The following is a 72,089-nucleotide window of genomic DNA, read 5'->3' as shown; positions in this document are numbered from 1 at the left end:
CAAGACCTGAAATGATACTTTGTGTCTCTTTGTTTATTACCTGTCTCCATTTGTATAACTTCTGTGAAAGCTGGAGGCTCCTTTGTCATATTTATGGCTTTACCTACATCACCTGAAACCAGGTAAAAGCTCCATGAATGTTCACTGGAAAAATGAAGTAATACATTTTTCACCCTGAAGGCCAAGGCATTCTGGAACAATGTGTTTCCTTGTGTAAATATATTCTTGAATTTGAACAGCTCTTACAGACTTGAGGATCTTCTTACCTTTATGGAAACACCATATCCTAAGTGACACGTTTAATCACTGGTGACCTCAGAACAGAGTCTAGCAAACTTGTACAACCAACTCTGAGGTACAAAGTGAAAAAGTGTAAGTCATCAGCCCAAACTTGAAGCACCAATTTCAAAATTTTCTATGATGATAAATCCAATTACACCCAAAACTATACTCTCAAAAGGCAATAGCAATCTAGAGTCATAAGAAAACTGAGAATTTATTTCAACAGCTAAGACCCGTGTATTTCTTCGGATCCTTTACATGCTGAATGTTGACGATGTGGGCGCATTGAGATTCCTCTGTGTCCAGCACAAAGACATTGGTCAGAACCAAGTCCCAGCAGCTCAGGAATGCAAGATTAGCCCCAAGAGAGTTGAAACGCTAGAGTAATGGCCATTGGTGAACCAGACTTGAAGATCCAGATATTTTAAAAATAATTAAATATCAAAGGAACTTTGCCAGTCCTAAAATTATTTAATGTAGGACAAAGGTTGACAACAGAAAATGTGAAACTTCGGAACTTTAAAAATTAAACTAATAAACAAATGAATTTAAAAATTAAACAAATTCCAGGAATTGTTTTATGGATGGGTGATCAGCTGGATACTGTTGAAGAGGGACTCCCAGCTCACAAATCATAAGGGAGTCCATGATTCCCGGGGCCACTGACTGCAGAGCCTCTGCAGGGACCAGAGAGTTTGCTGGGTCCCACTCTTCCCTGTCTTTCTGGTCTGGGGTGAATGTTCTGTAATTTGCAAAATAAATAGCACAACCTTTCTGAGCACTAAGCTCTGTGCTGACAAATATACAAACATGGAGAGCATTAGGGAGGCCTCCAGCATTTCAATAATGTGTGCGCCCCAACACTTAATTATTTTGAAAACATCTGTTGAAGAAAAAGATGCTCTCGAGGGAAATTAGGAGTCCAAGGATCAGTGGCTGTGTGGCCACATTTCTGTCTCAAATGGGGGGCAGGAACCTGAGAGGTACAGAGCCCAGGCACTCAGGAAGTGAGGACGGGACTGTCTCCATGCGGCAGAGGAGAAACTGGCCCTGGCACTGACCATTGCCTGCACAACTGTTGGACCCTCGTTGGAAAGTACACATGTTCACGCCCGTGGCTGCCTTTCCTGGCAGTGCACACTCTCTCACAAGAGAAGGACACCTCCTAGAAGGTCAGGCACTTCCCGTGATGCTGCACAGGACATGTGGGTGTAGGTGACCATTCCAGGAAACCTGCAGTTGTGAGAGGGAGAGGGTTTAGGGAAGAGTCCCCACTGTCCAGCCGGTGTTCATGACCAGCAGCTAACCACCCCAGAATGAGGGTGTGGGGCTAATTTTCCCAGGGAACAATCAAGACCAAGGTAAACTGCACCAAAAGCCTGCCTGTGCCAAAGTTTATGGTTCAGTGATTAAGCCCCAAAGCCAGGCATCCTCAGAAAATCTCCATAAATGTGGAGAGGCGGCCTAGACACAAATACATATTGTTCCCGTTCATAACCTATTCATCAGTTACCCAGAGAGTTGTCCTAATTTCCCCTGTGTTCAATTTTTAAATTCATCCTTAGGCATAGGAGCAAAAAAAAAAACCTTCAGCTCACGCCTATCCGAGGCCCCGCTAGTGGCTAGAACGGGCTCAGAGTCAGGGTGGGTGGGGTGACCTGCAGGCCGGAGGGCTGAGTGGGGGCCCACTCCTGAGGGTCTGGCTCCGGCTCCCGTGGGGCCCCTGCCTGGTGAGCTGACAGCCCTGCCCGTCCACCCTCCCTGCTCCGAGTCCCAGTGAGAGGGTTCTTTGCAGGTCCATTTCAGCGTAACCTTTCAGGAGTGATAAATACACAAACAAACAAGGGAGAAAGAGACGAGGGAGGGAGAGAAAGAACAAATCAAATTCCAAGTTGTGCAGAAAGAACCGTGAGGAATATGGATAATTTCATCCTGACAGTTGCACACTTAAAGCGCAGGATTTATTCTTTGCCATTTCACCTGTGGTGAATAGCACTGCATCCCTTCCACACCCACCTGCTCCCACACACAGTAGGGCTGCAGCAGGTCATTCTCCCCATGGAATTTATACCTAAGTGATACCAAGCAAAATTGGTGTCATTTATTTTTCCTTAAACCTTCAGGAATGTCACACCTTCCCTTGGTAACTTATTCAAACATGAAATATCTCCTGGTACTGGTAACTTTTTTTATATTTAATTTAAATCTTATGCTTTGGCTTGTTTTTGTTTTATTAAGATTCAGTGAAATTTAAAAGGCCCGTAATTACATGTACTAGCCCCCTATTTTGAAAACTACTATTTAATTTTGACCTTCATAGTATTTGCTACAATAACCAATTTAACCACATTAGATAATTAGTGTCCCAGAAAATATTCCTTGCTACAGTACAGACCTCATTCACATCAATGAGTACTTAAAAATTGGGCCAATAAATAGGCCACAATTAAATAAAAAATAAAACAATAAAAATAGTTGAAAAGCAGTTTTACAAAGAACATATTGATAGTTTTCTGTTTTCTGTGTCTCTAAAATTTCAGGCTGGGAAAAAATAACTGGCAAAGGTCTCAGCTGCACTTTAGCACATTCACTACACTGAGTCTTAAACTGGATCCTGGGGTGAAAAGTCAAGTGCCTGGTGGTTCTCTGGTCATTCACCAGCTGCCCCCAACCTTCCAGGCTCACAAAGTGGACGGGTCCCAGGAAAGACTGAACTGCTCCCTGGACAGCTCCCAATGCCCTCACTTCCATCAGCAAAACTGATGAAACATTTGGGGAAAAAAAGAGTGAGGAAGACATCACTTAAGGTCATTTGAAATTAACTAGAAATTTGAAAATTAGATTGGGAGTTTGGGATTGACATATACACATTACTATATTTAAAGTACATAACCAACAAGGACCTACTGTATAGCAAAAATAAATAAATGAATAAAAATAAAGTCTTAAAGTCTTAAAAAAATGTTTACAGAAGTCTCAAACATCAGCATTGATTTCCTCACATTTTATTCAAAATTGAGAAAGATGTGTGTGTGTGTGTGTGTGTGTGTCACATTTATATGTAAATAAACAGAAGGAAATTAAAATGCTTATAAAGTGCATTGGGATACCACAGACACCACATACCACTAATGAATTAATATTTAATATGATCAACATGATATTAGACATATGTATACAAATGTCCATTAAACATACATGTAAGGATTCGGGGATTTTTCATAGATTTGAAAATTAACTTGCTACTTTAATAAATTAAATCCAGTAAGAATTTCAAATATCTTTCTAGTCTTAATAACATCAAAGGAAGAACATATGGTTCATTTAAAAATCCACATATGAATTGTCGGGGGTGGGACTGAGTCCTGTGAAGCACGGAATGAGGGACTAAGTGCCATGGAGTCACCTGGTGTGGCTGCTTCTCGGAGGTCCTGCTGGGGACCTGCAACTCCTCAGAGCCACTGCTCGGAGCAGGACTGTCTACTGGGGGAGCCAGAGACTACGGAAGGAATCATGCAAAACCCCACGATTGCAGTCTCCAGGCTTCAGGGACGGGGAGAGCAGGGTGCTGTGAACCAGCTGCGTGCACACAAGGGACCCTGGGATGGAGACCCCAGCAGGACCTGGGTGAGCAAATGTGGAGAAAAGAAGAGTGAAAGGGACAAGGACAAGAGAAAAATCAGAGAAAGAAAGTGAAAAGCTTCAGGTGAGAAATTAAGATACAAAGACCTTCACTGAAGTGACTGAAAGACAGACCAACACGTGGTGAACATTAGGAGGAAGTTAGTGCCCTCGGGCTCGCCCCTTGGACATTTCCAAGGCCAGGGCTGGGTCAGAGGCTCCATCAGGGATGTGGGTACATGCGTGTGTGCATGGGTGTGTGCATGGGTGTGGTTGCTGACAGCTCCACATGGAATTGGGGAGGGAGGTGGAGGAGGAGACGATGCACCCATGGGGGACAGGACTGCTTCCTACCTCTGCCTGGACTCTCTCTGCTGACACATAAGTTATCTTGTCAGAACATGGTGGAAGAGTGACACGGTGTATTTTAAGCACACATTTCTTTGTTTCCTAATATAAATCAGTGCATCGGATTTCTTTGAATAGACCCACTCTGTGGCTTCTTTCTGCAGCTCTCATCAAATTGAAGAATAAAATAGACATTAACGTCTGAGACAGAGGAAACCAAAAGGAGGACAAAGCTCACTGGGTGGGTCAAGATGACTTTGGAAGTTGGAGAAAGATGGACAAGTGGGCTGCCGGAGCGGAAGGAGAGAGGGCAGGACGCTGGGACCTGCGGAAGGGGTAACCGACTGGCACTGGACCCCAGCAGAACTCGGAGCCCCCAGGAAGATCTGGATCTGGGGACGGTGGGTCAGGGTGGAGAGTGGGAGAAGCCTCTGCACCTTATACAGAGCAGAGGATGCCCAGACCCCCTCCCTGCCCCCAACTCACAAGCCCACAGGAGTGGGAGGCCCAGCAGTGGGAGGGGTCGCAGAGAGGAGTGGTGTCCCTGGGGCACCTGCACAGCTGGGAATGTGGCGATGTCTTTCCAAACATGTGAGCCACGTGGGACGTTCCAGCTTTATCCCCTCCAGGTTCTTTCTGAGCCTGCTGATAAAAGGTGGGGCATTCTTCTCTGGGGAAGACCAGCCCAAGCCAGGAATCCTGGTTTTCAGACTGGAAAAGTAACTTACACACACTGGAACAGTAACTTACACAAGTACATTAATTCACTTATTTCAATGTACTCCCCAAGTTTCAAATGTGAAAATTAACTTCAAAATTGTTTTCAAACATTCAGAGTCTCGATAGAAGATCTCTTATGCAGTCTTTACCCCCAAAAGCTTTCCAGAGGTTGAGACGGGGACCGAGACCACAGCATCCAACACGGAGACAGCAGGCAGGTGCCCAGCACTGCAGGTGATGGGTATGGGCTCCTCCAGGAGGGCTGAGGAGCTGGCCTGGGGGACAACTCCTCCAGACGGGGCTCTGGGACAGAGGTCCCTCTTTATTAACAGGACTGTCCACAGCATGATGTGCCTAGAGGAATTTTCTAGCTCCGACAGAAACTCTGCGTGCAGATAGGTGACAGGGAAAAGAAAATACAAAAGCCAGGAAAATCAAAACAGAAAACAAAGTCTGTACAAGAAAGGAAACCTCACTCCACATTGTGTGGTGTTGTGAACATGTGTGATGTGACGGGTTGGACGTTAGGACACGGTCCTCACTTTCTGTAGTAGAAAGTCAATGCACATTTTCTAAACCTAGAGAATTAGAAAGCAGCTGTATAACTGTGTTTTTTTTGGAAAAGTGAAGTTTAATGCTAGCAGAAATATCTAAAAGAATCAAGGGTTGATTCTTTTACCCAGTGGGGCAGGAGCTGGGGGTCAGTGGAGGTGGATTGGTCAGGGGATGTTGTAAATTTCACCTTGCAGCATGATCTGACATTAGAAGTTGTGCTCAGCCATGAATCTGACTTCACGTCGGCAGCAGATGGGCCCTGGTGGGGTGGCTGGTGGCCGGGTGCTGGCCCTCCAGGTTTCCTCTCCCACCCACACGCCCGGCAGCAGCCTGGTCCTCAGCATGGCAGGCAGCCTGGCATAGTCTTTCTAATTGTATTGCCGTAGCAGCTACCAGGGTGAATTAATGACTGATGTCTTCAACCGTCCAGACTCCTGGGCGGATGGGAAGCATTGTCCATCATTTATCCAGCGATCCCCTGGTGCTTTGTCAGGGAGATACAGCAGAGGAATAAATTACATCTGTTGCCAATAGGATCAGAGAGAGGGAAAGAACTCGATGGATGGAGTCAAGGGCTTTGGATGAATGTGAAGACGAGCTGTCTCTGTCACCACCGTGTCCCAAGACATCTGCCGAGATGTCCAGTGCCCTCCACTGGCTCTGTGAGATGAACAGCTGGAGCTGTTCGTGCTCGGCTTCCCACACACTTCTGCTCCTGTGGGCTGGGCTGTAGGTTTACCCAGAGTCATAGTTGATGATACTTGAGTGTGTTTTCATAATCATCTCACTTACCAAATGTGACTTAAAAGATAAAACATGAATTTGAATTAAAAGTCAGTTGTTTCTATGAAGCCCAAGTTCAATGCAATTCATAAAAGAAATCATTTTAAAGTTCTTGTTTGTCTTTAAAGAAAGCAAAACAGGAGACCATGGGTGAATGTGGGTCTGGTATGCGGGAAAAATGTGAGGAATTGCAGTTGGTAACCATGGAGTAGCCTCCACAGGCCTATTGCTGAAAAATTGCCTTGATGACGCAGCTTGAAGCATGGCAGGTGAACCAGAGGACGGATGTGCCATGTGGGCAACGAGGTTCTGGAGGCTTTCTCTGCTCCTCTTGGGAGAGAAGCGATTGAATCGCTCGCCCTTGCTTTCTTTGTCCATTGATGCATTGATGAGACACTCATTTTCACAAAAACTCTTCCTGAAAGAAAACTACTTTGTTGTGGTGAAAATAATAAGTGTTCCTAAGCTGAAAAATCTTCTCAGTGAGCTATACACTGTTTAAAAAGTGGAGCACCACCAAAAATGCATGTGTCTTCCCAAGAAAAGGTCCTTATCTACTTCTAAAGAGCCATTCCCAAGTCATTGTTTGAAATACAAGAGTGGGAAAGTAAGAATAAAAACGACTGCATAGTCAGAGGTGTGAAACCCAGTATAATGGAGTCAATGTAAAGGCTTGAGTCCTTATTTGATAATTTAACCAAAATCAATCAATATGAATTTTAATTGAGTTAAGACTCAGGTCTATAAAGAATAATCTGAAAGGGATAGTCCAAAGATCCTCCTCTGCAAAATATTCTTATCTGGATGGTAATTCTGAACCATTACATACTGTCCAGTTAACACTGATGTTTTAAATTGTTCATTTTACTACATGCTGGGCAGTGCTTTTAATGGTTTTCATTAATCTTGCTGAATAAGATTAGTACCCGATGTCACAGATGAGAACCTGGGCATGGATTGCTTGGGTAACAAGATCAGATGGCGAGCATTGCAGTGGTGGAGTTAGGAGTCAAGTGTGAGAACCATCCTTCTCCCTGCACAGTTTGACTTTATTTGGGAATGTGAGGTACGTTTCAAATGTCTAGTCAAGATCCCTTCTTAAGAAACCTTAAGAAAAAAAAGCTACGGATTTTAAATACACAATGCTTTCCTGAAGCTTACTTATTCTCCTTCTCCCTAGAGATGTTCCCCATAAGCTGGGGAGGTGGGTTCACTCTATGAAATCTGTATGCAGGGGAAATATAGAAATATGTTTTTGTCATATATTCATTTATTTTCTTTATATCTATCAATTTGTCTGATTCATCTATCTATCTTCACCATCATCATCCTCTGTATCTATCTCTCTATCCACCTATCTCTTCCTTTCTCTACCTTATATCTACTACCTATCTATATATCTACTATCTATCTCTATTTGGGTTGGCCTCAATGTTGGAGATTGAGTGATGGACAAAAGGAACATGTCTTTACCCTCAGGGATCTTCAATTTTAATAGAAAACAAAGATATTAAACACAATTGTACAAAAAAAATTCTGTGTATAGTTGCAACTCATGGTAATATCCACTAGAAAAGATTGCAGGCTCCTATGTAAGGGAGAGTGTAGCAAGTAGATACAATTCTGTTTGGGAGGAGAGTTTGTCAGAAAAAGGCTTTCTGTTCTGCATCTATTATGATTTACTAATTATGTCAGCCCATCTTTCCATCTGTGAGTAACTAGAAAAGCAGAATAAAAATACAAACAACAACAACAAAATTGATGACAGGTTTGGGTAGCTGCTAAGGCAGCTAGGTCTAGAGGGGCAGAGATCCTTGGCAAAAGGAGCACAGAATGAAGTGAGCCTGGCATTCAGCACCACTTTCCCCTCAAGATGTTTGCAGACTCCAGCATGGTGCGGGGCTCAGAACCAGGAAGGATGGGTAGAACCTGCAACAGTCTCCTTGGCTGGAGACAAACTGAAGTTCAGGGTCGGAATGTGCTTCATGCATTGCTCCTCCCTACATCTGTTATCAGGCGCATATGTATTTATAACAGTTAAGTACTCCTGGTGCAATGATCCTTGTATCATGCGAGAGTGAGCCCCTGTTTCTCTAGTCATGCTCTGGACACAAGTCCCTTTTGTCTGATATTATCAGAGCCAGTATGGCCCTTTTTTATGCATGAAGTTAGCCTGGAATTTCTTCTAATCTTTTGCTTTCAGTCACTTTATGTTTAAGTGGTTAAAGTTCATCTCTGATAGAGAGAATATAGTTGGTTCCTGCTTTATTGTTCAGTCTGACAATCTGTCTTCATTGATGTAATGATCAATATGGTGGCATTTAGGTCTGCTATTTTGCTAATTGTGGTTTATTTGTCTCATCTGTTTTTGTCCCTGTCCCTCTTTTCCAATCTTCTTTAGTGTTAATCAAATACTTTTTAGTCTTGGTAGTGGCCATGAAAATATACCTTTTAGGTCTTTAAGTGCAGACAGTCACGTGACTGACAGCTCCAGATGCTGCAATATGAATCCGTCATTATGTTTGCACGAGGGTCACACTCCCCACAGCCAGTTCCAAATCAAAGAGTGTGGCAGTCCCTTCCTGTGAGACATGGGACTTCCCTGGGGGGTGACTTTTGCTTGAGGATCCCATCAGCCTTGTCAAACTGTATTAGACCCACATCACAGTCTAAGACTTCTACACAACCTTTCTTCCTTCCCTCACTTCCGTGGGAGGGAGTCTGCATCATGATTGGATAACACTCCCAGGCCCGTATTCCCTTATGGGCATTTTCTCCGAGAAATCGCTTAGATATATAATCCCATCTTGGTGTTCGCTTCTTGGAGAACTCACACTAATGTGACATTTTATTTTGTTTTATTTTTTATAAATTTATTTATTTTATTTTATTTATTTTTGGCTGCGTTGGGTCTTCATTGTTGCATGTGGGCTTTCTCTAGTTGCTGTGAATGGGGGCTACTCTTCATTGCAATGTACGGGCTTCTCATTGCGGTGGCTTCTCTTGTTGCAGAGTATGGGCTCTAGGCACATGGGCTTCAGTAGTTGTGGCATGCGGGCTCAGTAGTTGTGGCTTGCGGGTTCTAGAGCACAGGTTCAGTAGTTGTGGCACAAGGGCTTAGTTGCTCAGCGGCATGTGGGATCTTCCCAGACCAGGGATCGAACCTGTGTCCCCTGCATTGGCAGGTGGATTCTTAACCCCTGCACTACCAGGGAAGTCTCGACATTTTATTTTAATGCCTTTATTGACTTCCTAGCTCATTTTCTTTGCGTTAGTGCTTAGTCATCGCTTTAGAGATTACAATGTGCATCTTAAACTTAATCCAATCTGCTTAGAGTTAATATTCAATTACGTCAGGTAAAGTGTGGAACACATAATAAAATGAGGAAATGAAGCTCAAGGTGATACATGAAGGATGGATAAAATTTAGCAAATAGACAGGAGGGGTAGGAAGACCTTTCCAGGAAAACATTATACTGTGGAGTTGCCTGAGATGCAGAAGCACTTGGAACAGGGTGGATGAGAAGAAGGGTGGCCTCAGAGGGGGTTGGAGACGAAGCAACATAACACAACCAGCTGGTGGGGAACCCTGAAAATGTGCCCCAAGCCATGCATTATTCCACTGAATCTCCACAGGAACTGTAAGAGGAAGAGGTTTCTACTGCTTCCATCTTACAGATAAACAAATAGAGGATTGCCCACATTCTCAAGGTCACACGGGGAGGGTGACAGCTGGGGTTGTGCAGCCAGGTCCAGCTTAGCCATCAGGGGGCTGCTGACCGTGGCTTTGGCCTCTAGGAGGCAGCGGCCAGACCAGGAGCAATGAAGTAGGATATGGTGTTAAGGCCATTTTACTTTACCACAACTGTCACTGAACAGCTTCCCTAGTCTCGGCTCGGCCTCGTGTACGACGGACCTCTGGCTCCTGCTTCCTGCTGTGTCGCCTCCACGGCCAGGCTCCGTAATCAATCGAATGCCCTCTGTGCTCGCCCCGACTCTGCCCCTCCACCCCCAGCCCTGATTTCCTTCCTGGGCCTCTGCCCTACACTCGGATCAGTTCATTCACTCTGTGGCCCAAGCCCGTATCTGGGTTTGGTCCAAAGGCAGTGAGGACACTGAGCACTTGCTCTTGTCTTCGTCAGGAAAGGAGAAGCCTCAGTCCTGAGACATGTGGTTCCAGGGACAGGAAGCTGAGAGGTCCGACAGGGGCCAGAGGCAGCCCAGGGACTGTCGACTGGATCAGGCTGTCACCACTCCAGGGCTGGAGAGAAGCGGGGGGCACGGTGTCAGGGCCTGGGGTCAGGGGTCAGCCTAGGGAAGCGGGTCAGACTGTCTAACAGGAATCAGGGGCCAGGAGGAGGTGCTTCCCTGGAGTTGCAGAGGAGACCTGGCTGCTGCCCCAGAGGCTGCCCAAGTGCCCTCCCTTCTCCTTTCTCCCCTCTCACATCTTCTGCCGTGGGCTCCATTGGCTGAAGCTGCCGGGGGCTGGGGAGGGAGGGTCTGGAAATGCAATTTCCTGCAATTCCCAGCAGGGCAGAGAGGGGGCAGGCAAGTGGCATGCTCTTCTCTCAGTCCATCTCCTTGACCTTAGCCTGGAGCAGGCAGATGAGAGATGGATTCTTATCCCTCTCCTCCAATGTTCTTGGGCAGAACATCTACATGCCCGGGCCCTACTGCCATCACATCAGCTGTTTATCCCTCTCTTTCTACATCCCATGCAGGCAGTTGTGACTTGGATTGTGACTGTGCTTTTCCATCTGCGTTTGAAGTCCTGCAACTTATCATAATACCTGGTGTTTCTACTGCCCTGTGATTAGTTTCCATTCCTGAATGAAAGACTTCCTCTGGTTAAGCTCTCCACCAGCGGTCACCTGGGCACTTTCCATGTTGTATGTACAATTCCACATGTTGCATCCATAGAACCTGGGCTCCAGCATCTTCAGATCTTGACCCCAGATCGTGACTTTGAATAGGCTACTCAGGACACATAGAAACATAGAAGCACTGCTTTAATTTAATGTTTGTGGTTGTCAAAAAGAATCACAGAAACAGTGGAAATGTGCGGAACCATCCCCAGCAATCATCCTCTCTGTTTTGTCTGCCCTGAGAAACCTTCGAGGGTGTACCTTCAAGAGGCACAGAACCCTCTGAGCGGGTGGTAAGGCCTGGGGCGAAGGAGCCGGATGTGACCCTGAGGTTCCAATGAGCAGCTTCCATGAGCAGCACACACGCCTGTTTTGTTTTAAGTCAGTAATTTGAATGTTCTGTTCAAAGTCACGACCTAGGAGTGGAACCTAAAGACGTTCAGACACAGTAGGGTCACATGGCTGCAGTGGCACAGGGGCGTTTCCCATCCTCCCCTCGAGGGCTCCCCACTGGCACCCTGTCACGTTGGCTGCCGGGAGCTCTTCCCCGTAGGCCGCCCCTAGCCTGGTGTGGGTCTAGAGCTGGCCTCACGTGGGATTGTGGTGAGATTTGCAGGGTGGAAGGGAAGCAGTGCTGGATGTAAGGACAGAGGAGTGCAGAGGTGTCAGGGGCCATCATCCAGCCCTTCTCACCACTTCTGCCTGACAACCAACAGAGACCAGGGCCACCAATGGTGCCTGGAGAGGACCCACAGAGCAGAATTTCCCTGGGCCCCTTCCTGAGCTTCCCTCCAAGGCCCCGTCTCAGCGGCTGGACAGGCCTGGCTTCTCGGGTGGACCGATTGGTCCCTGCTCTGACTTCTGGCTTCCCTCCGCCAGCTCGTTCCACACCTGGTGAGTCCAATTCCTCCAGTAAACACCTTCCTGTAAACCATCATGGCTCCTCCAAGTGAGAAAAAGGTTTGCCTCGAGTCCAGGGTCTCTTTGACTCGAGGGGGGTCCCAGGACACGAGTAACCAGAGTGCGGTCTGCGGCCTGGCTTGAGCTTTGAGCCAGGGGGTCAGCTGTCACCTCAGTGTCCTCACTCAGCAGTGACACTGTCCTAAGCTCTCCCTGATCCCTGGCATTAAGGAACACGGGGTCTGCTACCTGCTGACACCCCAGGTGCAGAGACACCACAGCGATGGCAGAGATGGTCCCTCCATCCTTATCCTCCCACACATCTGCGGGAGGTGTCATCCAACCTGCCCGTAATGTCCTCGACAGTGGCCGGGACATGTCCTCCTCCCCAGGCCGACTCCTCTCACTCCCTGTCTGCCTGATGAGTGTTCTTTCTCCCTGGTCCATTCTTGTTCCACAGGTCAGTCCCCAAGCCTCACAGGTGAGTGTAGGTGTGCGTATCTGCTAACGTCCACAGGCCCAGATTCATGGAGAGCAGGGCTGGCTGACCTTCCCTGCAAACGGCCAGACTCTCGGGTCATGTCGTCTCTGTGGCAGCTAATCAACGTTGCCCTTGTCCTGCAAAAACAGCCACGGAGATAAACAACAGACGTACAGAAATGGCATGGTCATGTCTCAAGAAGCTTCACTTACAAAATCAGGTGGCTGCTCTGCAGCTGTGGTCGCAGACCTGCTTCAGAATGAGGGCGGAGGGGAGGCCAGTACGCAGAAGATTCTGGTCCCCAGACCCGCCTGGGCCATTCTCGTCTCCACGTGGACAACCTCAGTCAAGCACCACATGCCATGTTGTGACGTCTAAGCCCAAATTTCTCATACAGCTCTGGAAATAAAACATTAGCTATTTAATCAAGGGGGGATATCTGTCAAAGATATTTAACAGATTTTACCAAAAAAATGTACAAACATTATTTTTATATAGAAGGCTAAAATTGATTCCCTCATATATCCTATGATCTACTAGCTTTAAACCTGGGCAGACAGGTCTTTGTGGGAGGGGCAGCAGCCCACTCTGGTCCTTGTCCCCTTTGTGGGTGTGTCTCTGATACGAGAGTCTCACTGGGTGATGCAGGTCTGGGGCTTCGGGAAAGAGACTGGTTTGTTCGTCTGATTGAAAAGCATTATATGATGGAGGAGAATTTGTGTGATGGATTGGAGTCTTCCCACCTGGTGCTTTACTTCCCAAGCCTCCTTGATTGGAAGGGACCACGAACACCTGGGAAAAGTCTGCGCTCACCGCGTCAGGTACGTCTGCTTTGCTGCACGTGGGAACAGACACACCTGCCCTCACTTGGGTTGCAGGGGCCAAGTCCTCGGTGCACAGCAAGGTGGGGGGCGGGGTCTTCTTGCCAGCATCACTCCACTGTGTCTTCTGTCGGCTGTGGTCGCCACCTCCCTCTCTTCACTAAAAAAAACAATTATATGTGACTTGGCTAAAATCCAAGAGGGCTGTCCAGAGACGGTGCTTCTATTAGAACCTGATCTCTCATTCCTGAGATGTGATCACCTGGAATCATGGAAAAAAGAAACGCCTGAGATGTTGCCTTATTTCAAAATTCAGGAAGATTGTAATCCCAACTTTCTGCAGAAATAAAACCGTATCTTAACTTATTCACGAGTTCAGCAAGGCTCAACTCTGGGCTTTAAGGAAGTGAACTGTTTGGTCCGCATTCAGTTCCCCAAGTCACCGTCTGCTAGCTGTGTCCCCTGTGATCCTTTAGCTGGCGTCCAGCACAGTCACACTCATTAGAGCAGGGGCACACGCTTTTGTACACACACACACACACACACTCCCGTGCACACACCTGCACCTGTTTCTCTAATGTGCCCATTGTGCCTCCCCTCATGGTATTTCTAAGGAGAACTTGCCCCCTTCCCCATCTGCAGGGGCCTGTGGTGTCCATGGAAGTGTCCTGAGTCTGGCCCTCCCCGCCACATGCAAGCCCCACCCCTCTGCCCTGTGTCTCCCCGCCAGAAGGTGTTACTTCATCCCCAGAAGCTGCTCAGAACAAGTTGAATGAACGACGGTGCTTCAGCCTGCCTCAGGCAGACCCTCGTCCTTGGCCTGATGGGAGGTGCGCAGCCTCTGCCCTCCCCGGGATGGTCTGGGCAGACGACAGCAAGCAGTCACATCTCTCGTCCCACTCGAGGACGTTGGAACATTTTGCAGTTTCAGAACCGACTGGGAGTTCACGAGGGCATGTGAAGACTTACATCCTCCATTTCTTAATGTTCTAGTTTCTGCCTCTGAAAGGAAGCACAGCAAACAGAACCTCCGGCAGAGCAGCGCCACTTTGGCAAACACTGCCCACACCCGTCTTGCTCTCTCTGGTGCGGCCGTCTTATTTCTGGAAGCCTTGCTCTTCAGTAATTCAGGAGGAGAAAGAATCAGCATATTTGATGCGCCAACAAACAGACTGCAGACCGTTTCACTTCAACGGGCCTCTCTGTTGCCAACAAAAGCCAGACAAACACCTGAGGGAGGCCAGGCCGCAGCGCCGCTGGTGGGGCTTCTCTCTCTCCAGCTCCTCGGGGCTCCGCCCTGACCCTCGCCTCCTCCACAGTGATCTCTGGATGCTCCGGCTCCCACTGTATCACCTTACCTGGGATCACGTGGCTTTGACAGCCCGCAAGTTGCGCTGCCTCCCTCTCCAGGCTCTCTGATCTCCGGGCTAATTGGCTCAGGTGTAAAGCAAGCCAGCAGGGCTGTGGCTTTGAAGTGGTGGCGCCGTGCCAGACAGGACCGTACCCGCCTGCGCGTCAAATGCCCGCCAGCCGGGCATGCCGCTAAGAAAACCGGGAGTCGTCCTGTTGTATTGCGAGGCTCAGGGCCACTCTGGTACCTGATTGCAAGCTCATCATTAATTGTGCAGTCTGGGCCTGGATGCGGTCGGACCCGGGTTTCATGAGGGAGGCTGACACCAGTGCGCGTGAAGGGAGTGGGAGATGCCCGCTGTTCCTGTGCACACGAAGCCACCCCATGCTTTGATCAATAATGCTGTTCCGCTTTAAAACGGGCTTTCTTGTCTGGGTGCAGGGCTGGACCCCCACCCTGCGCTGCGGTCTGCTCAGCCGCCGCACACAATTAAGGAAAGGTCAGCCCGCGACACAGAGGCCACTGGCCGCCTGGCTTGACATCACTTCTCCCTGGCCTCTTCAAAGGGCTTGTCCACCTCTGGGACGCAGGGCCTGAGCCCCGGCTGCCTCCTGGTGACCAGCAATTGCTTTAAAAAAGGAGCAAAAGCCAACACAGTTGACTCTGATTTTGCCCAGATTCTCATTCTTAACACCCAAACCTAAGTCATGGGCACAGCACAGAGAACAACCTCCTTTCCAAGGTGTCTGGCCAGCGGACACTCCCCAGAATTTCTCTCGCCTCCTAGAATTGTGTGGTGACTGGTCCCCTCGGCCGCCCTCTCAGGCTCTGCTCTCAGGCTCCATGCGGGGCGCGCAGAGCTCACTGCGCTCAGCTCGGGGCTAAACGTGCATCTCCTTCCAAACCTCTTCCTGATCGAATATTTTGAGAAACTAAACACACATTAACATAACCGAGCCATACCTGAGCGAGCGGGCTGCACACTTCAGTGTGGCTTGAAGGATAAAACACGGGACTTCTGTGAGCTTCTGAGCAGGAGGCTGCACACGGCCAGGCCCTGGACCGTGCGTGTGCGTGGGCCCTCCGGGGGTGGCGTTAGGCTGCTCAGGGACCACAGTGAAGCAGCTGAAACAAGAGAGCCATGTATCCCTCACATCCTGGAGGCGGGAATCTGAGATCCAGGTGTCGCAGGCCTGGCTCCTCCTGAGGCCTCTCTCCTGGGCGTGTAGAGGGCAGTCTTCCCCGTGTCCTCATGTGGTCGTCCCCCGGGCACGTCTGTGTCCTAATTTCTCGTAAGGACACCAGTCCTATCGGACCAGGGCCCACCCTCAGGGCAGCGTTCTACCCTAATCGCCTCTTTAAATGTCATATCTCTGAACACAGTCACATTCTGAGGTGCTGGAGGTCAGGGCTTCAACGTGAATTTGGGGAGCACCATTCAGCCCAGGACAGTGGGAAAGTGTGAGAAGACCTGCCCTGGATATAAAACACTCAGCTCTGATGTAGCCGGTGGCCTCGGCCCCTGTGGGGCAAGACTCACCCAAGGAGCAGGATCCGAGGCCTGGGGGCTGCACACCTGCCCAGACAGGCTCACTGTGCCTCGGGACCCCTGGGCAGTGGGAGTGAAGCTGTGCTCAGCGAGGAAAGGGGTGAATCTGAGTCCTGGGCCGTCTCCTCCTCCTGTCCATGGCTGCGGACTCCTGCTGGAAAGACTATGCACAATAAGAGGTAATGTTTTCCCTGCAGTCTGTGCCCCATCAACTGCTGTGAGGCCAGAAGATCCCCTGCAGTGGGGGCCCTTCTCTGCCAGGACCACAGCATCCTCGGCCCGAGGCTCCCAGCATCGTGGACGTCAGCACTTCTGCACGGCGCCTATGTGTGAGCTGCCCATTTGGGCACCAGCAGAAGTGGATCCCCAGGGGGTAGAGAGAAAACCAGGCACGTTAGCATTAGTCCCCAGACTTGCTCTGGGGTACACCTGCGAGAATGGCCTCAGGACCCTCAGAGGCAGTCAGAAGGCGTTTTCAGGTGGCAGGACCACAGCACTCGTTGGTCACCATGGGCTTGTCTGTCCCCCAGTTCTGGCAGGAAGTAGGATGTGGGGTTACAAATCCTTCACCTGTTATTCATGGCAGGTCTAGAACTTATTTAATCTTCTGTCACGTTGTGGAAGGGGGAATCCCTGATTCTTAGCCCGTTTTTCCTTTGCAACCCTGTTCCCAGGAAGAAGCCGGCCCCTGTGCACTTTCAAGAAGGCACACACACCACCTTGCGTGTCTGCCTCCAAACTTCCCCTCCTGATGGAGCTCGACAGGCGGGGAGCTGGGCAGACAGAAGGGAGGTGGCAGCAAGCAATTACCAAGCAGAAATTAGCAGCTGCCTCTGGGGACAGAGGCACAATGACACAAAGCAAGGGGCCCAGGGGAGGGGCTCTGCAGCCAAGGAAGGGAGGCCTTCGCTGAGAATCTCACTATTACCGGGAATAAAGGCTCACAGAGGAGAAAATGGAAACTGGTGGAAACTGGAACTGCTGTTTCACTTCTGTATTAGAAATAACATGCATCACAGTCACTGTGGGAAATACCCACATTCAGAAATCAGCGGAGCCTGATGGAAAGATAGGTTCAGGGGTGGCTGTGGGGAGAATAAAACACACACATGCACTTCATGGACAGCTGAGATTCCAGCGTGACGCTGGTAGACGTTTTCATTTCCATAAATGCGTTAGGCAAAGTGAAACCAGCAGACACAGGTTGGAACCTCACTCCACCGTCAATGCAATGACGAGAGTGACTTTGCTGAATTTGGTGATAGTTTTGGAATCAGGGCAAAACGTCTCCTTAGTTTTTCATGCCGTTCAGGATGCAGTGGTCACGGAAACACCACATTTAAGTTTGACGTACATCATTAGCAATTATCCATCACTTTAAGTCTAGATGATCAACGGAACAATACATCCAGGCCTGATTTGCAGCATTTGACGATTTTGATGGTGTCAGTACTCCCATCACGCGGATTTCCAGCTATCATGTGACATCTCTGAGGGCAGAATTAGATGCCCAGTAGATGCCATTGTACAGTATTTCTACATACAGGCAAGAGACACACAGATAACCTCAGAGGAATAGATAGTAGTAAAATGTGACACAATAATTAGAAACGGTGAGTTTTGAGTGTTTATTATCAATATCTAGAATATAATTTACTTAGCCGCACATTGAAATCATTGAATCATTCATAATGGCACTTTGAACAACCACTTTACCGAATTTCTGAAAATCTGACCTTGGTTCCTGTTAGTTAGTGTGTGTCAGCTGAACAGTTTACATGCCCGGACTCAGTCCCTGCTTCCCCCGTGCCCGGTAGCACCTGGCCTTCCCTTCTGGGCACTTAGCCCACTGTATCTTCTGATGCTTTGCTCTGTGACAGCAAGCCCAGGACTTCGGTTCCCAGTCATAAGCACTTAGCAAGGGTCTGGCGCAAGTCAGTCTACAGAGTGAGTAGATGGACATTCGCCCAGGGTTACACCTGTCTTAGTCTGGGGGAAGAGCTGGTCAGTTTGCAGGTAGAGACGTCACCCAAGAGAAGACAAGTGCCCAGGGGAGCCTGGGGGCAGGAGAAGGGGTCAGTGTTCTCTGGGGCAGTGACCCCGGGCTAGGGATGGGGAGGCCACCTGGCCACGCCGCCCTGGGGTCCTCACTGGAAACTGCTGCTTGTTGCTTGTTTCCAGAAGACAAGCATTTCCTAGAATTTGATACAAGTTAAAAAGTTATTGCATCTACAAGCATGGGATATTTGCGAGTTCCAGGAATTTACCTATATTACAAGATAAATAATAATAATAAAATAACAATAATATAAAAATGTTTGCTTAGGATAAGATGAATAAAGATAAAATGGGGGTCTTTATATTCCTAGTAGGGGATCAATTCATTTTTGACTTGATTGTTTTTTTAATTTTTATTTTATATTGGAGTATAGTTGATTAACAATGTTGTGTTAGTTTCAGGTGTACAGCAAAGTGAATCAGTTACACATATACATGTACCTATTCTTTTTCAAATTCTTTTCCCATTTAGGTTGTTTGTTACAGAATATTGAGCAGAGTCCTTGTGCTATAGAGTAGGCCCCTGTCAGTTATCTATTTTAAATATAGTAGTGTGTATTTGCGATTGACGTATACACATTTTTAACTTTAAAATGACTGCTTCTTAATTCTGCAAAGATGGAACAAGTGATGCAATTATGTAATGGAAAACTCTAGAAAAATATATTCCAGCAAAATATCTCACCCTGTTCATGGCCAGAGGATAAGATCTGATTTTCAGGGTCTGTCGATATCCTTGATCATCAGTTTCTTGTTAATCAGGAGAACATGGCAGTGGGCATGGCTCCTGTTTGCTACAAGGAAGGGTCCCAGGCTTCCGCTGTATCAGCACTGCCCGCGAGCTTGTTAAACCCAGAGTGCTGGGCAGCAGCCTCTGTCTACAGAGTCTAAAAGCCTCAGGTGTGGCTGAGGATTTGCATCTCCCCCAAGTTCACCATGAGTCTGATGCTGCCAGTGCAGGGACCCCTCTTAGAGAGGCTTCTGTAGTGGAAGCACGATGCTGCTTGACTTCGAGGCACATTTTAAATGTTTCAACACCTGTTCCTTTGCTATTGACTTCCACATACAAAGTCAAGATATTTACCAGGCAACTATACATGGGATATTATATATTCTTCACACTTAGAGCCAAATATTATAGTTTAGTTTTCAAACTTTATAGACACCTCTGACAAGTGTCCGTTTTGAGAACCACAAGCAAGATACAATTTATTCTGCAGAAAGTGTACTTCCTGCTTGATTATTTCCGAGAGCGAAATGTTAAGATTTGTTCTGGGAAAACATTCTAAAAATCCACACCACAGGATAAAACGGCCGAGGTGGTCATAGATCCAGCTTAATTTTCCAATTTTCATCTGTAGCACCTTATTAAAAGTTATACAGGTTGTGATCTAGAAAAATCAAATGATTAGCCACTTGAATATTAAGAAAAATAGTTTTTTGTCCTTCCTTAAGTGACACATGTGAAGCATAGTTAAGGTTTTTATGACAACTGTGACCGCTGCGTTTTCCCCCGACTTACATAAATTCCTCTTACTTGGTCATTTGAATATAGAACTCATTTAAATTCTCCAAGCCACATCCTGAGCTTGCAAACTTTCCAGAGGTGCTTTGAAGAATCACACCTTATGCACTCTTGACCTTTCCAGGGAAACTATGGACCATGGTCTCTGCAAAATGATTTAACTCTCTGGCCCTTGGTTTTTAATTATTACGAGGGGAGGAGGCCTGGGGAGGGAAGAACTCCTGTAACGTCCAACCTTCCCCCGAAGCGCGGCTAATTAGTGAGCAGTAGCTAAATGACTGCCTTGCATAGTGAGGAAAGGTTTGGAGGATGCTTGCAGGCAAAAAAAAAAAAAAAAAAGCAGCACTCAAGTTCATTATCACCCTGCCTGGATCTATCAGGTGGTACAGGATTTAAACAAAGATGTGGGTTTACACAGGCTTATTTAAATTAAAGACAATGTGTTTCACATTGAAGATAACATCTAGAAGGGTTAAGGCACCTACAAGGTTTTCAGGTAACTGCTGAAGTTTGGCAGCAGTGAGCTATTCTGGGCTTCCTGCATATTTTATGGCCATCATTTCCGGAGACCTGAGCCGGGTGTCAGCAGCCCTGGGAAATGGCAGTAAAGTCCCAGGGAGCGACCCGCCGACCTTGTCATGATTTGCATGCTTGCTCCGCAAATCCATCCGAATGGGTGTGAAGTGTGGGTCCGTCTGAGTTCAGTGAAGTTTGAAAGAAAGATGTTGAGCGTGTCACCGAATGGCAGTGGTCCTCAGCTTCGTGGATGGAGGGGCGTCTGAGTCGGGTCAGCCGGGAGGTGGTCCAGCTTCCCTTGCCTATCCTCCCACCCGCCATCCATGAGAGAAACGGACAGGGGTACGAGCACACACCAGGGCCGGTCCGCTTCACAGATGGCGAAACTGAGGCAGGGTTCACAGCCAGGTAGTTGAATCACATGTTTATTGCAAAGCCTTCAGTCACCTTCCTGCCTCACAGTGAAAACCTTTTGAGGACATGGCTCTCAGGAAACACCCACTCCTGGGAACTGTGCATCTCATTTCCCCGGGACAAACAACAGAAGTCATAGAGCTTGCAGGAGTCTCTTTTTGTCATTGGCTTATTTGTGTGTTTGTGTTTAAATAGGAGCATTACCTTCAGATGCTATAAATGAACTGAAGGCAAGGGCAATTTTATTCATCACCTTCCACAAAGAGGAGGCCACCAAGAATTTGTTAAGCACACAAAGGAAGGAAGCTTTAGAGACACCTGCACACAAAGCCCACGACACAGGTGCTGGAAGGAAAAGAGCATGGCACTCACTCAGGTGCCAAGTGACCTTCCTGGGCTTCTGTGAGGCAGACAGGATGCTTGTGCTGTGTCCATGGGGGTCTGTCTCTCCACAGACCACCAGGATGTCATTATCACACCACACACCACTCACCTGGCCTGGCTGCTCCTGAGGACACTGTTATAATGGGCCCCCCTGTGTGATTTTGCAAAGATTATTTTTTGAGAAGCTTAGAGTTCATTACAGACATTATCCTGCAAATTCTCCAGCCACCCAAAGAAGTGCTTAATATATTTATTCCTTTTTTTCCAAGTCCCAGCCCCAGAGAAGAACTTTGCAGAAGAGAGGTCATCTTTGCAGACTGGTGGATGATTCTATTCCCAGTTAATTTAATCCAAATGACCAACATGGGTGATCTATGCCTGAAATGTGATTTTTCTAGGTATCATTTTTTGGTCTGAATTTTCTATCTTTTATCAATCAGTCAATTAATCAATCCATCTATCCATCCTATTGGTCTGTTCCTCTGGAGAACTCTGACTAATAAACTCTGAGCAAACATTCAGGAAAAGGATTAGAACGTGGACCTTGAATATAGATTCAAACTCCATCAGTGGGCTGGACAACCCTGGGACAAATGACTCATTCCTTCTGGGGTCCATGTAAAGTAAACACACACGTGAGCGTGCACACACACACACACACACTCCCCTGTCTGTCTACACCCTGTATCATTGGAAATACAGTAATTGGTATTTAGTTTATCAATCCATTTATAGATTTTGCATCATCTTTCCAGCTCTGAAGTTTGCCATAATCAGAAGACAACAAGGGCACCAGACCTGAGCCCCTGTGGTGTGAGCGGCTTTCCTGCGAGCTGCCTCTGTAACCCACCCACACAAGTGACACATGGAGCATTCGTGCAAATTCCTCAAATCTCAGCCTGAAGACTTCCATACACAAGGCTAGATGTTAGGCAAGGGCAGGAACGCCACCTCTAACACAGGGTTGCAGCAACAACTTTGAGAAGCTAAAACTATTTATTTAGATGCTCAAAATAACTTTGGAGTTAATTTTCGCTTTTAAGACCACCAGGCAGAAATCGCCACCAGGAGCACAGCTCTGCGTGGTTTGTTCCCCACTGCTAAGACAGCTGCTGATTATTTTCTTTCCATTATTTTGAGACAGCAGGGCAGTTTGGGGATTGAAATCTGCGCACGCTCGTAAAGCGAAGTGGGGAGAGGAGGGAAGCAGAGCTTTGCTCTCAAGTTCAAGGCCCAACAGTCGTCTTGTCTTTGCCATTGATCTGTTGGGTGCCCATGACCCTCAGACAGTACATGTTCCTGTTCCTCCAGCACCTTGGTTCTTAAAATAAACAAAACTCTAAAATAAACATATAGAGAGGCAAAGACCTACCCTCCTGGTGCTGGCAGGCCTGTGGCCACCACATACTTTGGGGGGCCCTGCAAGGCGGCCAAGGTTGAGCTGAGACTCCTTGCGGCCTAAGGTAATGCATCAGAGGCTGACTCGACAGCCTCTTCGTCCACGGGGCTTAGCATAGCCGTGACCCGGCTCCCCGCCTTCCTGTGGCCATGGTGTCCCCGGGTTAACTGTGTGCCCTAGTGTGAGTCAGCTGGCCTTCCGCTCCGACCCATGTGAACCCATGGCGTCCTCCCCAGGTCCTCCCCTCTGGACTCTCTGTGGCAGGGCAGGACTCCCACAAACTTGGCAAAACCTACCCATGCCCCCAGCCCCTCTCATGTGGCCCTCCCCATCCATCTTCCTCCAGCTTCACCATCTGACCAGCTGCTGCGCTGGGGGAGAGGCACAGCTTTTCCTTCTGCTGCAGGTCCCCAGACCCTGCACCCGGGAGGCTCAGGGGCCTCACATTGCCCTTGGCCTCTGCGACATCTCCATCCCTGGACCCCCACTAGGCTGTGCTATGTCAGTTCAAACTCCCCCTTATACTTACAGTTTCATCTGGGCTGATGACATTTTACCCTCTGCACTCAGCGCTCTTATTGGCAGGAAGGAGGAGAAAAATCCCAAATTCAAAGTCAGTGTGAGAACAGATGCGGTTACACGAGAGACGCTCAATGACTTTGCTCTCCCCACCCCCGTCTGGACTCTTCCAGGGTCTCAATCCAACTGGCTTCTGCTACTGCCTCTGACGCATTTCCCAAGAGTGGCATAGGGGTCCCCCTAAAGCGACGCTCTGAGCATGGAGTTTTCCTCCTGTGCGCACTGTGCCTGGCCCCCTTACCCCGGAGGTGGGGGGAGTGGACCCCTGCCCCTTGGGAGGCCTCCGTGGAGCAGCCCCTGGACGCCTCTTCCCCCCACCCACCCACCCCCAGCCTCCAGCAACGCTGACTCCTTGGAGCTGCCTGGCCCCTGCCCGGGTATGTGTCTCTCGTGCAAATTTCTCGAATCTGGGTCATACCGGGGCTTCCTCCCCACTGATGTGCCAACACGAGGCCTGTCCTTCAAGCCTGGGCTCCGCGGTCTCTGTGGGGAGAGGTTGCCAAGCTGGGGATCGCACTGGCTGCAGCTTTCCACCTTACGATGTTCTTAGGACGCTTTATCCTTCCACCCAGATGAGATCATAAATACTCAAGGCTCAAGTCCCCAGTTTATTCATCTTTATAATCCCGTGGTGTCGGGCCACAAAGAGACTCTCAATAAATATCTAATATGTGAGACTCAAAGTGGCTGCTCGACAAAGGCCAACATCTTTCTTCTGTGGCCACGGCAACTCAGTGATCATCCAGCCCAATTTATTAGTCACTGATGCAGGTCACTGGCTCATCAAGAGGATGGCAGTTGTATGAGACAAGAGAAGTGACCGGAGTTCACAATTTCCCGGCCCTGTTCAGGTACAGACACAGTCTTATTTGAGATGAGGACTAAGAAAATGGATCTATAATTTCCAGAGCTCTTTGGAAGGAGAATATATTGAAGAAACTCAGTAAAAAGCCTAACCCTCTTGCTGAAGATCTGGGCTGAATTATATTCCACACATGATTCTCCATCCACACTCCATAATTGTATATTCAAAGCAAATGCATTATTTAAACAATATTATACTCTCTATTTGTTCCTGGCCTGGGTTAATGGTTGGCTAAAACAATTATAGGGCCCCGGGGATGGACTTGCAGGAGAGGCACCAAGACACACAGCCAGCAATACGTGCGTTTTCTTTATTGCGGTAATTAAGATTTTTATACAGTGTACTAAGGGACTGTCAGTGGGATGAGGAATGTATAATGACCAACAATCTCCTCTTCTGCTAATGCAGGAAAGAGAACAAGAGGGGACGTTGAACCCCACAGGACACCTAAGGCAGCTTGCCTTTTTCTTTCACATTCCTTAGAGGTTCTAGCAGACAGGGCTGTGATCAATCAAAAGCCATGATATTAAAACACACAGGAATTAGCTTCCAGGTAGGAATGCAGTCTTAGAAATATTTGAGTGGCATGGAATTCACTCCTGTACTATGTGGGAGATTATGGCAGAATATGCTTGGGAAGTTTTCTGAAAAGTCACCAGTATATACTGTTAGAGCAAGATTTCATGAAGGTGATATGGGCTGGTTTTTCATAAGAAAAGGGCTTCACTTAGACTATGAAAGCGGCAGTAGTGGCCATGTTGCTGGTGAGGGCCTGGCAGAGCCCCTGTCCCGGTCCTTCTGCATCTCGACCCGTGGGACCCCCTCCTCAGCTCTGCTGCGTGTTCTCCTCTCCCCGTCCACCCTCCCAGGAGATCCCTTTGTAAACACACACGTGTGACTCATTCTGCTCCTTTTTTGTATCCGTCAGTGGCCTTTCACCACTCACCCAGGCCACCTCACGTCCTGGAATTTTATCCAAGGGCTTCACAGCCTGACCTTGACCCAGTCAACCCAACACTCACCCAAGATTACACATTATGCATTAACTGTGGCCTGGACCCATGGTTTGAGCACAGAGGCCAGAATGTCTATTGGAAATCTGACTGGGAACAAATCAGAAAGTTTAGAGATGCCACATCCACATATTCATATGTATCTTTTCTTTCTGATTGTCTGCTTGTGGTCCATTTCACGTGATTCTACACTGTCCTCTTTTTGAGGCACCACGTAAAATTTGTGTCCAGCTTTCTCTGCAGATCCATTTCCATCTTCACAGACATATTTTTACCTCCAGCTGAGGTGGTTGGCTTCACATTTGTGCCCTGTTTTCACAGTCTCCACAATATGTAATACACAAATCACATCTCATTGTTTCATGTCCATTAACAATGCTTACAATTCATTAGTGCCTTCTACAGTCTAATTAATTATTTGCTAAGAATTTTACATCTATTATTTCAGTTCATCTCATCAAAAATTTAATAAAGAAGTTCAATTATTCTCGTTTACACTTAGGAGACTACTATTTATTATTATTATTATTATTATTATTATTATTATTATTATTATTATTTTTGCGGTACGCGGGCCTCTCACTGTTGTGGCCTCACCCGTTGTGGAGCACAGGCTCCAGACGTGCAGGCTCAGTGGCCATGGCTCACGGGCCCAGTCGCTCCGCGGCATGTGGGATCTTCCAGGACTGGGGCACGAACCCGTGTCCCCTGCATCGGCAGGTGGACTCTCAATCACTGCACCACCAGGGAAGCCCAGGAGACTATTATTTATTCAAGGTTGTGAGAAAGTAAGAACTGGCCCCAGACTTGAACCTGAGTCCGATTGTCTGGGATGTGCTAGACCACGGAGCTACCTCATCAGTCTTCCGGAAGCTTCTAGACCTTCAGGAGCTGCACCAATGGGTGGATGTCACCAGGGCTGGCATTCGTCCTCATCTGATCAGGAGAGCTCTGGTTTGTACTTGTTGTCCTGGAATTATTGTTAAGCCTGTTCTGTCTTACTCTCAAAAGTATCTGTTTTTATGATAAATTATAAGGTCACAGGAGGCATTGTCAGTGTGCCTGAGCCCAACTTTCCCCACCTCACCTTGGTCTCTGTGCTCACTGCTGTGTCAAGGCAGAGCCAGGGAGAAGCCCAGGTCTCCCGCCAGACAACAACCCTTCCACTGACACCTCCTTGAGTCTCAAACAGAGAAGCTGACATGAGATGGAGCTGAAATCCACCCTAGTGCCCTGAGGTCTGTGATATTCTAGCCTTGACAATGCTTCCCTAATAACACTGTGGCAGACACACTCTCGGGTGACCCCCAATGGGTCCTACCCTTGTGTGGTCCCCGCCCTTGAGTGTGGGTGCAAACCTCGATTGCTTCTGGCCAATTGAGTGTGACAAGGATGGCAGGTGTCACTCCTGTGATTAGGTCACATTACATAAGGCTCCCTCTTAGCACACTGAGGTGAGAGGGGCTCCCTGTGGCTGTGAGAGTGCCACAGGGCAGAGACACCGTGTCCCCTGGAGCTGAGAGTTGTTCCCAGATAAGAGCTAGCACAGAAACTTCAGGGTTATGAGTGCAGCGAGCTGAGTCTGCAGACAACTCAACTGAGCTTGGGAGCACTTCCTTCACCAGTTGAGAGTCTGATGACCCTGCACCCCTGTCAACACCTGGATGGCAGCCTAGTGGTCCTGAATTAGAGAATTAGGCTTAACCAAGCTTGTACGTATGACCTACAGAAATGATGAGATGATAAGTGGGTGTTGTTTTAAGCCACTGTCACCTAGGACAGAGCCTGTTATGCTCATCTCAGTGCCACCCCGATCCCTTATAACCCCACTCCTCCAGCATCGGCCTCTTCTCTCTGAGGCCTCCAGCTGCAGGACGCAACCCAGCCTCCCACCCGGGCTGCCATGAGGACTTTCTCCTCGCCGTGGTTAGAGCAGCTGCTTTAAATGGCACATCTGATCAGACCCTTCCCGTATCAAGGCTACCTTCGTCCTCAGGGTCAAATTTAAATGCTGTGACGTGGCTTAGGAGCCAGTGCACCACTGGGCTAATAGCCTCCACCCCCTTCAAGCCGCCCTGATGACTTCAGTCAACCTGGCTTTGTCTGGTTGACCCTCACTAACGCCGCCCACCTGACATCCATCTGGCTACTTCCTGATTCTTCTGGTCTCACCTGAGACACCACTTCTCCCAGGAGCTTAGCCTTCTCTAAACTCTCCTCCTGACCTGTGGCCCCCCTGGCCCGAGTTCCCTGCCTCTCCAGTCCTTCTCTATCTGAGCAGTCATTTCACTTCACTGTCATTTCCTGTCTCCTGCCAACCCTGAATTAGCCAGGGTTCACCAGAGGAACAGAACCCATAGGATATTATGTCAGGGAACTACCATCAGATCCACTGCCTGCACTCTTCCTGGAACAATCGTAACAGCCCGGGTGCACTGGAGTCAGCAGATTGACAATCAGTCACACTTGATTCTCAAATTCTGTAGATGCAGAGTGTTCATCAAATGGGTCTACTCTCCATAGCCATTTGGTTTAATTAACAAAATGCCAGAATATTGTATTTTTATCTTTAAAGGGCTTAGAGAATAAGGAGGTAAATTCTATCAGCAGTAAAGATTCTTCCCCCTCAGGGACTTGTTCTATTGCAAGTGTCTACGAAGGTTGGGAACTTTATTGGGCCCAGTATTTGAGCCCTGGAGTGAGAGTTTGGTTAGAGATGAAATGTGCAGAGACCCTTGGTTTGCAGGACACCCTGGCCAGGGCAGCTCACTCTCCCCAAGAACATGAGCCGGATGTGAGGACCACAGGCGAGCAAGTGACGTATAAAACCTTAACAGATAAAAATGCATTCCATCCGGAGCAACAGATTAAGGATGTAGCATATTAAACAACATCATCAACAACAAGAACAACAATAAATGGACCCAAAAGAGTAAAAGGACACATGACTCTTCCCACTGAGCTCATCTCTCTGCTCTACATTCAGGGGATGCAGAGCTGGGTATAAAAGTCCAGACACCTGATTTCTTTGCTTTGGGGGCTACAGTGATCAGGGAAGTGGTGTTTGATGTCTGGCCCATCAATTTGGCCATTGATCATATACTGCTTTGTGAGAGCTCTTGACATTTTTGCATAGTTAGTCTTATTTAAATATTTTCTCATTTCTTTAAAACAATTTTTTTAACTTTAAAAAATTTATTGAAATATAGTTGGTTTATAATGTTGTGTTAATTTCTTCTGTATAACAAAGTGACTCAGTTAAACATATATATACATATATCTATCTATCTATCTATCTATCTATATATATATATATATATACATATTCTTTTTCATATCCTTTTCCATTATGTTTTGTCACAGGATATTGACTATATGAATGGCTCCCTGTGCTATGCAATAGAACCTTGTTGTTAATATTTATATTGTCTGATTGAACTTCCTTTGTGTTTACGTTTGTTTTCCCACAACCTTGTATACATTAGGTTGCCGAGTGCCAATATTATATTCATTTTTATCTTTCTCTAGTAACCACCATAATAATTTGCTTAAAGGGAGTATTTAGCAGAATTGCTTTTATTAATACACATTTCAAGATATGGAGAAGCAATTACAAACCATCTATAAATTTTAAAGTAAAAGGTAAAATGTCCAACCTTTGAAATTAGCCAAAACTTGTTGAAAATATTTATTCATTCAATTAATATTTGTACCAGCCATGTGCATGTCATATAAATATATATATTGTGTATATATATGTATATATGTATGTATGTGTATATATATTCAGCCCACTGTGATCGTAGGTTCCACATCCTTGAATTCAACCAACTGTGGATCAAATATATTTTTAAAAAAATCCAGAAAATGATAAAAGGTGAAACTTGAATTTGTTTCACACCAGCAACAATCTACATAGCATTTACATTGTATTAGGTATTATTAGTAATCCAGAGCTGATTTACAGTATACAGGAAGATGTGCATATTTTTATTTTTAATTTTTTTAAATTTTATTAAAGTATAGTAGATTTATAATGTTGTGTTAATTTCTGCTGTACAGCAAAGTGACTCAGTTATACATACATATATGTGTATATATATACTTTTCCATATTCTTTTCCATTTTGGTTTATCCCAGGTCATTGAATACAGTTCCCTATGCTATACAGTAGGACCTGGTTGTCAATCCATTCTATATGTAATAGTTTGCTTCTACTAACCCCAAACTCCCAATCCAACCCTCCCCCAACCCCCTCCCTCTTGGCAACCACAAGTCTGTTCTCTATGTCTGTGAGTCTGTTTCTGTTTTGTGGATAAGTTAATCTGTGCCATATTTTAGATTCCACATATAAGTGATATCATATGGTATTTGTCTTTCTCTGTCTGAATTACTTCACTTAGTATGATAATCTCTAGGTCCACCCATGTTGCTGCAGGGCTGTGTGTATTTTATGTGCAAGTCTGATGTCATTGTATATAGGAGACATGAGCATCCATGGATTTTGTTATCTGGAGGGGGTGTCCTGGAACCATTCCCCCATGGATGACAATGGGCAACTGCGCTGACTTGCCTTGGGCACTTGTGACAGAACAGATCCCTGAGGGGAAGAATCCTTACTGCTGATAGAATGTTTCTCCTTATTCTCTAAGCCCTTTAAAGATAGCAACACAATATACTGGCTTTTTAAAAAGTATTAAACCAAATGCCTACAGAGAGTAGACAAATTTTTTTTAATTTTTTTTAATGAATTTATTTATTTTTGGCTGTGTTGGGTCTTTGTTGCTGCATGCAGGCTTTCTCTAGTTGTGGCGAATGGGGGCTACTCCTGTTGTGGTGCATGGGTTTCTCATTGCGGTGGCTTCTCTTGTTGCAGATCACGGGCTCTAAGCATAAAGGCTTCAGTAGTTGTGGCTCACAGGCTCTAGAGTGCAGGTTCAGTAGTTGCAGCCACAGGCTTAGTTGCAGCACAGGGACTTAGTTGCTCCACGGCATGTGGGATCTTCCCTGACCAGGGATCGAACCCGTGTCCCCTGCAACGGCAGGCAGATTCTTAACCACTGTGCCACCAGGGAAGTCCCAAGTAGACAGATTTAATGCACATGCTGCATCTATAGAATCTGAGAATGGAATGTGGCTCCAGTGCACCTGGACCCTTATGATTGTCCCAGGAAGAGTCAGAGAAGTGGATTCATGGGTAGTTCTCTGACATCCATGATACATACATACATACATCACACAGAAGTGGAGGAAAACATAAGAGCACAATAGAGAATTCTGCTGTAGCCATGGGTCTAAACTCTGGATCCCATTAGGAATTGCAAGAAATACCATTGTGGGACCTCACTCCAGGCTAATTCAGTCAGTCTTTGTGTGAGACAAGGTATTGGTAGTTTTGGAAGTTTCCCGAGTATTCTATCTATGCAGCGAGGGTTGAGAACCAGTGTTTAATATTAATATAAAAGGATCAGGACTTCCCTGGTGGCACAGTGGTTAAGAATCCACCTGTCAGTGCAGGGGACACGGGTTTGAGCTCTGGTCTGGGAGCATCCCACATGCCACGGAGCAACTAAGCCTGTGCACCACAACTACTGAGCCTGAACTCTAGAGCCCACGAGCCACAAATACGGAAGCTTGCACACCTAGAGCCTGTGCTCCACAGCAGGAGAGGACACCTCAATGAGAAGCCCATGCACCGCAACGAAGAGTGACCCCCACTCACTGCAACTGGAGAAAGTCTGCATGCAGCAACGAAGACCCAACACAGTCAAAAACAAATAAGTAAAAGGATCTCAGTCAAACTCATACATCCCTGCCCTTAAATCTCCAACTTTTGTCTGTAAAGTATGTATAACTGTAAAACATATATAGAAGATAGCTTAAAAAAGGGAAATGACTTCAAGTTGAAACTGTCATTTTAAAAGAGAAGAACAATCACATCTAGAGAAATCGTAAATCTGATACAGGGATATTTAATAGTCTTCTATATATTTGTGAATAGAGAAACCAAATAACATATAGTGATGGCTTATTTTAGGTTGTGATTAAGTGATGTATTTTACATGTGAAGTCGTTATACATACAGCTTTTGGAAAATTAATTAAGTATAAAGAATGTTTTGAAAACAGTGTGAATAAAATACAACAGTTTATTTCTCTAAAATTTTAATGTCAAATAATAGGTTTCAGGTCATTGGAAATTAAGTCTTAATTTACATATACTATTCAAAGCAAAATAGTTATTTAGGTTTATGAAATAAGCAATATTTTTGCCAAGATCAAGATGTTAATGTCTATCCAGCACCACCCAGTGACTGAGTAAAGGAAACCCAGTTTCCCCACCACAGCTGCTATTTGTCGGGTGTGGCACCAGCTGTGCTGAATGGTTTAACCAGTGAAGCCCTCCTGGAAAGCCCAGGTTCTGCAGCCCCACCACAGGAGGCTGGAGGAACTGGTGGCGGGCTTCCAGGCTGGCTCTCCAAACCTTTGCAGCTCAAAATGTGGTCCAGGACCACCAACACCAGGTTCTCCTGGGAGCTTGTTTGAGCTGCCTAACCACAGGCTGCACCCCGCCCGCACCCACTGAATCAGAATCCACATTTCAACAAGCCCCCAGGGATCTGTCTACACATCAATGCCTCTGGGTACCTATTTGCTCTAAGTCACTTCAGCGCTTATTTTCAACTTCATAGTAAAAATGTGTAATAAATAATCAAAATCCGTGTATAACAAAAACATGTCCTTGAATTTATTTAGTGCTTTTGAGTTTAAGGAATGCTTTCAGGTGTAGCATCTGCTTTATTGTCATGTATTTCAGAGACATTTCAGGAAACTTAGACTGATTCTTGTGCCAGAGTAAGTGGTCCACTTAGAGCTCTGACAGGAATCTCTGAATGTGGTGCAGGATTCATCCACAACAGCAGATCTGATTTGTGAAATAGCTTTGTTCCCCAAATGTGCACAGATAGAAGTGCCCAAGATAAGCCCACTGGACCACAAGTCTTGTGACTTGGTCTGGGTCATCAGTCACCTTGCTGATGTCCTCATGAATTTGCCTTCAAAACACACACATTGTCAGTGAAGCTGTTGCATATGCCAGCATTGAGGAGGGCAGCTTCTTTCCAAATGGCTGATTGTTCAGGAACATTCCATAATCTCACATCTCTTACCTAGTGAAATCCTTCATGTTTGCACATTTGCCCCATGAACCTCAAATGCCAGGTTATCCTCAAGCCAGACGGTTCTAGATGAGCCCTCTGTTTCTGATTGTCTCCTGCATCCTAATTCATCTAGGTTGTGCCCAACTGATTCCCCTGGGTTAGCCATTACCTGCGGACTGGGTGCCAGAAATTTCTGTGCAGTTTGCTGACCCACACAACTTCATCATTGTTCTCAGTTACTTTTGTTGCTTGAACCAGATTACTTGGCATTTAGAGGTTATTTTTTCCCCATTTCTACGTCCCTCTATCCAGGCCTCAGGTCATTCTTGATCGTGTTCTCACAATGTCCTAAGGACTCCTGTTCAGCACGATGGTCTCTAAGCAGTACTTACAGCTGCCCACTGGATCCATCCCATCCTGCGCACCTCCCTCTATCCCTCCTGGGGGAAACTGACCACGTCTCCACAGGAAACATGTGAGGGCACCTCGTTCCCAGCACGATGCAAAGGGGCAGAGACAGGGTGGAAAATGACAGGATAAGGAGTGTCAAGCATGGCTCCCAGGTCAGCTCTGAGCACTTGCTCCCAAGAGAAAGAAGAGACAGGTTTACAGTGGTTGCCCTCATCTGTCCTCCTGGCGTCCCTGCCGGTGACCATGGTCCACCCCGTGTGGGTTACAGAGCATGAGGGGCTCATCAGAACCATGTGGCTGACTGTTATGAGGCAGGTGCACACACACATGTGCACACACACATGTGCACACACTCACATGCACACACATGTGCACAAGTGCACACGGACAATTCCTCCCCGCCAGGCCCTCTGACCAAGCTTGGTAGCCTGGGTAACAGACCATCTAAATTCCCTGCAACACTGCACACTTTTACAACCTTCCAGTTTAACTTTCAGTTTCTTCCCTGCCAAGCGGGGCTGCCAGACGCCGGGGTTGGTAATGAGCTGGCAGCTCGGAATGTCATTACGGCCCTGAGGACGGCAGCTTGGGTGGCGCAGGTGCTCGGAATGGATCGTCCCCCTGTGCTGAGCGAGGGCTGGGCAGGGCAGCTCCTCTTTCACTGATTTTCCCCAAAAGTGGTATTAAAAGTCGGCGCTTAATGATAATGAATTGAATTGTTCCTCTCCAAAGTGGATGGGCTGGCAGAATTCTGGAAACCAAGAGATCCCCGATGCTGGCTAAAAAAACAAAGGTAATTGGATTACACAAGGAAAATAAGATAAACATTCATTAAAATTACAGTAACAGGCGTGATGAACGAGCTGGCAGAGGAGGTCGGCCTGGCTGCTGGGATGGGACCCCGGGTGTTCTTCCCCCCAGAGGAATCTCCACGGCTGCTCAGGGCAGGGGAAAGGCATTCAGTTTTCCTCAAGGTTCTTTTTTTTTTTTTTAGCTTTTGAAAAATGTTTTAATGGATTTGAGACCTTCCAGATGGAAAACACTTTTTATCATTATCATTGGGATCTGTAATTCTGGACGTTTTGAGGGAGGCTGATGCTTCTCCAGGCAAAGGCTGGTCCCCTCACCATCCTCTCTTCACCCAGTGTTGTCCAGTGTGTTCTCAGGAGGGAAGTGACCTTTATGACAATGTCCACAAGCCAGGGGTATCTGGCCCTCATTACGGTGACACACAGAAAAGTCCTAGAACAAGAGAGAGACCCTGTGGGCCCCGAATGTCCCCGGCTTTGTGACGAGCAGCCTGCCATTCTTCAACTTCACTGAAACAAGCAGACAGGTTGTTAAGTTAAACAGCATGGGGCATCAGGTGAAGTGGTACCCGGCTTGGCCGGCACTGGGCACCATTAGATAAAACCCAGGTGTGTCCATCACTTTTGCTCAGCTCTGGACAGAGACCGTGACCACTAAAGCCAGCCGTCCTGGGGGGTCAGCAGCCAGGTCCTCTCAGAACTGGCAAAGACAATGTCCATGGCTCAAGGCAGTCAGGGTGAGGGTCCTCCCCACAGGGCTCGGCTTGCAGACCACTCCGTGGGGGTCAGAGAAGCAAGTATCAGACATGCCCCATCCTCCCTCATCCAGCCAAGGTCAGGCCCTGGGCAGGGGGGTAGGATGCCACCTTGGAGGAGGCCATGCAGGGCCACTGAGGGACAGATGGGCTCTGCCTACTTTCCCTGGTGCTGTCCGGTGGCCAGTGCTGAGCCCCTCCTGGAACCCCTGTTAGGTGGTTCACACAGAACAGATGGAACAGGGACCTCTAGAGAAGGAAACTGGCAAGGGGCTGGACCAGCCTGAGAGAATCCCTGCTGGTCTTCTCGCTAGTATCATGGACCTGAGCAACACCATTAACAGCTCACATTCAGAGCCTCAGTTTTCTCATTTGTGCAAAGGTCCTAATTGCATGGACCTCCTGGGGTCCCTGAGAGTGCGAATGAAGTAACACATATGAAGTGTCTGGTAAAATGTAGAGCCTGTGAAGGAGGGACCAGTGTCCCTGCAGGAGATGCTAGGACACAGTGAGAATGACAATAAGAACTGTGACCGTGGAAAGTAAACTGGTGTAGCCACTAAGGAAAACAGTATGGAGGCTCCTTAAAAAACTAAAAATAGAACTACCATGTGATCCAGCAATCCCACTCCTGGGCATATATCTGAAGAAAACCACAATTTGAAAAGATACATACACCCCAATGTTCACTGCAGCACTATTCACAATAGCTAAGACATGGAAGCAACCTAAATGTCCATCAACAGAGGAATAGATAAAGAAGATGTGGTACATATATATACAATGGAATACTACTCAGCCATAAAACAGAATGAAATAATGCCATTTGCAGAACATGGATGGACCTAGAGATTATCATACTAAGTGAAGTAAGTCAGACAGAGAAAGACAAATACCATATGATATCACTTATACATGGAATTAAAAATAAAAGACAGAAATAGGAAACAAACTTATGGTTACCAGAGGGGAAGGGGGGGATAAATTAGGAGGTTTGGATTGACAGATGCACACGACTGTATATAAATAGATAAACAACAAGGACCTACTGAATAACACAGGCTGTGAAGTGTAGTTGCCTTTCTGCTGCAGGGGAGGGTCCAGGAGTGTCCTGAGGGCCTGGGACTCCTGAGGGTCAAGGCGACTTGCAGAGACACCCAGGGCTGCTCTGTCCTGGTGAGCCCCCTCATTGGCTTCATGCCTCTGAGCAGCGACCCTCCCCATCCTGGCTCTTCTCCTGGAGGGGGAGTCAGGCAAAGGGCCCTTACCCGACCCTGGACCAGCTCAGCTGAGGTTTGCTCCACTCCTGGTGGGGGTCTCACTGCGCTCTGATCACGTCAGCCTGCATGGGTACACCCCACCCCGCCGATCCCAAGTGCTGGGCTGCAATGGAGGCTGTCATCTGGAGAGAAGCTGTGCACATGGCTCCCAGCTGGGTCGTCACCCAGCAAGGGCGTCCTTCCATGCCCCCTGCCCCGTCCATCATGCCCCTCGGGATGCTGCCAGAAGATGCACTGGGCCCCTAGAGATGATGTAATCTCCATGCATACAGGGTCACCTGTGAGTAGTGCCCGGACAGGGCCTAGCCAGACAGTCCCGGGGAACAGGATGCACATCCACCCCACAGCAGAGCCTCTTGTACAGATGTCATCCACTTGGATGGCTTTAAACACAGTCCTGAACCGCACCTCCAGCCTGCCTTTGCCCCAGGGATGTCCCCCACCCGACCTCTCTCTGGAGCCCACGTTTCTCAGTCACCTCCCTCATCCCTGCCCTCATCCCATCAAATTGGGACCCCAGACTTCACCTGTGAGTCCTTTCTCCCTGTGCCCCGTCCGTCAGCACTTGCTCATGGACTATGACCCCAGGTCCCCAACAGCCCCCTCCTCCAGGCTTCCCCCCAGGACTCCCCCTCCTCCCGAGGCTTCCTGGGCCATCACCCCCTGCAGAGGGCATTCCATCCTGATTAGACACCTGCTGTCTTGTAAAGCTTACAGTTTCACACCCAGCAAGTCCTCAACTCTGTCCTTGAACCCTGTTGAACTTCACTCCAAGTCTCACACAGAACAGTCTGTGATTTCCAGGCGCCTCCCTTTTCACAGCCTGTGACTCTCCGTGTTCTATCTGTCATGACGTTTATCCTATGTAATCATGTTTGCATTCCATGATTTCCTTGGTTAAAAACAGAGTCCATTTTTCCTTGACCTATGGGTTTCCCAAGGCCAGCTCAGGCCTGGCGTGAACTAAGCGACTGAAGGAGACTCCACTGAACCTGAGCTGGTTGGGCAGGGCTCTGTCTTTGAGAAGTCTGCCTTCCAGGGTCCGGCACTAGGTTTTTTGTTTTTTTAATTTCCTCCCTCTTTTGTTTTATTTTTGACATTTATTTTTTAAATTATTTTTAATTGAAGTATAGTTGATTTATAATGTTGTGTTAATTACTGCTATACAGCAAAGTGACTCAGTTATACATATAGATGCATTCTTTTTTTTATATATATTCTTTTCCACTTCGGTTTATCATAGGATATTGAATATAGTTCCCTGAGGTATACTGTAGGACCTTGCTGTTTACCCATTTTATATATAATAGCTTACATCTACTAACCCCAAATTCCCACTCCATCCCTCCCCCAACCACTTCCCCCTTGGCAACCTGCAAGTCTGTTCTGTATGTCTGTGACTCTGTTTCTGTTTCATAGATAGTTTCATTTGTGTCATATTTTAGATTCCACATATAAGTGATAGCGTATATTATTTGTTTCTCTCTGTCTGACTTACTTCACTTAGTATGATCATCTCTAGTTGCATCCATGTTGCTGCAAATGGCATTACTTCATTCTTTTTTATGGCTGAGTAATAGTCCATTGCATACATGTACCACATCTTCTTTACCCATTTAATGGTCGATGGACACTTAGGTTGTTTCCATGTCTTGGTTATTGTAAATAGTGCTGCTATGAACACTGGGGTGCATGCATCTTTTTGAAGTAGAGCTTTGTCCAGATATATGGCACTAGCTTTTAAACATCACGCTGTTGATTGAGTGAGTGAGTGAGGGCAGGAGGGTAGTGAGGGGGAGACCCGAGAAGGAGGTCCAGAGTCTGCTGGCCGGTGGCCGCTGTGGGAGTGCTGGATGCCGGTGGGGTTAGAGTGAAGGACCGGCAGCTCTGGGAGCAGGGACTCCATTGTGCACCCCCCATCCCGACCTCTGGTGCTGCTCAAATGGTTCTTCCAACACAGAAGGGCTCAACCCACATCCCTTGCCGACAACCCCAAGAAAGCGGACACTTCCTTCCAGGCTAGACCTTCCCACCCTCCCTTCCCGATCTCCTGCCAAGAGACGGGCAGCCTTGCTGTCTTCCCACGGGATGGCCTCCCTACCTGGACCAGGAGATGGGGGCTGCCACTGTCACTGTTCCGCAGGGACATAGGACTGTGCTCGTACCATACCTGACCCTCAACCCAGCAACCAACCATGGAGGCTTTCATGGAGCCCGGTGCCCTGGGGACCCCTTCCCACAGTGTGCCTGCTCCCATGTGGATGGTGGAAGCCCACAGCCGTGTGAGGACAAGCAGCTTCCCTGCAGCAGCTGCCCAGATGGTCCCTGCCGTGAGCATTTGCAGTCAGGAGTTTGTGTGTTTTCTATCCTCAGACACATCATGTGTTTTGCTTTCTCTCAGCATCCACGTCCTGCCTCTTCGGTCTTAGGGGATTTGGAGAAAGGCTGGAGCTGGGGCAACGGCAGGCAGCGTGCCCAGTGCCTCTTCTACAGAGAGCCTGATAACATGGAAGAATGTTTCAAAATGCATAGACAAATGGAAACACAGTTTAGGCTTTTTCATGATATTCTAAAGAAGACCACACTGCCTACCCGACATGTGTCATTTTTGCAATAAATTACATGGAAAACTGGAGCTCAAACTTTAATGATCATACATCTAAGCCAAGACTTATTTATGCATAATTTGCTTCCATTATGTTCAGTCTTACGGGGCGATTCATGAATCAACCGCCGAGCTTCATCTTTCATAGCCTGCCTGCCCTCCCAATGTCAGCCGATGCCGTGCTGGCTCCAGGCACGGAGGGGAGGGGCAGCCCCATGACCCCACAGACCACTGGGTGGCCCTTCCTTCTCAGGGAAAGGCGGCTGTGCCTGTGGTCAGCAGGTGGACATCCTTTGCACCTGGGAGGGACCGTGACAAATTCCCTGGTGGAAGATGCTGAGATGCATGATTATCCTTCTGCATAAAAATGACAGGCCCTGGAAAGGAAAACCAGACAGATGTCAGTGGGCTGGAAACCACACCAGGACCTGGGCTGGATCACATCCTTGAAGAGCCAGAGGTGGTGCCCAGAACTGGAGGGAGGCTGTGGTCATGGAAGGTCTCTGATCTTCAGTGACTCTTATTTATCTGTCAGCCTCTATGTCCTGGGCCCTCTGCAGGGTTCATCGCATGCTCAGTGATGCTGAATCTCAGAAGGACCTTCATATGAGGTTTTATCATCACAGCTGTGCAGACAAGGAAATACCGCCTATGGGGACAATGGTTGATGTCACTGTAATTTCACCATCTCCACCAAGCACATGGGGTAAAGCAGCACATTTCTAAGAATTTCTCTCTTAAAAAAAAAAAAAAAAAAACAGTCTATACCTCCTCGAGTGAACGGCATGCCTTCGGGTTGATTCACTGAGGAGGGCGCATTTGCATTTATACCGAAGTCCTGGCTCTGTGGCCTCAGGGCCCCCTGCATCGTCTGGGGCACTTGCGCACACACTCGGCTCTAAAGGACAGGCTTGCAGTAAACTTGTCCGACCGAAGAGACCCCCGCCCTTCCCTCACTGCATCCTCCTTGCTGGAGGTAAGACTCCAGGGCTACCGTTTGGAGAATCTTTCTGTGACCAAGGCCACACCTCCAGGTCACAGAACCTCCAGAAAGTGGAGTGTGAAATCCTGGACCGCAGCCTCAACCTCAGCACAGGTGCAGCGGTGGACACCTGGTCTGGCCATGACCATGACCCTCAGGAACGTGGTCCAGGACATGCTGGGCTGGAAGGTGGTCTCGAGCACCAGCTTGGATCCAAAGCACGCATGTCCTAAGTGGTGTTCTTTTTGCCTTTTCTGTAGGATTTTGGTCAAGTGTCTGCAGGATTCGAGGATGGAAGACAGGACCCCCTTCCTCTCTGCCACGTCTCCTGTTGTTTGGACATCACTTGGCTCTGATCCGACTGTGGCCAGGGAGGAGGCTCATGTGATGTGAGCTTTTCTGTTTGTCTGTCTGAGGCAGGGAGGCTGCTGCAGGGGAGTGGGGACCTTCAGGGGCCCAGGAGGAGTTGGGGGGACCAGACCCTCTTCAGAATAGCCGTCCCGCCCACCCTCCATGCCCCCCACCCGAGGGCCAGACCCCTGGGATGGAAAGACAGACATCTCCGTTCACTTTTCATTCCCTGGACGGTGGGACTTTCAGCTGAAACCTACTGACCACAAGTTCACCGCAAAACGAAGCACCAAGATTTCACCAAGTAAAAGGCCAGAGGCCCAAACTGCTGTCATTAAAGCCCCTTTCTCGTCTCGGCTGGGGGCATCTTCCTCTCCATATGCCACAGACCCAGCGACGTCATCCCAACACGTGAGACCTCCCTCCACTCTCCCATCTTTCCCCTGAGCTGTGGATGGTCCCCTGAGGTCCCGGCATCTCGTGTCTAGAATTGGCAGGGACCCGCTGGGCGGTGCGGGGGGGCACCTTCTCCTCATGATTGGCCTGTAGGAATATGAACCACAAGTCTTACATGGTCCCCAGAGCGGGCATCTCCTGCATCATTTTTTGTGACTGGGGTGGGCTGCACCCCCCATCCTACAGAGTGAGGGACCCCCTGAGCTGGGAATGGGTCCTGGGGTCCACACCCGGTTCCTCCCACAGCACCACTGCTGTTAACACATGGCTGGGGGTGCTTTTGTATTTAAAAAGAAAACAACAAACCTCATTATTTTATAGACAAGCCCTTATATGTGTTAGCCTCCCGCAGGGTCACATCACAGAACAGGCTGTCCCGGAAAGCACTGGGGATACCCAGCCACCCTTAATTCTGGGATCTAAAATTCAGGAACTTCTCTAGGATGGCTTGTTGAGTAATAAGCCTCACCGAGAATGAGAAGGTGCACCTTTCTCAGCTGAAAGAGGGAGGCGTTAGTTTCAACAAGATGTCAGTCCATCACCCTGTGACCTTCCAAACCTCAGGCCAAGGTGAATGTCATCGCTCCAAGGTCAGGATCCAGGATGCAGACCCCGGCCCCTCCCCAGACTCCTCGTAGAGGCCACGAGATGGTGACAGCGGGATAGACCCAGGCGGACGTGTTCTCCCCGATAAACAGAGGAGAGGAGCCCCTGCCCTGTTTCCATGAGGATTTTCCTAAAACCTGACATACCCACTGCTCTTTGGAACGCACAGCTGACGCTCAGTGACAAGTGGCTATGAATGGAAGCTCCGCAGCTGCAGACCCACAGGGCGAGAGCCCGGGAAGGACCTCGTGGGGAGCCAAGCCGAGCCAGGCGTCCCACGCGAGGCAGCAGCCTCGGCGGTGCCCCAGCAGACGTCAGCCAGGAGCGCCCCCGGCGGCAGGTGTGGCCAGCTGCGGCTCCTGCGCAGTCAGGGGTCTGGACGGAAGCGCTCAGGGCGCGGGATGGATGGATGCCCACCGCCCGGCAGCCAGGTGTCTCAGCCCCATTTGAAGGTCACCTGCTCCCCACCCCGCCGCTCTTCCAGGTGTTGCCGAGGCTGGAACATCTGGCGCAGGGCACACGGGGGGCCCGGTCATCCATTGTTCTGTGGCTGCCAGCGGGGCCGGGGGCGGGGAGGACATTCGCTGGACCGGGTGGTGGTGTGTGGGAGCGGAGATGGCTGCCCTGAGCACAGACGGCCCTGAACTGATGGTGTGCTGGGCGCACGGCGGTGCCTGGGCAGTGCCTCCGAAGGCGTGGCCCTGCCTTTCTTCCCACTCCTTTCCTCCCAAGTGCCCCTCTTCGGAGCCCCTGCTGTTCCTTGCACCTCCACACCGCAGACCCAGCGAGACGGACACCAGGGCAGCTTCCGGCTCCCGGCCCCTCCCTCCACCAGGCCCCTCCCTGGCGACTCACCTGGGCGCCCTTGTCACCTGCCAGCCTGGCTGCAGGGGCGCTGCTGGGGGCCCTGCGGCTCGACCCACAGCAAGGGGACGGAGTGCACGGAGCCCGGCTGGTCCCCCGCCCCCGTCTTCAGGGGCCCACCGTCCACCTGTCTGTCTGCTGCTCACAGCTGCCCTTGCTGCTGGCTGCACTGTCCAGGAGCTGCTGTGACTCTGTTTCTTCTGCTCATCTGTCACCAAGCCCATTTGGCTGATAAGTCACTGTTCCTATCTCATTCCAGCCATGACAACACTTACAAATAGAAATGAACTTCGTAGGCGGGTGTTCCTTTTGGGGAGATTTTTTTTTTAAAAAAAAACGAGACAGTCTGCTCTGCTGTCCAGGATACTCTGTCGGCCCTTAATCGCTTCCTGTGTCCCGGGCTCTTGGCATCTTGCGTGTTCTGGGTCTCTTGGATGTTAAGCCTGGGGGTCAATTCAATTTTAATCAGAATCAGCCACAGGACCTCACAGTGTGTCCCTGTCCCCGTGGACTGGCCATTGGGAACAGTAGGAGGGAGGGACACAGCTCCTGTCTTTCTCTAACTGTGGGACCCAAGACGAGGCCCAGCTGCCACTGAGACTGGTGGGGCTCCTCATCCGGGGAGAACATCTAGTAGCACCTTCTCGGGACCAAGCCCTGCAGACTTGATGCTCTTCTGGAGGAGAACAACCACTTGACAATTAACAAAACTCGTATTTCTCGACTTCAGAGACTGAGAAAACTAATAGCACAGAGAAAACTGAGCCGTCTTTTGGAAAGGGAAGACTTCCAAAAATTGAAGTATGAGATAAACCTCCCCACTGATTCTAAGTCTTCCCATAAGATGAGCCCCAGGGCTACTGCTGATGGCAACCACGTGGGCCTTGGGGTTCTCAGCATCTTCTAAAACCACTAAGGGGACAGGAGGAGGAGGCCAACCTGGGAAGCTGTCCCCCCACCCGAGAGGACGCCAAGGATAGCGCCTGGCGGGGCCTCGCCTCTGCCTCCTGCACCCCCAGGCCGGGGTAAGGAATCTCATTCACGCAGCATTCTCTGCACTGCCAGCCCGGCCACTGCAAGACCTCGGAGACATTTCTTTCAGACCCCAGGAGCTCTGCACAGAACCTGGCCCCTGGGGACGATTGGCAGGTGGGTTCTGACCACATGGGTCCCTGCTTGGAGGATGAGGGTTCAAAGTGCTACAGTTTGGGGGTGCTGAGACAGGAAGATGGCAGAAAGTGTCCAGCCCGTGCCTCCTCCTCCTCCCCCAGGCTCAGTGACTGAAGTGAAAATTTCCCCAGTCTGGAATCATCTGTAATGCATGGGAAGTTGTCAATACCTATGACTATTTGGTTTATCCTGACAGCAAACTCAAAGTTTCTGGATCAAACGATTGATTATGCACTTACAGGATACCTGTGTTCTCCAAGCCCTGGGGAGACACAGTGTGGGCAGAAGTCCCCTGTAGGGGAGGAGCCCAAGCAACAAATCTCAGGGCCTCTGTAAGAGCTGCACAGGGGACATCGAGGGCCACAGCACATGGTTTTTCACTGACATTTGTTGTTTTTAAGTGCAAGAGAAGGAAAGAAAGAAAGAAAGAGAGAGAGAGAGAGAAAGAAAGAAAGAAAGGAAGGAAGGAAGGAAGGAAGGAAGAAAGAAAGAAAATGCAGCCCTGTATTGACTCAACTAATGCACAGAAAGATTTAAAGAAATAGTGACCGACCTGTTTTCTTTCACTCTGCCGGTCTGGGCTTTCTAGCGCCTAGACGTGGGGTGTCCTGGCACAGCTGTCTGTGCTCAGACTCTCCTGGGGGGTCTTGTCCCCTCTTCTTTCCCACAGGAGCTCTGCCAGGGAGCAGCACCAATCACACAAACACCACAAGGACCCACAGTGCAGGAATGACTCCTCACACAGCCTGGGCAGCTGTAACCCTAGGCGTGGTGCCCTGGTCCAGCAGCTGTGGCCATAGCGGAAACAGACCCAACCCCCAGCTAACCCCATCGGCTCACAGTGAGGCCAGCCCAGGCACCTGGCTCCGCGGCTCTGCCACCCCAGACAAGCCAGGCTCCTCTTGGCCTTGGATCTTTTCTACCTACAAGATGTGGAGTCAGGCTCCAATCTCTGCAGAGACATAGCTGAGCTGGCCAAGAGCTCCACAAATGAGGGTGTAAGTGGCCGTTGGTAATAAGATTCATGACCATGATGGAACGTAAGCCGCCAACAGGCTCTGTGGAGCCGTAATTACTAACTTAATGGAGAGGAAGTTTTAAAACAGGTAAAATGTTCAAGGGGTAAAGGCAGAAACCGGGCTCTCCAGACTCTGCCCTAGGCACTATTTCACTCATGGCTAAAAAGCCAGGCAGAATTCCAGACCATTGACTCTTCTGACAAGACCTGAGTAGGAAAGCCAGACATTTCCCATCCTCACCCGGACCACGTCTCACAACCAACGGCTTGGTTTCTCCAGAGCAGTGATCCAGAATGAGTCTGATCTAAAACTCTTCTCCGCACGCAGCACAGTCAATCACTCATGGTTTGGCTCAATCCACAAATGTGCCAGGAAAAGAGCAGAAAGTCTCCTCGGGAGGATGGGCTTGAGTTTTCCCAAGGCCATCTCTCAGGAAGGCGCCTTGACAGCCACGGCCCTTCTCCCGCGGGGGCACTGTCACCCTCACCAACTAGCATCACAGTGAAACCCCACACACTTTGCCAGCCACAGACCACCTTTTCATACGATCCTGCAGTTACACACACATCACAAATCCACACTCTAAAGATACACGTGGATTCTCAACCCTTCCTAAGCAGCCTCCTTTCTCTCCACCCCCTTCCAAAGCCTTGGGTGGTGCTGTGTCATCTCCTTTTGGCTGTTTATTCCTGCTTTAAACATAAAGGCTCATTTAAATCCAGTCTTAATTTACCACCCCCAACTGAGATGCCCTGGAGAGTTGGAGCATGCGTCCCAGGTTGGTCCATCCTCAACAGCATCACTCCACGCCCTCCGCTTGGTCCTCTGGACTTTGCTGTCTCAAAGTTGCTCCCCACAGACCCTGCTTCCCACCTGTAAGAGGGGTGTCATGCTTCTCGAGGCAGGACATCCAAGTCCTGTTCTGACATCCTTGCCCAGGGGCAGGGGTGGGACCTGCCTTTCCTTCCACTTCACCCTGTCAACACAGCCCCACATCCATTCCATTCTCCCCTTTCCTTCATGACTTACCTGTCTGTTTCACACCCATTTACCTCGATTGGGGAGTTTCTACCTATACTCCACTGGAAATGCCTCTCAGCTCCCATATGACTTTCTAAAGCATTTTATTTTCCCTCAGTGAAGCTGAATCTCCTGAAGCAAGGCCGGATCACAATTTATGAAGAGGAGTGCCTGTGTATTTGTGTGTATGTTACACACATGTTCTGTGTAGGACATCTTATAACACTGATCAGAAACTCATACATGGATGGACCTGGAGATTGTCATACAGAGTGAAATAAGTCAGAAAGAGAAAAACAAATATTGTATATTAACGCATATATGTGGAATCTAGAAAAATGGTACAGATGAACCGGTTTGCAAGGCAGAAATAGAGACACAGGTGTAGAGAACAAACGTATGGACACCAAGGGGGGAAAGTGGCAGGGTTGGGGTGGTGGTGGGATGAATTGGGAGATTGGGATTGACATGTGTACACTGATGTGTATAAAATAGGTAACTGATAAGAACCTGCTGTATAAAAATAAATTAATTAAATTAAATTAAAAAGGAAAAGAAACTCATACGTGGTACACTTGCTGCATCTAAGTTGTCTTGTTTGGAGCACAGGACAGCAGTATTAGAAAAATTAAAATTTCGAAGTCAGCGCTTTAAAATAACTGGCTTTTAGCAGAGCCATGAAGTTGTCCCCAGACCCCCTCTCTTCAAGTCCCCCCAGCCAGGGCCCAGGGACCTCAGGTGTCCCTCCTCTGGTGAATGCCTGCAGTCAGACAATGATCTGACATCAATGCAATCCTAAGAATCCCCCAAACACTCACCAAATTATCTTGGCAAGGCTCCCCTATGCCAGGTGCATGCCCAGCTCTGAGAGGCACACGCCTAGGTAATTCCTGCCCTGATGGTGTTGGCCACCTGAGTTGGCAAACTCAGCTGGTACAGGAGGCACAATGACCCTACAGGTGGCTCCAACCCGTGACCGTGGAGGTTTTCCCTGGAGACATAGGTGGGTTTAGACTAAAACAGTCAGAGTCTGCACAAGGCTTGGTTTCCCGATGTTTGTGATGAGCTTTTCACAGGAGCACTGTATTGGGAGCTCACATTTACCAATCAAGATTCTTTTTACTTAGATCTCAATTCAACATCAGGGGACATGTGGGTAATTAGAAATGTGTATTCAAAATTTAGTTAAGGTACAAATCTGTTGTCCAGATCAAACCACGTTTATTGGGACAAGTGTTTGTATCAACAGGTGTTGACAGGACACTTTGGAGGGGCTGGGAGAATGCTGTAGTCACCATGCCCTAATTGTTAAGTTATGTATTTGAGAGATGCCTAATTATAAAATCTGCCAGATTTATTTGTTTAAACAATGGTTAGATTTCTGTCTTGCATTACCTTAAAATGTAGCTAGGTTGTGCTAAATCTGGGTTGCCTTTGTTACCAGGTAACAGCCCATCCAGTTGTCTTACAATGATGCCATAGAACGGCCTGGATTCTAATTCAGTGTTTATAGAGTTACCACACTGACATATTATACTAATGGGCATGATTTTCTATTTTACCAAGTTACTCCAGACCAGGGATCACATCTTACTTTACTTTGCATCCCCAGAAATACTAAGTTCCTGGCACAAAGATCAGACAAAAAATGTATTGAAAGATGGGCAAAATTAGACATATATTAAGACTTGATGGTGGTTATTGAAATATTGACTTTACAAAAGCATTCCTTATGAACACATAGTAAACACAATTATGTATTTTAAATGAGTACAAAATAGAGCAGTAATATTCATTCTAATGAACTATTAGGGTCAATAAGGAATTAGATTATTAAGTATGGTATGAAAATATTTTGAATGTCAACTATATGTCTGTAAACAGCAATGTACACATATATGAACATACACACTCCTGTCAGTGGGGCGCTAATCCAGAATATCGGCTCAAATTCAACTTGCAGAAGAGAGTATTTTTACGCTGTTTCTACACTTTCTGCATCTTATTTTTTTTTTTTTTTTTTTGTGGTACACAGGCCTCTCACTGTTGTGGCCTCTCCCGTTGCGGAGCACAGGCTCCAGACGCGCAGGCTCAGCGGCCATGGCTCACGGGCCCAGCCGCTCCACGGCATGTGGGATCTTCCCGGACCGGGGCACAAACCCGCATCCCCTGCATCAGCAGGCAGACTCTCAACCACTGTGCCACCAGGGAAGCCCATCTGCATCTTATTTCTTAAAGTAGCCAGAACATGGGAGCAGATTGGATGCCGATGATGAGCCCTGGCATCTCGTGTTCACACCGCACGCCTGTGCACGAGGTGTCAATTGCAGAGTATTTTTTTAGACAGGGGCTGATGGGCGGGCTGGGGAGCTGCACGGCCCGTTTTTCTGGCTGTTTTTGATTTACAGACTGCTGAATCAGAGCTTCAAACTGGTCTGGGAAACTTAAGAAGCTGTTTGAGGTTTTGCCCAGAGCCCTCCTAAGCCGAATGGCCCTCAAGGGTTCAAGTTGGTTCATGGTGTCCTTTTTCACAGTCTGGTTCTCTGGGGCTCGTTTGTGTGTTTTGGCTGCATCCTGAGTTGCTGTGGCCCCGACAGTGTGTCAGCAGAAGCGTGCTCTGAGGCAGGATCTCTGGGAACAGGAGTTGGGGTGGGTTGGAAACTGCACCAGGCCGTTGGTTTCCACCCAGAGGGGGCTCAGTTTCAGACACAACGTGACGGTCAATGTCAGCAGCGGCCTGCAGACTCAGGGAGGCCAACCGAGACCAGGCTGTACCCTTCCAGGAGTCTCCAGGGACAGGATGCAGCTCGTTTTGGGTGTTTTGCTTCTTGACTTTGTTTCCAGCGATTGCAGATATGTGCAGACTGGTGACCCGGGCGTTGGCAAAGGAAGTAAACCTGAGAACCTCGACTTCTGTCTGTGATTCAGGGTCTCAGGTGCCGTAAGCGGGATGCAGACACGTCTTCTCCCGCCGTCCATCCTGGGTGGCACGTGGTCCTTGTCATTCAAGCCCGGGCTGCTTTCGCAGCAGCTTGTCGCCTTGAAGCTGCGTGGGGCTCCAAGGCTGAAGCACGTGGTCCCGGCTGCGTGGCACTCAGTTGACTGGGTCACACTGGAAAAACTTCATCACTAGCAGAACGTGTCAAAATGAGTCACTTAAGAATGTAAACAGCTCCAGGGACAGAGCGGAGCAGGCGTCTGGCCATCTGTTCCGAGCCTTGGCCTGTGTTGGCACCGTGGGCACTGACTTGCTCCCCTCAGCAGATGAGGACCGGGGCCCGGCATCAGCTGATGGTCCCTGGGCAGCCAGGCCTGATGTCCGCAGCCTGCCTCTCCTGCCCGGGGGCCCGGGGCTCCGCTCGGCGGGCAGTGGCAGCAGCAGCTGGCATGGCAGGGGACCCGCTCCCTTCCCCACCCTCCCTCTGTAGATGCAGACTGGCCATTATCGGCAGAAGCACATGGAGTGCAGAGATGTGAGTGCGGAGATGTGAGTGTGTGTGCTTGTGTGTCCTCCACCCTTGCCCTCTCACCTGCTGCGTTCCCACGTAAAGCCTACACTTGACCCTGGGGTCACCTGGCCTCAAACAGGCACAGAAGTGGTTTTTTTTTTTTTTTTTTTTTTTTTTTTTTTGCGGTACACGGGCCTCTCACTGTTGTGGCCTCTCCCGTTGCGGAGCACAGGCTCCGGACGCGCAGGCTCAGCGGCCATGGCTCACAGGCCCAGCCGCTCCGTGGCATGTGAGATCTTCCCGGACTGGGGCATGAACTCGCATCCCCTGCATCAGCAGGCAGACTCTCAACCACTGCGCCACCAGGCAAGCCCCACAGAAGTGTTTTTAAGGGACAGTGAAGTAATCCTGACTTCACCTGTGCTGCTGATGGAGAAAATTTTCCTTTCAGTGGATCTGACCCAGGAGCACGTTCTGAGCTCCTCATTTACATTCACATGCTATGTGGAATTACTCCCAAAATCTAGACCGGGAAGCCCAACCCCTCTCATGCACAACCACCCATGGAGTCAGAAGAAGCTCCCCAAAGAGTCAAACCAATCTCAGTGACTAGTTAATGTGATTGTGTCAGTAAATTAAGAAAGTGGGCCAAGGACTCCATGGAGAGCATGCCTCTGTGTGTAATAATTTGGAATTCAGCTCCAGGCAATTTCCATAAACTGGTTTTGAATCTAGAGTTCATCACCCTCTTGGGTTGTGAGTTGGGGGGATTTACACCCAGAAATGACAGGAGGCTGTCGGATTTCTCCAGAGCGGAACCCTCAGCATTTCAGTGATCTCAAGGATGATGTCATCAGGACTGTGAACATCCTTTCTGGATCCAGGGTCCAGACGCCCTCGTACAGTTCAGCCCCCGGCAGACTGTGGGCCGCCCCAGTAGGGCCTCTTCTGGTCTCTCTCTCAGCAACACTGTCCTTCCTTCTTTCTGGGAAACTTTCAGACCAAACTGGGAGTCCTCCTTCCTCCACTCTGTGCTGACCTCTTGAAACCATCGCAAATCCTGGAAAATGCACTGAGACCAGATCCTTCTCCTCTGCCTCACCTGCCCTGGCCTGGGTCCCCTCCCCACACCTGTACTACCCTCACCGTAGCCTCCCACCTGGTCCCCCCGCCTCTGCTTGGCAGTCATTCCCAACCCGGCAGAAAAACTCATGCTCTTAAAGCAGGAGGTGAATAAACCATGGTTGTTTGACCTCTGCTGGCCCCAATCTCCATCTGCTTGGAATGTCTCACAGCCACAGCCCCCCAGGAATGGAAGCCTGGGTCCTCACAGGCTCCTTCAAGCCCAAGGGAGCTGCCACAGTCTCTGCCCTGCCCCTGGGATGGACCAGGGTCTCTCCTGTCACAGGGCCTTTGCACGTGCTGCTTTCTCCACAGGAAAGCTCCGCTCCAGGTGGCCTTCATGGCTCTTCCCCCACTTCCTGCAGGGCTGCCCACAAGTCACCTGGGCTGAGCTTCCTGTGACGCCTCTGTCTCTGTCTGTAGCCTCCATATGTCCCAGTCTCCTGTTCCGCTCCATGTCCGAGGTGCAGCCACTCCTTCTGTCCGCTTCTCCCATGAGAGGTGAGTCCTGCAAGGATAGAGGTCTTTGTGGTTCTCAGTTAGACCGCGTGCCAGGAGGGCTGGATAAGTGAGACCCCTACTCAAATTCTAGAGCTGACACCTGGCTGAGAGGCAAGCCTGGCCAGCCAACATCAGCCCTCCCCATGGAGAAGATGTTCCTCCCCCAGTGGTCACAGAGCCAGCGCGTGGTCACGGAGACCAAGTCTCACAAAGCCCACTTCCTTGCAAGGTGTGCATGTCAGGACCCAGCTCTTCCCTCCTGGGTCTTCGGAAGTTGAGTTGATTAGTTGGCCTCATCCATTGGAAAGTTCAGCTGCAAACACGAGGAGGCCAGGTTAACAAACCATGGGTACCAGCTCTTGAGCACGTGTCTTCTGGAAGCTTTCTTACAATGATAACACTTTATTAGATAACGCTCTAGTAGGTGGGGATTTAATTATTGTTCGTGTAATTTAATTGCTTTATGTAGAGTTCTCAATATTCACTATGGGGACATTCTCATGATCTTCCATTTGTGGATTTTCTCTACCTATTAATTATTTATAATTACTCCTGCATTTGCATTGTACATTGTACATTTTAATTTTTTTAATTTTACAAATATTATTGCCTTTAATCTTCCCAAGCACCTTGTCGAGTTTTAGAACAGGTATAGGACCTCAGGACACAGCTAACAGCTGAAATATTGAAATGCTTGGAGAGGACGCAGGTGTCTGCCCTGGACAGCTGTCAGATCAGGGCTGTCCTGGGCCACCCACGAGCAACACTGAGCAAAGACTCAAGGCCAAGTTGAGATGCTGGATTGGGACCGGGGTCCCTAGAACACACTGTCCCCAGAGACGAGGGTGAGGTGTGACTCTGTGTCCAGACAGAGATGGCTGCACCCCTTCCAGTCTGTTGTTTTAACAAAAACTGATGTGAAAGTTTGGACCAGTGGAGATGCAATCCCAGGTGCACTGAAAGGCAGGGCAGTGGGGCTTCCCCGAGGGCCCTCTGGGAGTCATCGGTGCAGTGCTTTCCCTCTAGATTAGCTCCCTAGGGTGCAGCCCCTGCGAAGTAACCAGCGTGAGACCCTCCATCAATCGAGTCCAGTGGGCTCTGTTCCCTGACTTCGGGGTGAGCATTTTCTATTGGGTCCCAGGCACTTTTACCCTCCCTGACATCAGGTCCCCACCCTTACCTTCCCCTTTTCTGCAATGGAATTATGTCACAGTTTGGAAAATCAACATTCAGGATTCACCAGTTTAAATCTCTCTCTGTCCATCTCTCGTGCACACACACACATACAGACACACACACAAGACAGAGGCACATATAACTCTTGCAGAAGGGTTGATAATTGCCTTGATTTTCACTTGCTTAGTCGTTTGAACTTTCCACCGTTTCAGTACTAACTCTAAAGTTCTCAATAGGGCCAATGCATCTCGTAAACTGTGAGTCTCTTTCCTACATGCCTCCCTCCCTTTCATCTTGAGACCGGACTCCCCACCCACTCCTTCCCATCCTGGCTGCTCCGGGCTGCTGCCCAGAATCTGTCTGTGGCTCTGGGGCATCTCTTTACCTGTCCCTGAGGTTCCAGCTCCTATTTCTTTGAGCTGACGCCTTACTCTTTCTGAGTTTACTCCCATATTTGGTGGAGCACGTCTTCAGAACCTCCCTGGAAGAGGACACCTGGGGACAAGTGTTTCAGAACTGCTGTGTCCGAGGATGTCTGGCTCCCTGATCCAGTTGCTGGACTGGCGGGTGGAGAGAGTTTGACCCTGAGAACACAGATGTCATCCATTGTGTTTCTCCTCTGGTTTCCGGTGTGGCCTGCTCTTTGGTACAAAACCTACTTGTTTTTCTCTGGAAGTTTTATACTCTTTCCACCTGGGATGATCTGAAGTTTCAGTGTTTTGTGATATGGATGAGTGTGTGCCTGTGAGCATCTATATCAGTATCTGGGTTTATATTTTCGTGGAGACTCAGGAGGCCCTTTCAATGTGGAGCCGTGTCTGCCTCAGCTATTGGCTTTTTGCATTTTCTTCTCTACCTTTTCTCTCATCAGACTTTATGGACTTCCTTTTTGTAAGAAGATGGAACACCGCATGGACCATCCATGTTCTCTTCTACTTTCTTTTTTTTTTTTTTTTGTATTCCTTTCTTGGAGATTATCTCAACTCTATCTGGAAAACCTCCTTAAATTCTGTTTAAGCATTATACTTTCAATATGTAGGTATTCTGGCTTAGTCTCTAATGTTTTTTATAGCACTTTCCTTTTATAAGAGCATTCCTCTGTTCTACCGACTTGGTTACCTCATCCATCAGCTTCCCATCCACCAAAGTGTGTTTGGCACCTTCCACCCGCTATGATCTGCTCTCTTAACTCATCTACCTTTTTATTTGATGCCTTCATCATCTTTTACTGACCTCTTGGAGTTTCAGGATGTAACTGAGATAAACACCTGTGTGCATCCTCCTCTGGTTATCCAGAATCTCCTAGCACTTTTTCAATCTAAAAAAAATGATTAGGACTTCCCTGGTGGTGCAGTGGTTAAGAATCTGCCTGCCAATGCAGGGGACACGGGTTCAATCCCTGGTCCAGGAAGATCCCACATGCCACGGAGCAACTATGCCCGTGTGCCACAAGTATTGAGCCCACGTGCAACAACTACTGAAGCTTGCATGCCTAGAGCTAGTGCTCCACAACAAGAGAAGCCACTGCAATGAGCAGCCTGTGCACGGCAATGAAGAGTAGCCCCTGCTCGCCACAACTAGAGAAAGCCCGCACGCAGCAACGAAGACCCAGTGCCTCCAAAAAATAAATAAATGAATAAATTTTTTTAAAAAAAATGATGAAAAAGAAGAAAGACAAGGAATGCATATCTGGATTGATGTGGAGAGTTATCCATATCGCTGTGTTAACTAAATAAAGTAGCTTAGAGTTTATAAGTTACAAGCATTACATGATGTCTGTGAAAGAAGCATAATTTCTCATGGATTTTGAAAAGAAATCTAAGGGCCAGTATCTGGCGTGGACTAGAGAAAAGTGAAAACAGTGGAGGACAATAATCAGTGGGTGAGCCTGTCAGGGATCAAGATGAAGACTGTGTGTATCCTGATGAGGCAGTGCAATTGATCAAGGACAGCACTGGTAGGCGGGTCCTAAACAGAGCACGTGGCTATAGTCCCTGTACACATAACTGACCCTCCACTAAAAGGAGGTTGTACAATGCACTGCAGGGGTCTCCACCCCCACGTGACATCCTCACCAAATATTCTCTACTTGGTGGTCTAGCTGCAAAAACAGCTTCCTGGTCTCTTCAACCTTTTCCTGAGGAGCTGGGTGTTGCCCATACTCTGTGGTGGGCAGGTTACACTGGAGAAATAAACTAGATATAATGGTCTGTCTGAAGCAGACTCGTGCTCGGTGGTGGTCCCATATCGGAAAACAAAACGGAGACTTTCTAGAATGATGTGAATGTTGACGCTCACATAATAAGTTAGGATCTCAGTGAAACATTGATCTGACTCTCAAGACCCAAATGAGAAGGGTTATGACATTTTTCCCTTTTGAAAGTTTTGTTTCTGTTTTGTCTTCTTTTAGCACAAAGCTCTTAGTTCAACTATAAAATTAAATAACAGGACAACCTTTGGGCTCACAAGCCACACTCTTCCTCTGCAGGGTGATTGGGGTGTGTTCTGCCCAGACAGGCCCAGGTAGGAGAGCATCCTCCAGCTGGCCAAGCTGAATACACTCAGGTGCGTCTGTGCCACTCCCTTCACTATGTGGCAAGTCACCACCGCACACTGACTTCTTATAAAACTTATGGAAAAAAAGACAAATCCATGTTGATGAAGACAGAATGGATCTATCATCACAGGCGTCACGCCTGGAGGAGACACCGTGTCCCTGGGTGCGTTTGTCCATTCCTGAGGCTGCTGAACCAGCAGGATGGGTCCACACCATGTTGAAGCTTCCCTGCACTCTTGGGATGTGTCTGGCTTACAAGCTCCAGACAAGTGTTTGAACCCAGGTGTCCCTGCTCAGAGCTTAGGTGGCTCAAGCACTCCATGGGTGAATGTGGGCACACCTGAGCCAAGTGACCATGGGCTCCCAAGGACAGTTCCACAAAGGTCTTCTTCTTCTGGTGCCTGTGGTTTCTTAAACCTCTTATTAGGAGCTTCAGTTAATGATCTGTCTTTAGAAAGCATCCTGGAAGAAAAGGTCTTAGAACAAATGTCTGCGTCTGAAGCCAGGCAGCCACGATGAGCACCAGAGGAGCTAGAAAGCTCTTCTCGTGAGAGTTCGTGGTGACGTTATGTGCCTATAAAACACTGTCTGTATCACAAAGCTGCCTTCTATTCAGAGTGTGGCTCCCCAGTATAACCATCCATTAGTCTATCAAATTACCCACTTTAAACTGTTAACAACCCACCTATGATAAAACTGCATTTTAGCAGATTCATACATCTGTCTCACTCAATCAGATAACCCCTTGACCATGAATGAGTTGCCTCATCCCTCTGTGCTTGAGTTTCTTTATCTGTAAAACAAAGATGGACACTTGCATCCACTTCATAGGATTTTTATGAAAATTAAATGAGATAATACAAGTAAGAGCATGTTCTTTTTACTCTGTACACAGGTATGGAGCCGATATGCACACATGTAAACTATCATTACTATTTTGTCAAAATGTGTCAAATAAACTTAATTCACATGTTCCTTAGTTGTCTCCAGTTTCCACGTCACGGTGTCCTATCAGGTTCCCCTTCCAGGATTTTCAGTGGAGTGGATGAGTTTTCCATTCTAAAGAGATGACATTATGGAGTAAATATGGCGTCTGGAGTCTTCTAGAACCTCAGGGCTTCTGTTAAAATCCAGATTCTGGCTTGGTGTCTTGTAGGAGAGAGGGGTCTGCATTTCCAGCCAGCCCTTGGGTGATGTCAATGCTCTACATGCATGGACCACACTCCTAGGAGCCGAGGTCTGGATAACACAGAAGGTCCCAGGTCCCCATCACTACTTTCTTAGTGCTTTTTTTTTTTTTTGGCAGCTTATTTAATGAGGGGCATGAAACTCAGTACCGAATTCAGGTGCCCAGTGAAGACACTGTCTCTATTTTGCTGCAGTTCAACTTCATTCTCTTCTTGGCTCCACGCTGCTCTGGCAGGGGAGAAAATTAGTCTCGGTGGTTCTACCGTTTCCTTTCCCCTGGGCTATGTTTAGATTTTGAGGGTGATTCCTAACACTGAGGGTAGAACATCAGACCACACAGTGGTCTGCCCAGGGGCCCTTCAAGTCTGCTGGCTTCATGGAGACATGTCTCTCCTCTGGGCTACACATGACCTGGGATGCTTCTGAATGGTGTTAGGACACGTGGTTCTCATGACACTGCTCAGGTCCCACCTGACTGGTCCCTCAGCAAGTGTGAATGGGGGGGGGTAGTTGAAATATGCTTAAAATCTCCAAAATGTCATCCCACCACTTCTATCCTTTGGGATGTCAAACTGAATGGTAGACACTCTTGGGCAGGAGCTTAGGGATTAGGTTTCTCGTGGCTCAGCCCTCGTGAGAGCCCGGGGCGCTCTCCTCTACTGGCTGTCCTGTGGGCCAACTGGACGACTGGGGACGGAGTGGGACATGGCAACCACACCACACCAGGTGGGCTGCGTGCTCCATCGTGCCATAGCACAGGTGTGCACCTATGGATGCCTTCATCCACTAGCCACCTGGGAGTCCAGCAGGGTCAATCCGGGATGCAAACCTCCTGCCTAGCATCTGACCTCTGAAATGTTGTACTTCTTTTCCTGTTGGTGGCCAGTGAACGTGCTTGTAACGCAAAGAGCTTGCTAACGAAACGATCCTTCTTCAACAGTAATCAACTTGCTCGTGAGGATGGTGTCTGAGGGAGAGGAGGACAGGCCTGAATGGAGGCTCGGACCCCGTGCACATGATCCCTGAGGAGATGCAGCTTTCACGGAGTTTCATAGGGCTCATACTGCAGGGATGTGTGTGATGTAGGTAATGTGAGGAGGCCGGGCTTCCTGGTCCCAAAGTTCCTGGGTGTGGGTGTGGCCTTGCCCTGGCACTGCCAGCCAGAAGCCCTGCAGAGGAGCCAGGGGGAGGACGGGAGGCGAGCCGGTTCCCTGGGCATCCCGAGGGGCCCACAAGTAGAATCCAGGCACCCTGCACAGGTCCTGCTAGCCCTGCAAGGCCATTTTTAGTGATGTTGGATCATCATCAGGATTATCTAAATTTCATTATGTTTTGAATCTGCAAAATGGAATTACTTCTGTTTGCCAGGCTTAGCACACAGGGTTAGGACGATTCGGAATGACTCAACATGCAAGCACTTTAAAAACGGTAAAAACGGAAACATTATGCAAATAGAGGGATGATGGGGCCTCTGGATTACAAATTCAGTTTTCACAAAATAGTATGCAATCCAAAGGAATTGTGTGGATAACAAGGCCCCGAGACGCACACGGCTGGCAAAACATAACACGTGTAAGTGTCCGATTCCCTATTTCACGTGTGGAGAGAAAAAGGCAGATGTGGGGGCAGAGGATGAGCTGGTGGAATAATTATGTTAAACAAGACACAAATGGGCCCGGCTCCATCGCCAGTTCTCCGAGGGGGTCCTGCTTACAAATCATTGTGCCTCAGAGCTGCACATGGGAAGGCTCCGTTCCATCAACGTGCGGAAGGATTTGAAAGGTAACCCTTCTCACTCCAACTGCTTTTCTAAATACAACATCCTTAGGGGAAACCATCTTCCGGAGGCAAAATCTTAAAGGGAAAGAAGAAATAGTAAACACCGCCCCTCCTCACCCGGTCCTCACATCTGCTTCCTTCAGTGTTATTGGAAAATCAATCTCTCTCCAGGCTCGTCCTTTTCTCTCTTTGTATATATGTATCTGTAGTGTCAATAAATCAGCTCTGTTGAGTGCTTGCCAAGAAATCAAGATGCTCTCTAGAGCAAAGCAAGCTTCCTGTGGGGGGATGCCCTGGAGCCAGGGACCCCTCACCTGAAGAGGGGGTCCAGGTTGACCCTCTCTGTCCACCCAGCCCTCGGCTTCCTTCATAAAGGTCTGCCTGGGGCCGTGGCCGTCTTGTTGATCAGCTTCAGCCACTGTCCAATCCAAGCGTGAGCTGGCTTAGGCCAGTGAACTATGCTCAGTATGGCTCGGCTCTCAGAAGATGGCCTTTGGCTGGAGAATGCAGTTATTCTTAAGACGTATTCTTCGGTAAAAATACCTCCCTGAGCCCACGTGCCTCCATCCAAGCCCAAGAGTGGACCTTGCACATCTTCCTTCCCCAGATCTCCTCTGGAGAGAGCTGGTCCCCCAGGTCTCCTGCTGTAAGAACCTGAAATGAAGGCATATATCTGTCTGCAAATATTTATAGAAGGGCATTTGTTTTCTATAGTTGCTGTGACAAGGGACCACAACATTACTGGCTTAACAACACAGATTTACGATCTTGCAGCTCTGGAGATCAGAAGTCCAACACAGGTCTCACCGCAGGGCTGCACTCCTTTCCAGAGATTCTAGGGAAGAGTCTGCCTTCTCCTTTGTCCTTCCCCTTGAAGCCGCGCACGTGCCTTGGCTTTGGCTCCTTACTCTGTCTTCAGGGAGGGCTGCGCCTTTGACTTCACCTTCCTCCTTCCACTCATGAGGATCCCTGCTATTACACTGGGCTGAGCCAAGGTCATCCCCCATCTCAAGGTCAGCTGATTAGCAACCGTTAAGTCCACCTGCAACCTTAATCCCCTTTGCCGTGTAACCTAAATACTCACAGGTTCCAGGCAGTAGGTCATGGGCCTATTTGTGGGATGGGGAGACATCATTTTACCTACCAAAAGGAGCTTCATTGCTAATCACCCAAAACCAGAAATGATCCAAATCCCCATTAACTGGTATATATGTCATTTTCTAGAACCTTTATTGTTTTGCCTTTTATATGTAAGTTCTTGATCCATCTGGAATAGATTTTTTTAAAATTGAAGTGTAGATGATTTACAATGCTGTGCCAATCTCTGCTATCCAGCAAAGTGACTCAGTTATACACATAGAGACATTCTTTTTTTTTATATTATTTTCCATTCTGGTCTATCCTAGGAGATTGGATATAGTTTGGAATAGATTTTTGTATATGGGGCCAGGATCAATGTTTGTTAACTGATTAGTTTATATTTAACCATATGAATTCTAATTTACACAAAACTGTTTAGGAAAGGCCACTATTTAGCACTGTACCCAAGTGGCATATTTTATAACAAATAAGTTCTATTTCTTATATAGTTCTGTCACTTTTTGCTTTGAATATCTTGGTGCTATGTTTCTAAATACATAATAACATAGAATTTCCATAGCTTTCTTTTAACCGTTTTGCATCATGGCCTTTTGTCTCTAGAAACACTTCTTTCTTTAAAATCTGTCTGACATTAGGATAGCTACAGCAGAGTTTATTTCAGTGTTTTCATGTTTTTTCTTTTCCTTCCTTTTATTTTCAAATGCACTAAATACAGGAATAAGTTGAGTTTATACGCATTCATCTTGAAAGCTTACCCAGCCCAAGTCAACCAAGTCTGCCCACACACACACCCCCTACCTGGGACTCTTGTTCAGTTGTCAAGGTGTTCAGAAACAGTCGGGTTGAGCCCCCAGAACACAGCACGTAAAGGGCTGTCAGAGAGCAAGTATGTGCTTGGGAGAAGAAAAGGACAAACAAAACGTAGATCGGGCTCTCAGGGATGGTCAAATGGCTTTTAAATGATTAAAACCCAAGGACTAATGCACTCAATGACATTTCAGATATCAAAAACTCCACATCTTGGATAAACAACAAGGTCCTACTATATAGACAGGGAACTATATTCAATATCCTGGGATAAACCATAATGGAAAGAATATAAAAAAGAATATATATATGTGTATAACTGAGTCATTTTGCTGTACAGCAGAAATTAACACATTATAAATCAAGTATACTTCATAAAAACATTTTTTTTTAAATTCTACACCTCGTTGTGAGATGTTGAGCTAGAATCAAAATCCCCTAATAATCTGTTTGAGATAAAGTTTAAAGGCTGTGCAAGACCACAAGCAGAGCCAAAGGAGCTGAAGAAGGATTTTCTATGTGGAGGGGACAGTAGCAGTGGCACCATGCTTTGGGGGTAGCATTTGAGGGTCCCGGTATAAGGATGAAATTAGTGCTGAGATCTGGTGGGGATCAAGGCAACACAGGTGAGTTGGGGATGGAGGGAAGAGAGACTTGAGGAGCTCAAGAAGCTTGATGTGGTGCAGGTGTGTATGTTAGATGTTAACGGTGGGTTGTATATGTTTTCATTAAGTTATCTCTGTCTCCTCTCATTCCAACAATGACTTAAGAAGATGAACATGGACACCCATGAACTTCTGATTTTATCACCAACACATAAAGAACATGGAAGTGGTCACCTCCTTCTTTACAACAAGAAAAAGTATCTACAAAATACATACAGCTAATATCATCCTTAACAGTGAGAAGCTGGAGGCTTTCTCCCCAATATCAGGAACAACTCAAGGGTGTCCTCATACACCACTCCTCTGGGATGTAAACTAGAAGTCTCCGCAGGAGGACAAAAAAAAAGGAACAAGACATACACAGATCGGGAAGGAACAAAATTATCTGTATTCACAGATTGCATAGATGTCTATGTAGAAAATCATAAAGAATTACATGAAAATAAAATAAAAACAAAAATATAACCCTCCTGGAAATAATAAGCAAGCATAGCAAGGTTATATGATACAAAGTTAATAAAATTAATATAGGCATACCTTGGAGATATTATGGCTTTGGTTGGTTGTATACCACGGCAATGAAGTGAATACGGCAATAGAGTGAGTCACACACATTTTTTTGTGTGTTCCGAGCATACAAAAGTTATGTTTACACCAGACTGTGGTCTACTGTGTGTGCAATAACATTATGTCTAAAAAAATAATATACATACCTTAATTAAAAATATTTTATTGCTAAAATATTTATATGAGTCATAATTTTTTTGCTGGAAAGTTTGAAATATTGTGAGAATTACCAAAATGTGACACAGAGACATGAAGTAAGCAAATGCTGTTGGAAAAATTATGCCAATAGACTTGCTGGATGCAGGGTTGCCACAAACCTTCAATTATAATAAAGCAAAATATCTGTGAAGCGTAATAAAGTGAAGCACAGTAAAAGAAAGTGTGCCTGAATATAAAAATCAATTGATTTCCTATGTACGAATAATGAACAATTGGAATTTTACACACATACGTGTGTGTGTGTGTATATATATATGTATATATACAAATCTAACAAAATATGTTCACCATCTACTCACAGAAAACCACAAAACTCTGATTAAAGGAATCAAAGAATTCTAAATAAAATGGAGAATTCCATGTTCATGACTAGAAAGACTCAGTATTGTTAACCTGTTGATTCTTTCCAACTTGATTTACAGACTCAACAGAATCTCAACCAAAATCCCAGAAAGCTATTTTATAGATATTGACAAACTGATTCTAAAGTTTATATTGAAAAGCAAAGACCAGGAATAGCCAACACAATATTGAGGAAGAACAATAAATTTGAACGACTTCCACTACCCAGTTCAAGATTCACTACAAAGCTGCAGTAATCCAGTCCTCCTGGTATTGGCTAGAGAACAGACACATGGATCAATGGAACAGAATGGAGAGCCCAGGTATAGATCCACACAGATACATACAACTTACTCCTTGAAAAAGGAGTGACACAATTAAATGGAGAATGGATAGTCTTTTCTGGAACAACTGGGTATTCATCTGAAAAAAAAAAAAGTAAGCCAAGATACCTTCCACCCTTCACAAAAATTAACTCAAAGTGCATCGTGGAACTAAATGTAAAATGCAAAACTTGTAAGAGTTTCAGAAAAAAGGATAGCAGGCAATCTAGAGGACTCTGGGTTTTGTGACAACTAATATAATGTGGTATCCGGTATGGGATCCTGGACAAATAGGCAGAAAATCAGGGAGTCTGAATAAAGTATGGACTTTGGTTAATAACAATGTACTGATATTGGTTCATTAATTGTAAGAGGTGCACCTCATTGAACTGGGGTGTAGATAATCTGGGAAAATGGGTGCAGGGTAGATGGAAGCTCTCTGTACTATCTTTACATTTTTCTGTAATTCTACAACTATTCTAAAAATAAAGCTTTTTAAAAATAAAGTAAATACTGACCTGGAGATTTTATATAAAATGCACATTTCTGTTACTTCTCAAGAAAAACATGTTGACAACATGGGGTCCACATACTGACATGGGCAAGAAATCTGGTTATACAAAATCAACAGAGAATTTTAACACATGTATAATGTATATGTGCAGATTTTATAGCACATATATATGTTTATTGGTGAAAACTCTGCATTCAGCCCATTTCTTTGAGTCAGTGCTCACTTCCTGCTGTGGACGCTGCCCTGAGTCGAGATTACACAACTTCTGTAATTTTGTCCCGTCTCGCTCTCTGATCAGATATGCGGGGCCCTGACAGCAAATTTGAACGCGTGTTTCTCCTGTAGATTTTGACAGAGTGCTGTTATTTCCTCTGTAGGAACAGTCCAATTTCCTGCCCACCATTTCAGGTTTTCTGCAGGAATGGAGGATAACATCTCCTGGCCACTCTGAGTATGGTTTGAACCCTGAAGATGTCTGATGAAGGAAGTGATTGGATCCATTCTTTCCACCCCAAACTTAATGTCAAAATGATTACTCATTTCTCTGCTCATAACGCCTATATTTCATGCTGCGGTTGGAAATACAGAAATCTAATTAAAACCTCCCACTGTATTTAACACTGTAGTGCCAAGCAAGATTGGTCTTACAAAGCACAAATACACTGAGTCTTTGCCCATGAACTAATGCAGCATGTTTGATGGTGTTTGGTTTTCTGGAAGAAGCCTGGGAGTACAAGCATCAGCTCACAACTGTGAAGAAAAAACCTTTAAGAGTCTGGGTCTGGCCTCCAATGCTCCCACTTGCTCTCTGCAGACTGTACCCCCGTGTGTGGTGTGCAGACAAACATTGAGACCAGGGGCTCCTGCAGTGCAGCCAATCAGAGCCTCATAAACTCCCCCAGGGAAGGTCATTTTCTATAAAATGTCAGGTGAAGCCCTGAAACATTCCTTGGACAGCACTCGAAATGTCTTTTCAAGGACTTAAGATGAAGATCGCCCAGTCCTGCCCCTGCCTGCAGATGCCTGGGACACCGAGGAGATAAATTTACCCTGCCTGGGCCTCTCCTGCGGGAAAGAACAAGGACCCATATATTTTCTGTTTTTAATACGTGGATTTCTGCTTGTTTTAGCACAAAGCAAATTCTTTTGTGTAATTCATATCCTTAAGAAAATAACCACGGACACTTGCCAGCATCTTAGAGTTCACAATGAGCTCTCAAAGTCTGATTTTTTTTGTTATTAAATTAATCTGAATTTCACTGTAACCCTGTCAACTAGACATCATTCCCATTTTCAAGTAATGATATAGGGAACCCACAAACTAAAAGCATGGTTCAGAAAGAGGGGCATTAACACAGATTTGGTAAAAATTAGTGTCTTAGAATCATGGTGGGAGGTATTGTTTTAGGCATTTACTGTGGTGACAAAACCCCTAAGAACATTTCCAGTTCCCAGCATCACTTTACACCCTCATGATGACTCACGAGGGCAGAGCACAGGCTTGGGACACTGAGGGATGTAGAAGGTGAGGACTTAGGGGACAGGGCTGGTTCACGGAGCAGGGCCCCTGACAGAGCCCCAAGGACAGCCTTCAACCTTCTCCGTCAATGGAGTGTGTGGCAATTTTGATGACAAACAACCTTGCTTTGTTTTTTAACTTTGAAGGTGAATTTTTTATTTTAAGATCTCAGCAGAAAATAAAGGCAGTGGAAAGTGGCCTCTAATTCTTCATGTGACTTGTACAAGTAAAGTTTGCAGAAGCTGTTGGTTGTGACTATTCAGGCTCCATGTGCTGCCTCTGAACCAAATCACAGGAGAAAGGAGGCCCTGGAGCGCCCATCCATAGGCCCACCTACTGCTGGTGTCACATCCTGTCTGTATAGCTGTGCATGGTGGTGCCTTCTGCTTCCACACTGGTCCTTGCTCCCACGCTTGGTGGAGCCGAGCTCTCTGGGGTCAGCACAGCAGGAGACACACAGAGGGCAAATAATGTTTCTGATTAACAAACATTAACATGTTAGCAGTCAGGAGAGTGGTTACGGTGATGATGGTAATGTCACAGTCATCAGTGCAAACCCACCAGTGAATCCAACAGGCAGCACCACTGTCTTCCCCAGCCGGCACCGGGTGGTGAACCCATCTCCCAGAGATCTCTCTGAACTCGTTCCTGCTCCCCGCTCCCACAGCCCCAGACCCGTCACTTCTCACAGGTCCCCTTCGCCTCCTGAACCAGCCCACAGTCACTCTGCTGACCCACACCGCACACCCAGTGCAAGTTTCCACAGGAACAGGTGGCTGATGTACATGTGTAAGGAGGACAGCTGCTCCTCAGCACAGACCAACTTGTTTCCATGAAGAGATGCAAACTCAAGTCTCCTTCCATGGCTACTAAATCAAGCCACTTGTGTAAAAATTCTTGCTTTTTAAAAAATTAGGAAGAAAATCAAATTTAAAAAAATAGCATAAGGGACATGTTGAGGAGGTCGAGAAAATCAGGACCATCACCCCAATGCCCCATGCCCGCCCTCCTCCACTCATGTCCATGACCTTGAGACGGTGGAATATGGCTCAGGGACTGGCAGTATTCATGAGGGCACAGCCTTCGCCACATGCATGGCCTCTTCCCCTCCACTCCCTCGCACGCGGGATCTGGAGACCCCACTCTTAGCGACCACCCAGGTTTCAGGAATATTCCAGGAGGTCTTCCTGCTCTTTGGCTCTCCTTGAAGGACCTTTCTCTCCCCTGGTTGATGAGAAACACCAACCCACTCCTCAAATTCAGCTGCTCTGGAAAGCCTTAGCCTATCTCTATGACCCACAGAATATTTTTTTTTCTTTTAGTCTGGGAGTAGAGTGAATGTATTTCTTCATTACTAATTTGCAAGGGTTTTCTTTCTCTTTCTCGCTCTTTAGAGCTTTCCAGGGTCTCCAGTATAATGGTGAATAGGAGTAAAGATTGCAGACATTCTTGCCTAGTTCCCAGTCTTAAGGAGAAAGCTTTCAATCTTACAGTGTGATATTAACTTGTAGACTTCTTGTAGATGCCATTGATAAGATACCTTATAGGGTAAGAAATTTATAAGATTTAGAAATTTGCTGAGAGTTTTTAACATGAATAGATATTAAATTTTGTCAAATGACGTTTTTGCATTTATTGAAATTATTTTTTTTCTTTTAAAAATCTCCTAATAAGGTGAATTACATGAATTGCTTTTTGAATGTTAATCTAGCCTTGCATTCCTAAGATAAATCTCTTGTGGTCATTTTATTATTCTCTTTACATATTGTTGGATTGGATTTGCTGAAACTTGAAGATTTTTGCATCTATGTTCATGAGCAATATTTGTCTACAGTTTTCTTGTAATGTTTTTCTCTGTTTTTTTTTTTTTTCTATCATAGTAATACTGGTCACATATAATGACTTGGGAAGTGCTCCCTCTTTTCAATTTTCTTAGAGTTTGTGTACTCAAGGTAATTTTTCTCCCTCTAATATTTAGTATAAAATGGGAGTGAAGCTTCATATGTGGAAGGTTTCTTAACTAGAAGATCAATTTTTTAACAGAATATGATTATTCAAATTATCTGTTTTTTCTGAGTGAGCATTTGTAGTATATGTCTTTCAAGGAATTTATCTATTTTATTTATGTAAATTGTCTAAATTTTTAAGCACATTATTTATCACATCTCCTTATTGTACTTTTAATTTTGGTAGGATCTGAAGTAATTTTACCTCTTTCATTTCTATACTGGTAATTTGTGTTTTTTTTTTTTTTTTCTTAAGCAATTTGGACACAGATTTTTCACTTTCATTGATCTTTTTGTAGAACTATTTCCCTTCTATTAATTTTGTGTGTTCAATTCCACTGATATCTTGTCTCTTTGTTATTTTCTTCCTTCTGATTGCTTTGGTTGTATTTTACTCTCCTTCTAGTTTCTCATGACAGTATCTTAGGTCATGGATTTGAAAACTTTATTCTTTCTAATATAAGCATTTTAATGCTATAAAATTCCTTTTTAAATAGGTGGTTAGTTGCATCACACATGATTTTTTTCATTTCATTCATTAAACATATTTTTTCAATCTCTCTTTTTATTTTCTTTGACCCATGAGTTATTTAAAAATATTTTGTTTACCAAATATTTAGGGGATTTTCCTAATAACTTTATGCTATTTATGTCTAATTTAATTCCATTATGATCTGAGACATACTTTGTATAATTTGAGGGTTTTTTAAATATTTGTTAAATCTTGTCGTATGGCTCAGGATATGGTATATGTTGGTGAATGTTACATGTACACTTGATAAGAATACATAACCTGCTGTTGGATGAAGTGTTCTACAAATGTCAATTAGGTCAAGTTTGTTGATAATGTTATTCAGCTCGTTTGTGTCTCCCCTTAATTTTTTCTTTTAAATACTAGCTCTGTCTACTTATTGAGAGAGGAGTGTGGAGGTCTCCAACAGTGATTGTGAATTTGTCTAAGAAGTTTTTACTTTATGTACTTCGAATCTCTGTTGTTAGGTACAATCACATTCAGAATTGTTATATCTTCTTGTTGAATTGAGCTTTTTATCATTACCTAATGTCTTTTTGCCCTTGGTAAAATTTCTTGTTCCAAGTCTATGTTGCCTGATATTAATATAGCCACTCCAGATTTGTTTAACATTTAAATAGAATTTTTAAAAATGATTTTTACTTTAAAACTATGTGTTTTTATTATTAAAGTAGATTTCTTTAAAGAGCATATAGTTGTCTTTCATAAATTAAATACAATTTAATAATCTCTGCCTTTTAGACCATTTACATTTAATGTAACTATCAAAATTTTTGATGTATATCTACAATTTAAATTATTTTTGTTTGTTTCTTCTGTTTTTTGTTCTTCTGCTTCCCCTTTCTTCTGAATTATTTGAATATAGATAGATAGGTAGATAGATATACAGGTATAGATATATATGTTAATATATCTATATATCTTAGTAATCTTAGCAATATGGTAATTAGCAATAAAATATTACTATTCTATTTGAATGAACTAGATTTTTTGCCATATTTTTTATATCATTTATTTCAGTGGTAGAGTTTTTTAAGTACTACTTTTATAGAATTTATCACACTGTATTATTTAATTATCTTGGCTCACTGGACAAATTGAGAAGTGATATTTTTACTTTGTTTTATTTTTCTACTTACCATTTAGCACATAAGGAGCTTTCTAAAAATGACCTTGGATAAATTAATGAACTTGAGGTATTCAGTAAAACACGTATAATATTAACCCATTGTTTCATTCTATCAATAGTACTTTCCTTTTTCCGATTTCCTAAACAAATAGCCTACAAGTCAATTTTCTTTCTTTCCTTACAAGAAGCATTCTGTTTTCTCTTTACTAAAATTGACTGTTGAGTTGTACTCTCTCTTTGGCATTGCTCTGACCATCCTACCAAGCACACAACTCCTGAGCTATTGGATGTCTCCCAGCCTTGGCCTCCCCCACCCACCTTTTCCAAACTCAGCACCTCAGACAAGTCTCACAGCTGCCTCACATAGAGTGGGTCCTCAATAAATATTTGTTTAATGACTAAAACTAGAGTTAATTTTCTTTTTCTATCAGACTGGATTTTTGTTTTTATTTATTTTGTTTCCCTTTTTAAGTCCATGGGGAAAAAAGAATAAAAGACAATATCCACAGGCAAAATATAGTCAAATATTTTATCAGGTTGCATAGAAATAGAGAAATAATACTGTATCTGTCTCATAATAGAAGTACATGGCAATAGTAGATGTTACCAAAAAATTACCAGGGACTTTTCAACTGATTTTGAAAAATATAATAAATTAGCTGTTATTTTTCCAAGTGCCTTTTTGGTTTGATGCTGTAAGAAATACAACTTTCTAAGCCAATGAGTGTTTCAGGAAATCACTTTATATTAAAATCAGATTCTAGGTAGGATGATAATGTCTTTTACATGTCATTGTCTTCCCTTTAGTACCAAGTATTTTGCCCACATTGTTGAATAACAGAAGTGTTCACATTTTCCACATTCTTTACTGTCACAAGTTCTGTAGCAACAGTATGTGCTCTGAATTCTGACCTAGAAGGGAGAATGGCCATGATGTTAACGCTTACCTCTTCCACTTAAATGATGAAGTCCACATCCCCCGGTAACACTGGGACAACCGAGCACCCTTGTACAGACATTGTCAGGAAGCCTGGGGGGAGGACAGCAGCATGTTAGACTCCCTGCTGTGTCACCAGATCATTAGCATTTTCATGATAGAGATACTTACTGACATTTTTTATTACTGTAATCATCACTAAATTGTCCTTTTTTCTTAAGCTGTGACATTTTTAACCCTGAAGGTCATGTAAATTGTGAGTGGTCCATAAAGCAATGGAAGGACAGTATTTACTTGAATATATTAACAGACCCAGGGTAGGCTCCAGAGGCCCCAGGTCTTTTGTTTGCCTTCTCACCTGAAACTGTGCTTCTCCCAGCACACAATGTCTGCTCCAGATAGGCAGGTGCATGAGACCTGGAGCCCCCAGATAAATTCCACCTTCAATTCATCTCTTCTTACCTGACTTGAGTCATCTTTCAGAACCCACATCAAACTCCACCTCCACCAAAAAGTGTTCCTCAACCATCATAATAATTTACAGTTTGAAATAAAATACTAACAAGAAGACTGACACTCATATGACATCATAGTTATCAAAACATTTATAGGCACAATATTTTGTTTCATCCTCAAAATAGTAGAACAATGATTATTATCCCTGCTTTAAGGTGATGCAGATGAGACTCAGAGCAGTTGAAAGTCCAGCCAGAGATCAGCCGAGTGTGAGCACAGCCCCACCAGAGCTGTAGTTCCTTTGAGATTTCTAACCCCAGGCACAACCCTGCTAACATGTGACATATGACATGTGACATGCCTGAACTCCATTTCTAGGCATGTTTGCTGACATTTATTTTGATATATTTTTTTCTGAACTAGAGAAAAGGCAATTTGATAGTGATGAGTATGACATATCTATTTTTATTTCCCATTGTTCTGAGTCTTGAGTGCATTCATGGATTTTTAAGAAACTGATACCTATTCAAGACTGAAACCCAGCAAGTGCATCTTCACTTCTTAGCAGGTTTTGGGCTCGTGCTTGCACTGATAACCCAGATATCTACTTAGTCAGAGGGACCCTGGAGGGGTGGGAATTTGAACCCCAAGAGGTCTTGACCTGTGCCCCCTGTACCAGGAAACCACCCCTGCTTCTCTATGCTGGAAGGATGCCTTCCAGATGATCAAGTGCCACCTGCCTATGTAACAGGGCTGGTGGGGGTCGGGGAGACTGAAGCCGGGAGTGAGGTGACTTTTCAAGTTCATGTACTTGGTTAGTCACAGGGCTGGCACGGATTCTGATGCCAGAGTCACTTTCTCCTTGGTATCCTGTGCTGTCCCCCCTTGTTCCGCATCCCCTGGGATAAGAATGTCTCTACATTGATTTGCAAACCTAAGCAGAGTAGATGTAGCCATGCACCCAGCAGTCAAGAGCGGCAGCAGAGTATTTTGTGATCAGACAATATATCTCATAAATCCATTTCAAATGTTTCTTAGGATTAGCTGACCATTTGCATTTTTAAGAGATGTAGAAATAAGTTTTCTCAGAATGTTTTATTACCATTATGATACTATATTTGCTACTTACACTTTAAAAATTAATTATTTATCAATGTTGTGTTAGTTTCAGGTGTTAAGCAAAGTGATTCAGTTATACATATACCGTATCCATTCTTTTTCAAATTCTTTTCCCTTTTAGTTGGTTACATAATACTGAGCAGAGTTCCCTGTGCTATACAGTAGGTCCTTGTTGGTTATCCATTTTAAATATAGCAGTGTGTGTATGCTAATATTACATTACAATTAATGCAACATTGCTAATCAATCATACTCCAGTATAAAATAAAGTTTAAAAAAATGGTGATTTATCTGAATTTGGGAAGCCCATTTGAAGCCCACCTTGGGCCAGAAAACGAGGGCTTTGTCAGAATAACAGGTAATCACACTTGCCCCATGGTACAGACATCACTTAAAAAGTGAGGAAATGAAAACTCAGTGAAATTAACTGTCTGCCCAACATCCACTGTAGATGTGGTCAAATCAGCTACAAACTCGACTCCAGAGCCCACACCCCCGGGGGCTGTGCTGGTCAAGCCTTTGAACTAATCAGTGCTTTGCACACCTGGGCTGGTGAAGCTGCAGCTTTTTTGCCTCCTACCCCTCAGGAGCTGACCTTGGACACGTTAAACAGTGTTGTGTTGAGATGGCACCCACGGTGCAATGCCCCCAATGGCATCTTGTTTCCTGAGCTTTGTTAAATCTTTTAATTAAGGCATGTTAACAAAGCCAAAGAAAAATAAATGGCCCTGCTTGCAAGGAAATTAAATGGAGGAACTAAGCCCATTTATAATTATTGTATTTCAATTAGGCTGTAACAGGGCTGGGTGAACAGAAAGATAAAAGGAAGCAACACTGACATGGGCATTTCATAAATATTTGCAAAGTCTTGTTAGAAAGAGAGCGATATAAATAATCTTTAAAATAGTCCGTGTCCCCGGCAGCGCCCTTTATGCTAATTACTATATGAAATAATTCATCTGCCGTGTTCTCACCAAAATTCGTCCTAGGATGCTAACAAAGCCTTTTTTTTCCTATTCAACGAATGCATAAAATTCTCTTGAAGAAAGACGTTATATCAATGCATGATAACGTTTTAATCTATTATTTTAAAATGAAAGTACAATTAAACTTTTGAAAGAGCTAGAAGTAAATTATACCCTTTCTCTCTATTTTCATGTTCAAATGTCCAATTTTCACTGGAACAGGAAAAATATAAATCATCAGTTTGCATTTAATGTGTCTTTCCCCTACTGTTTAAAAGAATAGTTGTGTACATATCTAATTTTTCTATTTTGAAAAATAAAGAAAGAAAGCATTAAAAGAACTTACTTTTTTTTAGTCCTAGGTAAGCCCTGGCCCATTCACCCCAGTATGGGGTTGGAGAGAGGTGATGCGGATTTGTCTCTGGGTGGGTGCCATCGCTAGGGCCTGCATCACAGGATGGGGCCTCCCCCGTGACCCCTGTCTTCCTGGGGTGAAGAGGGTTGCTGCTGCCAGGACTCGGGACGAGGTCCTGGGTGAGCAGATGTACCTTAGTCAGACACTCCTCATCCACACCCTGGTTTTGGTGTCTGTAAAATTTCAATTGGTCAAAAAACATCATCTCATAGTTTACGTCGATGAAGTGGGAGCCCATCTTTGGCAGAGATGGCCTCAGGGCACTTGGTGAGCTGGAGACTTTACAATTGCCACCATTTTCCACAGGGATCTTGGAAAATAGACAGGAAGCCAGTCTTGTTTATGTGTGTTCACATCATCAAGGGAGGAGCAAACTGTTCTGAAAACTGCTGTCAGCTTGTGAGGAGGTGAACGGAGACAAGGAGCGTAGCACTAGGAGAGTGTTTCATAACAAATGGATGGAGTGATTTTATGTCTGTTGCATATAATAACAAAATAGACTTGAGCACCAGATTTCATGACTTTAGAATTCTCTTTGTATTTATTTATTTATTTTTTTGCGGTACACAGGCCTCTCACTGTTGTGGCCTCTCCCGTTGCGGAGCACAGGCTCTGGACGTGCAGGCCCAGCGGCCATGGCTCACGGGCCCAGCTGCTCCGCGGCATGTGGGATCTTCCCGGACCGTGGCACGAACCCGTGTCCCCTGCATCGGCAGGCAGACTCTCAACCACTGCGCCACCAGGGAAGCCCTAGAATTCCCTTTTATTACTGTATTTAGGAAAAGTGTTGGTTCATCAGTGGGAAATCACACATGTGCAGTCTGGGAAGCAGAGGAGGGTGTTTTGCTCTGATGTGACGAGAATCCAGGCTTCATCCCGCAGTGAGCGGAGGAGGGTGAGAAGTTCATATGCTCATGGTCTCGGGCGTGTCTGAGGGCTGAGAATTCAGGGGCGTCTGCCAGGGTGCTGGAGCTTTGAAGAGGGGCCTCAGCACGGGCTCCACGGTGGACAGCACAGCCTGGACCAGATCTCTAATCACATCCCCGAGCACAAAATTGGCTGCAGCTCCTCGGGGCCCAAGCCCGTCTCAGGGACCCTGTCCAAGTGCACTGTCCTCGGCAGTGTCCCCTCCCACTGCCTGCATAAGCAGGGAGCCTGAGCTCCTATTTACCACCTGTCATTTTGACAGCAAGTGACCTGCGATTGCCGGGCTTTAAATTATGAATAAGTAAATAATTGGATCCCTACACCTAAAATTAGATGGTAATAAGATACCTTTGTCACCCAGGGAAATGGACCAAGAAAAAAAGACAAAAGAAATAAAAAAGACCAAAGCAAAAAGGACTCCCATGTCCACACTGGGGCCCAGGTGTCCCCCACACACACCTGCTCCTGTTGGGGACCCTGGCTCCCCCCTCCGCCTCAGCTGACTGCCGGGTGTTGGCACCCCACAAGAGGGCTCTGGAGCCTCCCCACCAGAAATGCTGGCGATCTGGGCTCCGAGGGCATGGTGACCACTGAGGGAATTCCAGCTGCTCTGCTCACTGAGGGTGGGAGCTTCGTTCTTGTCACCAGGGTCCCAGTATGTGAGTGGCTGTTGGTGCTGCAGAGACGGCTGGTCTCAGGGGTGTGACACTGGTCAGCTGGACCCTCCCTTTAAGCCCCAGGACTGGGCATCTCCTCATTTCTCCTGTCTCTCCTCACTAGTGGGCTGACCGGGCTGAAAGATTTTCCAGTGTCATTCATTGTATGTCTTACTGGTTTGGGGTATATAAAGTATACATCTTCATATGAAACATGGGGGCTTTAATCTACTTTGTGTAACAATTTCCCTTTTAGGCTACAGGCAATACTCAGTTTGCTGTATTAAACCTCTGGAGAATAAATAAGTATCCAAGTTTGTATGTGTGTGTGTGTGTGCGTGAGTGAGTGTGTGTGCATGTGCATGGCTGTGGGGGGTGTGTGCATGTTGTATGGTGTGTGTGAGTGTTCATGTCTGTGCAAGGTGTGTGCATGTGTATGTAGGCTGTGTGCATGTGTGTGGGTGAGCGTGAATGTGCATGTCTGTGCGGAGTGTGCATGTGTGGGTGTGTGCATGTGTGTACAGGGTGCATGGGTGTATGGGGTGTGTGCGTGTGTTCTCATGTTGCAAGGTGTGTGTGTCTTCATGTCTGTGCAAGGTGTG

Source organism: Hyperoodon ampullatus (genome assembly GCF_949752795.1).
Source record: "Hyperoodon ampullatus genome assembly, chromosome: 4".
Taxonomy (NCBI): Eukaryota; Metazoa; Chordata; class Mammalia; order Artiodactyla; family Ziphiidae; genus Hyperoodon; species Hyperoodon ampullatus.
Note: the sequence above shows the minus strand (reverse complement) of the source record.